Here is a 71,386-nt window from a genome sequence, read left to right on the forward strand (position 1 = left end):
TAAATATAAATAGCGAGAATTTTTCAAAAACGTATTCACCCTAAGTAGGTGCAGCAAGTGCCGTATCGCTGTAGAAAGTCTTTCACCGAAGGTAGGTGCAGCGAGTGCCGTATCTCTGGAGAAAGTCTTTCACCTAAGGTAGGTGCAGCGAGTGCCGTATCTCTGGACACGTGTTTCTGGCTTTCGGCCATCATCAGTAGAGAGCGTATGTAACTGAAGGGGTCGCTTGAAATGCCGCCAAACGTCTTCACAGGTTTTTGTACCACTCAGTAGGCGCACAGGTGCATCGCCAGTGCTCGTCAGCAAGATGCTCACGGGAGCCGTCATTTGGATATCCAAAAAGAAAAAGAGAGCACACTGCCTTGCATTCAAGCGGAAAATAGCCCCAAGGCATCATGGTAAATGCAGTCATTTAAATATAAATAGCGAGGATTTTTCAAAAAATTATTCACCCTAAGTAGGTGCAGCAAGTGCCGTATCGCTGTAGAAAGTCTTTCACCTAAGGTAGGTGCAGCGAGTGCCGTATCTCTGGACACGTGTTTCTGGCTTTCGGCCGTCATCAGCAGAGAGCGTATGTAACTGAAGGGGTCGCTTGAAATGCCGCCAAACGTCTTCACAGGTTTTTGTAACCACTCAGTAGGCGGACAGGTGCATCGCCAGTGCTCGTCAGCAAGAGGCTCACGGGAGCCGTCATTTAGACATCCAAAAAGAAAAAGGGAGCACACTGCCTTGCATTTAAGTGGAAAATAGCCCCAAGGCATCATGGTAAATGCAGTCATTTAAATATAAATAGCGCAAATTTTTCCAAAAATTATTCACCCTAAGTAAGTGCAGCAAGTGCTGTATCGCTGTAGAAAGTCTTTCACCTAAGGTAGGTGCAGCGAGTGGCGTATCTCTGGACACGTGTTTCAGGCTTTCGGCCGTCATCAGCAGAGAGAGTATGTAACTGAAGGGGTCGCTTGAAATGCCACCAAACGTCTTCACAGGTTTTTGTACCACTCAGTAGGCGCACAGGTGCATCGCCAGTGCTCGTCAGCAAGAGGCTCACGGGAGCCGTCATTTAGACATCCAAAAAGAAAAAGGGAGCACACTGCCTTGCATTCAAGCGGAAAATAGCCCCAAGGCATCATGGTAAATGCAGTCATTTAAATGTAAATAGCGAGGATTTTTCAAAAAATTACTCACCCTAAGTAGGTGCAGCAAGTGCCGTATCGCTGTAGAAAGTCTTTCACCTAAGGTAGGTGCAGCGAGTGCCGTATCTCTGGACACGTGTTTCTTGCTTTCGGCCGTCATCAGCAGAGAGAGTATGTAACTGAAGAGGTCGCTTGAAATGCCGCCAAACGTCTTCACAGGTTTTTGTACCACTCAGTAGACGCACAGGTGCATCGCCAGTGCTCGTCAGCAAGAGGCTCACGGGAGCCGTCATTTAGACATCCAAAAAGAAAAAGGGAGCACACTGCCTTGCATTCAAGCGGAAAATATCCCCAAGGCATCATGGTAAATGCAGTCATTTAAATATAAATAGCGAGAATTTTTCAAAAACGTATTCACCCTAAGTAGGTGCAGCAAGTGCCGTATCGCTGTAGAAAGTCTATCACCGAAGGTAGGTGCAGCGAGTGCCGTATCTCTGGACACGTGTTTCTGGCTTTCGGCCATCATCAGCAGAGAGCGTATGTATCTGAAGGGGTCGCTTGAAATGCCGCCAAACGTCTTCACAGGTTTTTGTACCACTCAGTAGGTGCACAGGTGCATCGCCAGTGCTCGTCAGCAAGAGGCTCACGGCAGCCGTCATTTAGACATCCAAAAATAAAAAGGGAGCACACTGTCTTGCATTCAAGCGGAAAATAGCCCCAAGGCATCATGGTAAATGCAGTCATTTAAATATAAAGAGCACAAACTTTTCAAAAAATTATTCACCCTAAGTAGGTGCAGCAAGTGTCGTATCGCTGTAGAAAGTCTTTCACCTAAGGTAGGTGCAGCGAGTGCCGTATCTCTGGACACATGTTTCTGGCTTTCGGCCGTCATCAGCAGAGAGCGTATGTAACTGAAGGGGTCGCTTGAAATGCCGCCAAACGTCTTCACAGGTTTTGTACCACTCAGTAGGTGCACAGGTGCATCGCCGGTGCTCGTCAGCAAGAGGCTCACGGGAGCCGTCATTTAGACATCCAAAAAGAAAAAGGGAGCACACTGCCTTGCATTCAAGCGGAAAATAGCCCCAAGGCATCATGGTAAATGCAGTCATTTAAATATAAATAGCGAGAATTTTTCAAAAAATTATTCACCCTAAGTAGGTGCAGCAAGTGCCGTATCTCTGTAGAAAGTCTTTCACCTAAGGTAGGTGCAGCGAGTGCTGTATCTCTGGACACGTGTTTCTGGTTTTCGGCCATCATCAGCAGAGAGCGTATGTAACTGAAGGGGTCGCTTGAAATGCCGCCAAATGTCTTCACAGGTTTTTGTACCACTCAGTAGGTGCACAGGTGCATCGCCAGTGCTCGTCAGCAAGAGGCTCACAGGAGCCGTAATTTAGACATCCAAAAAGAAAAAGGGAGCACACTGCCTTGCATTCAAGCGGAAAATAGCCCCAAGGCATCATGTTAAATGCAGTCATTTAAATATAAATAGCGAGAATTTTTCAAAAAATTATTCACCCTAAGTAGGTGCAGCAAGTGCTGTATCGCTGTAGAAAGTCTTTCACCTAAGGTAGGTGCAGCGAGTGCCGTATCTCTGGACACGTGTTTCTGGCTTTCGGCCGTCATCAGCAGAGAGCGTATGTAACTGAAGGGGTCACTTGAAATGCCGCCAAACGTCTTCACAGGTTTTTGGACCACTCAGTAGGCACACAGGTGCATCGCCAGTGCTCGTCAGCAAGAGGCTCACGGGAGCCGTCATTTAGACATCCAAAAAGAAAAAGGGAGCACACTGCCTTGCATTCAAGTGGAAAATATCCCCAAGGCATCATGGTAAATGCAGTCATTTAAATATAAAGGCCGCAAATTTTTCAAAAAATTATTCACCCTAAGTAGGTGCAGCAAGTGCCGTATCGCTGTAGAAAGTCTTTCACCTAAGGTAGGTGCAGCGAGTGCCGTATCTCTGGACACGTGTTTCTGCCTTTCGGCCGTCATCAGCAGAGAGCGTATGTAACTGAAGGGGTCGCTTGAAATGCCGCCAAACGTCTTCACAGGTTTTTGTACCACTCAGTAGATGCACAGGTGCATCGCCAGTGCTCGTCAGCAAGAGGCTCACGGGAGCCGTCATTTAGACATCCAAAAAGAAAAAGGGAGCACACTGCCTTGCATTCAAGCGGAAAATAGCCCCAAGGCATCATGGTAAATGCAGTCATTTAAATATAAATAGCGAGAATTTTTCAAAAAATTATTCACCCTAAGTAGGTGCAGCAAGTGCCGTATCTCTGTAGAAAGTCTTTCACCTAAGGTAGGTGCAGCGAGTGCTGTATCTCTGGACACGTGTTTCTGGTTTTCGGCCATCATCAGCAGAGAGCGTATGTAACTGAAGGGGTCGCTTGAAATGCCGCCAAATGTCTTCACAGGTTTTTGTACCACTCAGTAGGTGCACAGGTGCATCGCCAGTGCTCGTCAGCAAGAGGCTCACAGGAGCCGTAATTTAGACATCCAAAAAGAAAAAGGGAGCACACTGCCTTGCATTCAAGCGGAAAATAGCCCCAAGGCATCATGTTAAATGCAGTCATTTAAATATAAAGAGCACAAACTTTTCAAAAAATTATTCACCCTAAGTAGGTGCAGCAAGTGTCGTATCGCTGTAGAAAGTCTTTCACCTAAGGTAGGTGCAGCGAGTGCCGTATCTCTGGACACATGTTTCTGGCTTTCGGCCGTCATCAGCAGAGAGCGTATGTAACTGAAGGGGTCGCTTGAAATGCCGCCAAACGTCTTCACAGGTTTTGTACCACTCAGTAGGTGCACAGGTGCATCGCCGGTGCTCGTCAGCAAGAGGCTCACGGGAGCCGTCATTTAGACATCCAAAAAGAAAAAGGGAGCACACTGCCTTGCATTCAAGCGGAAAATAGCCCCAAGGCATCATGGTAAATGCAGTCATTTAAATATAAATAGCGAGAATTTTTCAAAAAATTATTCACCCTAAGTAGGTGCAGCAAGTGCCGTATCTCTGTAGAAAGTCTTTCACCTAAGGTAGGTGCAGCGAGTGCTGTATCTCTGGACACGTGTTTCTGGTTTTCGGCCATCATCAGCAGAGAGCGTATGTAACTGAAGGGGTCGCTTGAAATGCCGCCAAATGTCTTCACAGGTTTTTGTACCACTCAGTAGGTGCACAGGTGCATCGCCAGTGCTCGTCAGCAAGAGGCTCACAGGAGCCGTAATTTAGACATCCAAAAAGAAAAAGGGAGCACACTGCCTTGCATTCAAGCGGAAAATAGCCCCAAGGCATCATGTTAAATGCAGTCATTTAAATATAAATAGCGAGAATTTTTCAAAAAATTATTCACCCTAAGTAGGTGCAGCAAGTGCTGTATCGCTGTAGAAAGTCTTTCACCTAAGGTAGGTGCAGCGAGTGCCGTATCTCTGGACACGTGTTTCTGGCTTTCGGCCGTCATCAGCAGAGAGCGTATGTAACTGAAGGGGTCACTTGAAATGCCGCCAAACGTCTTCACAGGTTTTTGGACCACTCAGTAGGCACACAGGTGCATCGCCAGTGCTCGTCAGCAAGAGGCTCACGGGAGCCGTCATTTAGACATCCAAAAAGAAAAAGGGAGCACACTGCCTTGCATTCAAGTGGAAAATATCCCCAAGGCATCATGGTAAATGCAGTCATTTAAATATAAAGGCCGCAAATTTTTCAAAAAATTATTCACCCTAAGTAGGTGCAGCAAGTGCCGTATCACTGTAGAAAGTCTTTCACCTAAGGTAGGTGCAGCGAGTGCCGTATCTCTGGACACGTGTTTCTGCCTTTCGGCCGTCATCAGCAGAGAGCGTATGTAACTGAAGGGGTCGCTTGAAATGCCGCCAAACGTCTTCACAGGTTTTTGTACCACTCAGTAGATGCACAGGTGCATCGCCAGTGCTCGTCAGCAAGAGGCTCACGGGAGCCGTCATTTAGACATCCAAAAAGAAAAAGGGAGCACACTGCCTTGCATTCAAGCGGAAAATAGCCCCAAGGCATCATGGTAAATGCAGTCATTTAAATATAAATAGCGAGAATTTTTCAAAAAATTATTCACCCTAAGTAGGTGCAGCAAGTGCCGTATCTCTGTAGAAAGTCTTTCACCTAAGGTAGGTGCAGCGAGTGCTGTATCTCTGGACACGTGTTTCTGGTTTTCGGCCATCATCAGCAGAGAGCGTATGTAACTGAAGGGGTCGCTTGAAATGCCGCCAAATGTCTTCACAGGTTTTTGTACCACTCAGTAGGTGCACAGGTGCATCGCCAGTGCTCGTCAGCAAGAGGCTCACAGGAGCCGTAATTTAGACATCCAAAAAGAAAAAGGGAGCACACTGCCTTGCATTCAAGCGGAAAATAGCCCCAAGGCATCATGTTAAATGCAGTCATTTAAATATAAATAGCGAGAATTTTTCAAAAAATTATTCACCCTAAGTAGGTGCAGCAAGTGCTGTATCGCTGTAGAAAGTCTTTCACCTAAGGTAGGTGCAGCGAGTGCCGTATCTCTGGACACGTGTTTCTGGCTTTCGGCCGTCATCAGCAGAGAGCGTATGTAACTGAAGGGGTCACTTGAAATGCCGCCAAACGTCTTCACAGGTTTTTGGACCACTCAGTAGGCACACAGGTGCATCGCCAGTGCTCGTCAGCAAGAGGCTCACGGGAGCCGTCATTTAGACATCCAAAAAGAAAAAGGGAGCACACTGCCTTGCATTCAAGCGTAAAATAGCCCCAAGGCATCATGGTAAATGCAGTCATTTAAATATAAAGAGCGCACATTTTTCAAATAATTATTCACCCTAAGTAGGTGCAGCAAGTGCCGTATCGCTGTAGAAAGTCTTTCACCTAAGGTAGGTGCAGCGAGTGCCGTATCTCTGGACACGTGTTTCTGGCTTTCGGCCGTCATCAGCAGAGAGCGTATGTAACTGAAGGGGTCGCTTGAAATGCCGCCAAACGTCTTCACAGGTTTTTGTACCACTCAGTAGACGCACAGGTGCATCGCCAGTGATCGTCAGGAAGAGGCTCACGGGAGCCGTCATTTAGACATCCAAAAAGAAAAAGGGAGCACACTGCCTTGCATTCAAGCGGAAAATAGCCCCAAGGCATCATGGTAAATGCAGTCATTTAAATATAAATAGCGAGAATTTTTCAAAAAATTATTCACCCTAAGTAGGTGCAGTAAGTGCCGTATCGCTGTAGAAAGTCTTTCACCTAAGGTAGGTGCAGCGAGTGCCGTATCTCTGGACACGTGTTTCTGGCTTTCGGCTGTCATCAGCAGAGAGCGTATGTAACTGAAGGGGTCGCTTGAAATGCCGCCAAACGTGTTCACAGGTTTTTGTACCACTCAGTAGGTGCACAGGTGCATCGCCAGTGCTCGTCAGCAAGAGGCTCACGGCAGCCGTCATTTAGACATCCAAAAAGAAAAAGGGAGCACACTGTCTTGCATTCAAGTGAAAAATAGCCCCAAGGCATCATGGTAAATGCAGTTTAAATATAAATAGCGAGAATTTTTCAAAAAATTATTCACCCTAAGTAGGTGCAGCAAGTGCCGTATCGCTGTAGAAAGTCTTTCTCCTAAGGTAGGTGCAGCGAGTGCCGTATCTCTGGACACGTGTTTCTGGCTTTCGGCTGTCATCAGCAGAGAGCGTATGTAACTGAAGGGGTCACTTGAAATGCCGCCAAACGTCTTCACAGGTTTTTGGACCACTCAGTAGGCGCACAGGTGCATCGCCAGTGCTCGTCAGCAAGAGGCTCACCGGAGCCGTCATTTAGACATCCAAAAAGAAAAAGGGAACACACTGCCTTGCATTCAAGCGGAAAATAGCCCCAAGGCATCATGGTAAATGCAGTCATTTAAATATAAAGAGCGCAAATTTTTCAAAAAAATATTCACCCTAAGTAGGTGCAGAAAGTGCCGTATCGCTGTAGAAAGTCTTTCACCTAAGGTAGGTGCAGCAGGTGCCGTATCTCTGGACACGTGTTTCTGGCTTTCGGCCGTCATCAGCAGACAGCGTATGTAACTGAAGGGGTCGCTTGAAATGCCGCCAAACGTCTTCACAGGTTTTTGTACCACTCAGTAGACGCACAGGTGCATCGCCAGTGCTCGTCAGCAAGAGGCTCATGGGAGCCGTCATTTAGACATCCAAAAAGAAAAAGGGAGCACACTGCCTTGCATTCAAACGTAAAATAGCCCCAAGGCATCATTGTAAATGCAGTCATTTAAATATAAATAGCGAGAATTTTTCACAAAATTATTCACCCTAAGTAGGTGCAGCAAGTGCCGTATCGCTGTAGAAAGTCTTTCACCTAAGGAAGGTGCAGCGAGTGCCGTATCTCTGGACACGTGTTTCTGGCTTTCGGCCGTCATCAGCGGAGAGCGTATGTAACTGAAGGGGTCGCTTGAAATGCCGCCAAACGTCTTCACAGGTTTTTGTACCACTCAGTAGGTGCACAGGTGCATCGCCAGTGCTCGTCAGCAAGAGGCTCACGGCAGCCGTCATTTAGACATCCAAAAAGAAAAAGGGAGCACACTGCCTTGCATTCAAGCGGAAAATAGCCCCAAGGCATCATGGTAAATGCAGTCATTTAAATATAAATAGCGAGAATTTTAAAAAAAATTATTCACCCTAAGTAGGTGCAGCAAGTGCCGTATCGCTGTAGAAAGTCTTTCACCTAAGGTAGGTGCAGCGAGTGCCGTGTCTCTGGACACGTGTTTCAGGTTTTCGGCCGTCATCAGCAGAGAGCGTATGTAACTGAAGGGGTCGCTTGAAATGCCGCCAAACGTCTTCATAGGTTTTTGTACCACTCAGTAGGCGCACAGGTGCATCGCCAGTGCTCGTCAGCAAGAGGCTCACGGGAGCCGTCATTTAGACATCCAAAAAGAAAAAGGGAGCACACTGCCTTGCATTCAAGGGGAAAATAGCCCCAAGGCATCATTGTAAATTCAGTCATTTAAATATAAATAGCGCAAATTTTTCAAAACATTATTCACCCTAATTAAGTGCAGCGAGTGCCGTATTCCTGGACACGTGTTTCTGGCTTTCGGCCGTCATCAGCAGAGAGCGTATGTAACTGAAGGGGTCACTTGAAATGCCGCCAAACGTCTTCACAGGTTTTTGTACCACTCAGTAGGCGCACAGGTGCATCGCCAGTGCTCGTCAGCAAGAGGCTCATGGGAGCCGTCATTTAGACATCCAAAAAGAAAAAGGGAGCACATTGCCTTGCATTCAAGCGGAAAATAGCCCCAAGGCATCATGGTAAATGCAGTCATTTAAATATAAATAGCGAGAATTTTTCAAAAAATTATTCACCCTAAGTAGGTGCAGCAAGTGCCGTATCGCTGTAGAAATTCTTTCACCTAAGGTAGGTGCAGCGAGTGCCGTATCTCTGGACATGTGTTTCTGGCTTTCGGCCATCATCAGTAGAGAGCGTATGTAACTGAAGGGGTCGCTTGAAATGCCGCCAAACGTCTTCACAGGTTTTTGTACCACTCAGTAGGCGCACAGGTGCATCGCCAGTGCTCGTCAGCAAGATGCTCACGGGAGCCGTCATTTGGATATCCAAAAAGAAAAAGAGAGCACACTGCCTTGCATTCAAGCGGAAAATAGCCCCAAGGCATCATGGTAAATGCAGTCATTTAAATATAAATAGCGAGGATTTTTCAAAAAATGATTCACCCTAAGTAGGTGCAGCAAGTGCCGTATCGCTGTAGAAAGTCTTTCACCTAAGGTAGGTGCAGCGAGTGCCGTATCTCTGGACACGTGTTTCTGGCTTTCGGCCGTCATCAGCAGAGAGCGTATGTAACTGAAGGGGTCGCTTGAAATGCCGCCAAACGTCTTCACAGGTTTTTGTAACCACTCAGTAGGCGGACAGGTGCATCGCCAGTGCTCGTCAGCAAGAGGCTCACGGGAGCCGTCATTTAGACATCCAAAAAGAAAAAGGGAGCACACTGCCTTGCATTTAAGCGGAAAATAGCCCCAAGGCATCATGGTAAATGCAGTCATTTAAATATAAATAGCGCAAATTTTTCCAAAAATTATTCACCCTAAGTAAGTGCAGCAAGTGCTGTATCGCTGTAGAAAGTCTTTCACCTAAGGTAGGTGCAGCGAGTGCCGTATCTATGGACACGTGTTTCAGGCTTTCGGCCGTCATCAGCAGAGAGAGTATGTAACTGAAGGGGTCGCTTGAAATGCCACCAAACGTCTTCACAGGTTTTTGTACCACTCAGTAGGCGCACAGGTGCATCGCCAGTGCTCGTCAGCAAGAGGCTCACGGGAGCCGTCATTTAGACATCCAAAAAGAAAAAGGGAGCACACTGCCTTGCATTCAAGCGGAAAATAGCCCCAAGGCATCATGGTAAATGCAGTCATTTAAATGTAAATAGCGAGGATTTTTCAAAAAATTACTCACCCTAAGTAGGTGCAGCAAGTGCCGTATCGCTGTAGAAAGTCTTTCACCTAAGGTAGGTGCAGCGAGTGCCGTATCTCTGGACACGTGTTTCTTGCTTTCGGCCGTCATCAGCAGAGAGAGTATGTAACTGAAGAGGTCGCTTGAAATGCCGCCAAACGTCTTCACAGGTTTTTGTACCACTCAGTAGACGCACAGGTGCATCGCCAGTGCTCGTCAGCAAGAGGCTCACGGGAGCCGTCATTTAGACATCCAAAAAGAAAAAGGGAGCACACTGCCTTGCATTCAAGCGGAAAATAGCCCCAAGGCATCATGGTAAATGCAGTCATTTAAATATAAATAGCGAGAATTTTTCAAAAACGTATTCACCCTAAGTAGGTGCAGCAAGTGCCGTATCGCTGTAGAAAGTCTTTCACCGAAGGTAGGTGCAGCGAGTGCCGTATCTCTGGAGAAAGTCTTTCACCTAAGGTAGGTGCAGCGAGTGCCGTATCTCTGGACACGTGTTTCTGGCTTTCGGCCATCATCAGTAGAGAGCGTATGTAACTGAAGGGGTCGCTTGAAATGCCGCCAAACGTCTTCACAGGTTTTTGTACCACTCAGTAGGCGCACAGGTGCATCGCCAGTGCTCGTCAGCAAGATGCTCACGGGAGCCGTCATTTGGATATCCAAAAAGAAAAAGAGAGCACACTGCCTTGCATTCAAGCGGAAAATAGCCCCAAGGCATCATGGTAAATGCAGTCATTTAAATATAAATAGCGAGGATTTTTCAAAAAATTATTCACCCTAAGTAGGTGCAGCAAGTGCCGTATCGCTGTAGAAAGTCTTTCACCTAAGGTAGGTGCAGCGAGTGCCGTATCTCTGGACACGTGTTTCTGGCTTTCGGCCGTCATCAGCAGAGAGCGTATGTAACTGAAGGGGTCGCTTGAAATGCCGCCAAACGTCTTCACAGGTTTTTGTAACCACTCAGTAGGCGGACAGGTGCATCGCCAGTGCTCGTCAGCAAGAGGCTCACGGGAGCCGTCATTTAGACATCCAAAAAGAAAAAGGGAGCACACTGCCTTGCATTTAAGCGGAAAATAGCCCCAAGGCATCATGGTAAATGCAGTCATTTAAATATAAATAGCGCAAATTTTTCCAAAAATTATTCACCCTAAGTAAGTGCAGCAAGTGCTGTATCGCTGTAGAAAGTCTTTCACCTAAGGTAGGTGCAGCGAGTGGCGTATCTCTGGACACGTGTTTCAGGCTTTCGGCCGTCATCAGCAGAGAGAGTATGTAACTGAAGGGGTCGCTTGAAATGCCACCAAACGTCTTCACAGGTTTTTGTACCACTCAGTAGGCGCACAGGTGCATCGCCAGTGCTCGTCAGCAAGAGGCTCACGGGAGCCGTCATTTAGACATCCAAAAAGAAAAAGGGAGCACACTGCCTTGCATTGAAGCGGAAAATAGCCCCAAGGCATCATGGTAAATGCAGTCATTTAAATGTAAATAGCGAGGATTTTTCAAAAAATTACTCACCCTAAGTAGGTGCAGCAAGTGCCGTATCGCTGTAGAAAGTCTTTCACCTAAGGTAGGTGCAGCGAGTGCCGTATCTCTGGACACGTGTTTCTTGCTTTCGGCCGTCATCAGCAGAGAGAGTATGTAACTGAAGAGGTCGCTTGAAATGCCGCCAAACGTCTTCACAGGTTTTTGTACCACTCAGTAGACGCACAGGTGCATCGCCAGTGCTCGTCAGCAAGAGGCTCACGGGAGCCGTCATTTAGACATCCAAAAAGAAAAAGGGAGCACACTGCCTTGCATTCAAGCGGAAAATATCCCCAAGGCATCATGGTAAATGCAGTCATTTAAATATAAATAGCGAGAATTTTTCAAAAACGTATTCACCCTAAGTAGGTGCAGCAAGTGCCGTATCGCTGTAGAAAGTCTATCACCGAAGGTAGGTGCAGCGAGTGCCGTATCTCTGGACACGTGTTTCTGGCTTTCGGCCATCATCAGCAGAGAGCGTATGTATCTGAAGGGGTCGCTTGAAATGCCGCCAAACGTCTTCACAGGTTTTTGTACCACTCAGTAGGTGCACAGGTGCATCGCCAGTGCTCGTCAGCAAGAGGCTCACGGCAGCCGTCATTTAGACATCCAAAAATAAAAAGGGAGCACACTGTCTTGAATTCAAGCGGAAAATAGCCCCAAGGCATCATGGTAAATGCAGTCATTTAAATATAAAGAGCACAAACTTTTCAAAAAATTATTCACCCTAAGTAGGTGCAGCAAGTGTCGTATCGCTGTAGAAAGTCTTTCACCTAAGGTAGGTGCAGCGAGTGCCGTATCTCTGGACACATGTTTCTGGCTTTCGGCCGTCATCAGCAGAGAGCGTATGTAACTGAAGGGGTCGCTTGAAATGCCGCCAAACGTCTTCACAGGTTTTTGTACCACTCAGTAGACGCACAGGTGCATCGCCAGTGCTCGTCAGCAAGAGGCTCACGGGAGCCGTCATTTAGACATCCAAAAAGAAAAAGGGAGCACACTGCCTTGCATTCAAGCGGAAAATAGCCCCAAGGCATCATGGTAAATGCAGTCATTTAAATATAAATAGCGAGAATTTTTCAAAAAATTATTCACCCTAAGTAGGTGCAGCAAGTGCCGTATCTCTGTAAAAAGTCTTTCACCTAAGGTAGGTGCAGCGAGTGCCGTATCTCTGGACACGTGTTTCTGGCTTTTGGCCATCATCAGCAGAGAGCATATGTAACTGAAGGGGTCGCTTGAAATGCCGCCAAACGTCTTCATAAGTTTTTGTACCACTCAGTAGGTGCACAGGTGCATCACCAGTGCTCGTCAGCAAGAGGCTCACGGCAGCCGTCATTTAGACATCCAAAAAGAAAAAGGGAGGACACTGTCTTGCATTCAAGTGGAAAAAAGCCCCAAGGCATCATGGTAAATGCAGTAATTTAAATATATATAGCGAGAATTTTTCCAAAAATTATTCACCCTAAGTAGGAGCAGCAAGTGCTGTATCGCTGTAGAATGTCTTTCACCTAAGGTAGGTGCAGCGAGTGCCGTATCTCTGGACACGTGTTTCTGGCTTTTGGCCGTCATCAGCAGAGAGCGTATGTAACTGAAGGGGTCGCTTGAAATGCCGCCAAACGTCTTCACAGGTTTTTGTACCACTGAGTAGGCACACAGGTGCATCACCAGTGCTCGTCAGCAAGAGGCTCACAAGAGCCGTAATTTAGACATCCAAAAAGAAAAAGGGAGCACACTGCCTTGCATTCAAGCGGAAAATAGCCCCAAGGCATCATGTTAAATGCAGTCATTTAAATATAAATAGCGAGAATTTTTCAAAAAATTATTCACCCTAAGTAGGTGCAGCAAGTGCTGTATCGCTGTAGAAAGTCTTTCACCTAAGGTAGGTTCAGCGAGTGCCGTATCTCTGGACACGTGTTTCTGGCTTTCGGCCGTCATCAGCAGAGAGCGTATGTAACTGAAGGGGTCACTTGAAATGCCGCCAAACGTCTTCACAGGTTTTTGGACCACTCAGTAGGCGCACAGGTGCATCGCCAGTGCTCGTCAGCAAGAGGCTCACGGGAGCCGTCATTTAGACATCCAAAAAGAAAAAGGGAGCACACTGCCTTGCATTCAAGCGTAAAATAGCCCCAAGGCATCATGGTAAATGCAGTCATTTAAATATAAAGAGCGCAAATTTTTCAAATAATTATTCACCCTAAGTAGGTGCAGCAAGTGCCGTATCGCTGTAGAAAGTCTATCACCGAAGGTAGGTGCAGCGAGTGCCGTATCTCTGGACACGTGTTTCTGGCTTTCGGCCATCATCAGCAGAGAGCGTATGTATCTGAAGGGGTCGCTTGAAATGCCGCCAAACGTCTTCACAGGTTTTTGTACCACTCAGTAGGTGCACAGGTGCATCGCCAGTGCTCGTCAGCAAGAGGCTCACGGCAGCCGTCATTTAGACATCCAAAAATAAAAAGGGAGCACACTGTCTTGCATTCAAGCGGAAAATAGCCCCAAGGCATCATGGTAAATGCAGTCATTTAAATATAAAGAGCACAAACTTTTCAAAAAATTATTCACCCTAAGTAGGTGCAGCAAGTGTCGTATCGCTGTAGAAAGTCTTTCACCTAAGGTAGGTGCAGCGAGTGCCGTATCTCTGGACACATGTTTCTGGCTTTCGGCCGTCATCAGCAGAGAGCGTATGTAACTGAAGGGGTCGCTTGAAATGCCGCCAAACGTCTTCACAGGTTTTGTACCACTCAGTAGGTGCACAGGTGCATCGCCGGTGCTCGTCAGCAAGAGGCTCACGGGAGCCGTCATTTAGACATCCAAAAAGAAAAAGGGAGCACACTGCCTTGCATTCAAGTGGAAAATATCCCCAAGGCATCATGGTAAATGCAGTCATTTAAATATAAAGGCCGCAAATTTTTCAAAAAATTATTCACCCTAAGTAGGTGCAGCAAGTGCCGTATCGCTGTAGAAAGTCTTTCACCTAAGGTAGGTGCAGCGAGTGCCGTATCTCTGGACACGTGTTTCTGCCTTTCGGCCGTCATCAGCAGAGAGCGTATGTAACTGAAGGGGTCGCTTGAAATGCCGCCAAACGTCTTCACAGGTTTTTGTACCACTCAGTAGATGCACAGGTGCATCGCCAGTGCTCGTCAGCAAGAGGCTCACGGGAGCCGTCATTTAGACATCCAAAAAGAAAAAGGGAGCACACTGCCTTGCATTCAAGCGGAAAATAGCCCCAAGGCATCATGGTAAATGCAGTCATTTAAATATAAATAGCGAGAATTTTTCAAAAAATTATTCACCCTAAGTAGGTGCAGCAAGTGCCGTATCTCTGTAGAAAGTCTTTCACCTAAGGTAGGTGCAGCGAGTGCTGTATCTCTGGACACGTGTTTCTGGTTTTCGGCCATCATCAGCAGAGAGCGTATGTAACTGAAGGGGTCGCTTGAAATGCCGCCAAATGTCTTCACAGGTTTTTGTACCACTCAGTAGGTGCACAGGTGCATCGCCAGTGCTCGTCAGCAAGAGGCTCACGGCAGCCGTCATTTAGACATCCAAAAAGAAAAAGGGAGGACACTGTCTTGCATTCAAGCGGAAAATAGCCCCAAGGCATCATGGTAAATGCAGTCATTTAAATATATATAGCGAGAATTTTTCCCAAAATTATTCACCCTAAGTAGGAGCAGCAAGTGCTGTATCGCTGTAGAAAGTCTTTCACCTAAGGTAGGTGCAGCGAGTGCCGTATCTCTGGACACGTGTATCTGGCTTTTGGCCGTCATCAGCAGAGAGCGTATGTAACTGAAGGGGTCGCTTGAAATGCCGCCAAACGTCTTCACAGGTTTTTGTACCACTGAGTAGGCACACAGGTGCATCACCAGTGCTCGTCAGCAAGAGGCTCACAGGAGCCGTAATTTAGACATCCAAAAAGAAAAAGGGAGCACACTGCCTTGCATTCAAGCGGAAAATAGCCCCAAGGCATCATGTTAAATGCAGTCATTTAAATATAAATAGCGAGAATTTTTCAAAAAATTATTCACCCTAAGTAGGTGCAGCAAGTGCTGTATCGCTGTAGAAAGTCTTTCACCTAAGGTAGGTGCAGCGAGTGCCGTATCTCTGGACACGTGTTTCTGGCTTTCGGCCGTCATCAGCAGAGAGCGTATGTAACTGAAGGGGTCACTTGAAATGCCGCCAAACGTCTTCACAGGTTTTTGGACCACTCAGTAGGCACACAGGTGCATCGCCAGTGCTCGTCAGCAAGAGGCTCACGGGAGCCGTCATTTAGACATCCAAAAAGAAAAAGGGAGCACACTGCCTTGCATTCAAGCGTAAAATAGCCCCAAGGCATCATGGTAAATGCAGTCATTTAAATATAAAGAGCGCAAATTTTTCAAATAATTATTCACCCTAAGTAGGTGCAGCAAGTGCCGTATCGCTGTAGAAAGTCTTTCACCTAAGGTAGGTGCAGCGAGTGCCGTATCTCTGGACACGTGTTTCTGGCTTTCGGCCGTCATCAGCAGAGAGCGTATGTAACTGAAGGGGTCGCTTGAAATGCCGCCAAACGTCTTCACAGGTTTTTGTACCACTCAGTAGACGCACAGGTGCATCGCCAGTGATCGTCAGGAAGAGGCTCACGGGAGCCGTCATTTAGACATCCAAAAAGAAAAAGGGAGCACACTGCCTTGCATTCAAGCGGAAAATAGCCCCAAGGCATCATGGTAAATGCAGTCATTTAAATATAAATAGCGAGAATTTTTCAAAAAATTATTCACCCTAAGTAGGTGCAGTAAGTGCCGTATCGCTGTAGAAAGTCTTTCACCTAAGGTAGGTGCAGCGAGTGCCGTATCTCTGGACACGTGTTTCTGGCTTTCGGCTGTCATCAGCAGAGAGCGTATGTAACTGAAGGGGTCGCTTGAAATGCCGCCAAACGTGTTCACAGGTTTTTGTACCACTCAGTAGGTGCACAGGTGCATCGCCAGTGCTCGTCAGCAAGAGGCTCACGGCAGCCGTCATTTAGACATCCAAAAAGAAAAAGGGAGCACACTGTCTTGCATTCAAGTGAAAAATAGCCCCAAGGCATCATGGTAAATGCAGTTTAAATATAAATAGCGAGAATTTTTCAAAAAATTATTCACCCTAAGTAGGTGCAGCAAGTGCCGTTTCGCTGTAGAAAGTCTTTCTCCTAAGGTAGGTGCAGCGAGTGCCGTATCTCTGGACACGTGTTTCTGGCTTTCGGCCGTCATCAGCAGAGAGCGTATGTAACTGAAGGGGTCACTTGAAATGCCGCCAAACGTCTTCACAGGTTTTTGGACCACTCAGTAGGCGCACAGGTGCATCGCCAGTGCTCGTCAGCAAGAGGCTCACCGGAGCCGTCATTTAGACATCCAAAAAGAAAAAGGGAACACACTGCCTTGCATTCAAGCGGAAAATAGCCCCAAGGCATCATGGTAAATGCAGTCATTTAAATATAAAGAGCGCAAATTTTTCAAAAAAATATTCACCCTAAGTAGGTGCAGAAAGTGCCGTATCGCTGTAGAAAGTCTTTCACCTAAGGTAGGTGCAGCAGGTGCCGTATCTCTGGACACGTGTTTCTGGCTTTCGGCCGTCATCAGCAGAGAGCGTATGTAACTGAAGGGGTCGCTTGAAATGCCGCCAAACGTCTTCACAGGTTTTTGTACCACTCAGTAGACGCACAGGTGCATCGCCAGTGCTCGTCAGCAAGAGGCTCATGGGAGCCGTCATTTAGACATCCAAAAAGAAAAAGGGAGCACACTGCCTTGCATTCAAACGTAAAATAGCCCCAAGGCATCATTGTAAATGCAGTCATTTAAATATAAATAGCGAGAATTTTTCAAAAAATTATTCACCCTAAGTAGGTGCAGCAAGTGCCGTATCGCTGTAGAAAGTCTTTCACCTAAGGAAGGTGCAGCGAGTGCCGTATCTCTGGACACGTGTTTCTGGCTTTCGGCCGTCATCAGCGGAGAGCGTATGTAACTGAAGGGGTCGCTTGAAATGCCGCCAAACGTCTTCACAGGTTTTTGTACCACTCAGTAGGTGCACAGGTGCATCGCCAGTGCTCGTCAGCAAGAGGCTCACGGCAGCCGTCATTTAGACATCCAAAAAGAAAAAGGGAGCACACTGCCTTGCATTCAAGCGGAAAATAGCCCCAAGGCATCATGGTAAATGCAGTCATTTAAATATAAATAGCGAGAATTTAAAAAAAAATTATTCACCCTAAGTAGGTGCAGCAAGTGCCGTATCGCTGTAGAAAGTCTTTCACCTAAGGTAGGTGCAGCGAGTGCCGTGTCTCTGGACACGTGTTTCAGGTTTTCGGCCGTCATCAGCAGAGAGCGTATATAACTGAAGGGGTCGCTTGAAATGCCGCCAAACGTCTTCATAGGTTTTTGTACCACTCAGTAGGCGCACAGGTGCATCGCCAGTGCTCGTCAGCAAGAGGCTCACGGGAGCCGTCATTTAGACATCCAAAAAGAAAAAGGGAGCACACTGCCTTGCATTCAAGGGGAAAATAGCCCCAAGGCATCATTGTAAATTCAGTCATTTAAATATAAATAGCGCAAATTTTTCAAAACATTATTCACCCTAATTAAGTGCAGCGAGTGCCGTATTCCTGGACACGTGTTTCTGGCTTTCGGCCGTCATCAGCAGAGAGCGTATGTAACTGAAGGGGTCACTTGAAATGCCGCCAAACGTCTTCACAGGTTTTTGTACCACTCAGTAGGCGCACAGGTGCATCGCCAGTGCTCGTCAGCAAGAGGCTCATGGGAGCCGTAATTTAGACATCCAAAAAGAAAAAGGGAGCACATTGCCTTGCATTCAAGCGGAAAATAGCCCCAAGGCATCATGGTAAATGCAGTCATTTAAATATAAATAGCGAGAATTTTTCAAAAAATTATTCACCCTAAGTAGGTGCAGCAAGTGCCGTATCGCTGTAGAAATTCTTTCACCTAAGGTAGGTGCAGCGAGTGCCGTATCTCTGGACATGTGTTTCTGGCTTTCGGCCATCATCAGTAGAGAGCGTATGTAACTGAAGGGGTCGCTTGAAATGCCGCCAAACGTCTTCACAGGTTTTTGTACCACTCAGTAGGCGCACAGGTGCATCGCCAGTGCTCGTCAGCAAGATGCTCACGGGAGCCGTCATTTGGATATCCAAAAAGAAAAAGAGAGCACACTGCCTTGCATTCAAGTGGAAAATAGCCCCAAGGCATCATGGTAAATGCAGTCATTTAAATATAAATAGCGAGGATTTTTCAAAAAATGATTCACCCTAAGTAGGTGCAGCAAGTGCCGTATCGCTGTAGAAAGTCTTTCACCTAAGGTAGGTGCAGCGAGTGCCGTATCTCTGGACACGTGTTTCTGGCTTTCGGCCGTCATCAGCAGAGAGCGTATGTAACTGAAGGGGTCGCTTTAAATGCCGCCAAACGTCTTCACAGGTTTTTGTAACCACTCAGTAGGCGGACAGGTGCATCGCCAGTGCTCGTCAGCAAGAGGCTCACGGGAGCCGTCATTTAGACATCCAAAAAGAAAAAGGGAGCACACTGCCTTGCATTTAAGCGGAAAATAGCCCCAAGGCATCATGGTAAATGCAGTCATTTAAATATAAATAGCGCAAATTTTTCCAAAAATTATTCACCCTAAGTAAGTGCAGCAAGTGCTGTATCGCTGTAGAAAGTCTTTCACCTAAGGTAGGTGCAGCGAGTGCCGTATCTATGGACACGTGTTTCAGGCTTTCGGCCGTCATCAGCAGAGAGAGTATGTAACTGAAGGGGTCGCTTGAAATGCCACCAAACGTCTTCACAGGTTTTTGTACCACTCAGTAGGCGCACAGGTGCATCGCCAGTGCTCGTCAGCAAGAGGCTCACGGGAGCCGTCATTTAGACATCCAAAAAGAAAAAGGGAGCACACTGCCTTGCATTCAAGCGGAAAATAGCCCCAAGGCATCATGGTAAATGCAGTCATTTAAATGTAAATAGCGAGGATTTTTCAAAAAATTACTCACCCTAAGTAGGTGCAGCAAGTGCCGTATCGCTGTAGAAAGTCTTTCACCTAAGGTAGGTGCAGCGAGTGCCGTATCTCTGGACACGTGTTTCTTGCTTTCGGCCGTCATCAGCAGAGAGAGTATGTAACTGAAGAGGTCGCTTGAAATGCCGCCAAACGTCTTCACAGGTTTTTGTACCACTCAGTAGACGCACAGGTGCATCGCCAGTGCTCGTCAGCAAGAGGCTCACGGGAGCCGTCATTTAGACATCCAAAAAGAAAAAGGGAGCACACTGCCTTGCATTCAAGCGGAAAATAGCCCCAAGGCATCATGGTAAATGCAGTCATTTAAATATAAATAGCGAGAATTTTTCAAAAACGTATTCACCCTAAGTAGGTGCAGCAAGTGCCGTATCGCTGTAGAAAGTCTTTCACCGAAGGTAGGTGCAGCGAGTGCCGTATCTCTGGAGAAAGTCTTTCACCTAAGGTAGGTGCAGCGAGTGCCGTATCTCTGGACACGTGTTTCTGGCTTTCGGCCATCATCAGTAGAGAGCGTATGTAACTGAAGGGGTCGCTTGAAATGCCGCCAAACGTCTTCACAGGTTTTTGTACCACTCAGTAGGCGCACAGGTGCATCGCCAGTGCTCGTCAGCAAGATGCTCACGGGAGCCGTCATTTGGATATCCAAAAAGAAAAAGAGAGCACACTGCCTTGCATTCAAGCGGAAAATAGCCCCAAGGCATCATGGTAAATGCAGTCATTTAAATATAAATAGCGAGGATTTTTCAAAAAATTATTCACCCTAAGTAGGTGCAGCAAGTGCCGTATCGCTGTAGAAAGTCTTTCACCTAAGGTAGGTGCAGCGAGTGCCGTATCTCTGGACACGTGTTTCTGGCTTTCGGCCGTCATCAGCAGAGAGCGTATGTAACTGAAGGGGTCGCTTGAAATGCCGCCAAACGTCTTCACAGGTTTTTGTAACCACTCAGTAGGCGGACAGGTGCATCGCCAGTGCTCGTCAGCAAGAGGCTCACGGGAGCCGTCATTTAGACATCCAAAAAGAAAAAGGGAGCACACTGCCTTGCATTTAAGCGGAAAATAGCCCCAAGGCATCATGGTAAATGCAGTCATTTAAATATAAATAGCGCAAATTTTTCCAAAAATTATTCACCCTAAGTAAGTGCAGCAAGTGCTGTATCGCTGTAGAAAGTCTTTCACCTAAGGTAGGTGCAGCGAGTGGCATATCTCTGGACACGTGTTTCAGGCTTTCGGCCGTCATCAGCAGAGAGAGTATGTAACTGAAGGGGTCGCTTGAAATGCCACCAAACGTCTTCACAGGTTTTTGTACCACTCAGTAGGCGCACAGGTGCATCGCCAGTGCTCGTCAGCAAGAGGCTCACGGGAGCCGTCATTTAGACATCCAAAAAGAAAAAGGGAGCACACTGCCTTGCATTGAAGCGGAAAATAGCCCCAAGGCATCATGGTAAATGCAGTCATTTAAATGTAAATAGCGAGGATTTTTCAAAAAATTACTCACCCTAAGTAGGTGCAGCAAGTGCCGTATCGCTGTAGAAAGTCTTTCACCTAAGGTAGGTGCAGCGAGTGCCGTATCTCTGGACACGTGTTTCTTGCTTTCGGCCGTCATCAGCAGAGAGAGTATGTAACTGAAGAGGTCGCTTGAAATGCCGCCAAACGTCTTCACAGGTTTTTGTACCACTCAGTAGACGCACAGGTGCATCGCCAGTGCTCGTCAGCAAGAGGCTCACGGGAGCCGTCATTTAGACATCCAAAAAGAAAAAGGGAGCACACTGCCTTGCATTCAAGCGGAAAATATCCCCAAGGCATCATGGTAAATGCAGTCATTTAAATATAAATAGCGAGAATTTTTCAAAAACGTATTCACCCTAAGTAGGTGCAGCAAGTGCCGTATCGCTGTAGAAAGTCTATCACCGAAGGTAGGTGCAGCGAGTGCCGTATCTCTGGACACGTGTTTCTGGCTTTCGGCCATCATCAGCAGAGAGCGTATGTATCTGAAGGGGTCGCTTGAAATGCCGCCAAACGTCTTCACAGGTTTTTGTACCACTCAGTAGGTGCACAGGTGCATCGCCAGTGCTCGTCAGCAAGAGGCTCACGGCAGCCGTCATTTAGACATCCAAAAATAAAAAGGGAGCACACTGTCTTGCATTCAAGCGGAAAATAGCCCCAAGGCATCATGGTAAATGCAGTCATTTAAATATAAAGAGCACAAACTTTTCAAAAAATTATTCACCCTAAGTAGGTGCAGCAAGTGTCGTATCGCTGTAGAAAGTCTTTCACCTAAGGTAGGTGCAGCGAGTGCCGTATCTCTGGACACATGTTTCTGGCTTTCGGCCGTCATCAGCAGAGAGCGTATGTAACTGAAGGGGTCGCTTGAAATGCCGCCAAACGTCTTCACAGGTTTTTGTACCACTCAGTAGACGCACAGGTGCATCGCCAGTGCTCGTCAGCAAGAGGCTCACGGGAGCCGTCATTTAGACATCCAAAAAGAAAAATGGAGCACACTGCCTTGCATTCAAGCGGAAAATAGCCCCAAGGCATCATGGTAAATGCAGTCATTTAAATATAAATAGCGAGAATTTTTCAAAAAATTATTCACCCTAAGTAGGTGCAGCAAGTGCCGTATCTCTGTAAAAAGTCTTTCACCTAAGGTAGGTGCAGCGAGTGCCGTATCTCTGGACACGTGTTTCTGGCTTTTGGCCATCATCAGCAGAGAGCATATATAACTGAAGGGGTCGCTTGAAATGCCGCCAAACGTCTTCATAAGTTTTTGTACCACTCAGTAGGTGCACAGGTGCATCGCCAGTGCTCGTCAGCAAGAGGCTCACGGCAGCCGTCATTTAGACATCCAAAAAGAAAAAGGGAGGACACTGTCTTGCATTCAAGTGGAAAAAAGCCCCAAGGCATCATGGTAAATGCAGTAATTTAAATATATATAGCGAGAATTTTTCCAAAAATTATTCACCCTAAGTAGGAGCAGCAAGTGCTGTATCGCTGTAGAATGTCTTTCACCTAAGGTAGGTGCAGCGAGTGCCGTATCTCTGGACACGTGTTTCTGGCTTTTGGCCGTCATCAGCAGAGAGCGTATGTAACTGAAGGGGTCGCTTGAAATGCCGCCAAACGTCTTCACAGGTTTTTGTACCACTGAGTAGGCACACAGGTGCATCACCAGTGCTCGTCAGCAAGAGGCTCACAAGAGCCGTAATTTAGACATCCAAAAAGAAAAAGGGAGCACACTGCCTTGCATTCAAGCGGAAAATAGCCCCAAGGCATCATGTTAAATGCAGTCATTTAAATATAAATAGCGAGAATTTTTCAAAAAATTATTCACCCTAAGTAGGTGCAGCAAGTGCTGTATCGCTGTAGAAAGTCTTTCACCTAAGGTAGGTGCAGCGAGTGCCGTATCTCTGGACACGTGTTTCTGGCTTTCGGCCGTCATCAGCAGAGAGCGTATGTAACTGAAGGGGTCACTTGAAATGCCGCCAAACGTCTTCACAGGTTTTTGGACCACTCAGTAGGCGCACAGGTGCATCGCCAGTGCTCGTCAGCAAGAGGCTCACGGGAGCCGTCATTTAGACATCCAAAAAGAAAAAGGGAGCACACTGCCTTGCATTCAAGCGTAAAATAGCCCCAAGGCATCATGGTAAATGCAGTCATTTAAATATAAAGAGCGCAAATTTTTCAAATAATTATTCACCCTAAGTAGGTGCAGCAAGTGCCGTATCGCTGTAGAAAGTCTTTCACCTAAGGTAGGTGCAGCGAGTGCCGTATCTCTGGACACGTGTTTCTGGCTTTCGGCCGTCATCAGCAGAGAGCGTATGTAACTGAAGGGGTCGCTTGAAATGCCGCCAAACGTCTTCACAGGTTTTTGTACCACTCAGTAGACGCACAGGTGAATCGCCAGTGATCGTCAGGAAGAGGCTCACGGGAGCCGTCATTTAGACATCCAAAAAGAAAAAGGGAGCACACTGCCTTGCATTCAAGCGGAAAATAGCCCCAAGGCATCATGGTAAATGCAGTCATTTAAATATAAATAGCGAGAATTTTTCAAAAAATTATTCACCCTAAGTAGGTGCAGCAAGTGCCGTATCGCTGTAGAAAGTCTTTCACCTAAGATAGGTGCAGCGAGTGCCGTATCTCTGGACACGTGTTTCTGGCTTTCGGCCGTCATCAGCAGAGAGCGTATGTAACTGAAGGGGTCGCTTGAAATGCCGCCAAACGTGTTCACAGGTTTTTGTACCACTCAGTAGGTGCACAGGTGCATCGCCAGTGCTCGTCAGCAAGAGGCTCACGGCAGCCGTCATTTAGACATCCAAAAAAAAAAGGGAGCACACTGTCTTGCATTCAAGTGAAAAATAGCCCCAAGGCATCATGGTAAATGCAGTTTAAATATAAATAGCGAGAATTTTTCAAAAAATTATTCACCCTAAGTAGGTGCAGCAAGTGCTGTATCGCTGTAGAAAGTCTTTCACCTAAGGTAGGTGCAGCGAGTGCCGTATCTCTGGACACGTGTTTCTGGCTTTTGGCCGTCATCAGCAGAGAGCGTATGTAACTGAAGGGGTCGCTTGAAATGCCGCCAAACGTCTTCACAGGTTTTTGTACCACTGAGTAGGCACACAGGTGCATCACCAGTGCTCGTCAGCAAGAGGCTCACAGGAGCCGTAATTTAGACATCCAAAAAGAAAAAGGGAGCACACTGCCTTGCATTCAAGCGGAAAATAGCCCCAAGGCATCATGTTAAATGCAGTCATTTAAATATAAATAGCGAGAATTTTTCAAAAAATTATTCACCCTAAGTAGGTGCAGCAAGTGCTGTATCGCTGTAGAAAGTCTTTCACCTAAGGTAGGTGCAGCGAGTGCTGTATCTCTGGACACGTGTTTCTGGCTTTCGGCCGTCATCAGCAGAGAGCGTATGTAACTGAAGAGGTCACTTGAAATGCCGCCAAACGTCTTCACAGGTTTTTGGACCACTCAGTAGGCGCACAGGTGCATCGCCAGTGCTCGTCAGCAAGAGGCTCACGGGAGCCGTCATTTAGACATCCAAAAAGAAAAAGGGAGCACACTGCCTTGCATTCAAGCGGAAAATAGTCCCAAGGCATCATGGTAAATGCAGTCATTTAAATATAAAGAGCGCAAATTTTTCAAAAAATTATTTACCCTAAGTAGGTGCAGCAAGTGCCGTATCGCTGTAGAAAGTCTTTCACCTAAGGTAAGTGCAGCGAGTGCCGTATCTCTGGACACGTGTTTCTGGCTTTCGGCCGTCATCAGCAGAGAGCGTATGTAACTGAAGGGGTCGCTTGAAATGCCGCCAAACGTCTTCACAGGTTTTTGTACCACTCAGTAGACGCACAGGTGCATCGCCAGTGCTCGTCAGCAAGAGGCTCACGGGAGCCGTCATTTAGACATCCAAAAAGAAAAAGGGAGCACACTGCCTTGCATTCAATCGTAAAATAGCCCCAAGGCATCATTGTAAATGCAGTCATTTAAATATAAATAGCGAGAATTTTTCAAAAAATTATTCACCCTAAGTAGGTGCAGCAAGTGCCGTATCGCTGTAGAAAGTCTTTCACCTAAGGTAGGTGCAGCGAGTGCCGTATCTCTGGACACGTGTTTCTGGCTTTCGGCCGTCATCAGCAGAGAGCGTATGTAACTGAAGGGGTCGCTTGAAATGCCGCCAAACGTCTTCACAGGTTTTTGTACCACTCAGTAGGTGCACAGGTGCATCGCCAGTGCTCGTCAGCAAGAGGCTCACGGCAGCCGTCATTTAGACATCCAAAAAGAAAAAGGGAGCACACTGCCTTGCATTCAAGCGGAAAATAGCCCCAAGGCATCATGGTAAATGCAGTCATTTAAATATAAATAGCGAGAATTTTTCAAAAAATTATTCACCCTAAGTAGGTGCAGCAAGTGCCGTATCACTGTAGAAAGTCTTTCACCTAAGGTAGGTGCAGCGAGTGCCGTGTCTCTGGACACGTGTTTCAGGTTTTCGGCCGTCATCAGCAGAGAGCGTATGTAACTGAAGGGGTCGCTTGAAATGCCGCCAAACGTCTTCATAGGTTTTTGTACCACTCAGTAGGCGCACAGGTGCATCGCCAGTGCTCGTCAGCAAGAGGCTCACGGGAGCCGTCATTTAGACATCCAAAAAGAAAAAGGGAGCACACTGCCTTGCATTCAAGGGGAAAATAGCCCCAAGGCATCATGGTAAATGCAGTCATTTAAATATAAATAGCGCAAATTTTTCAAAACATTATTCACCCTTATTAAGTGCAGCAAGTGCCGTATCGCTGTAGAAAGTCTTTCACCTAAGGTAGGTGCAGCGAGTGCCGTATTCCTGGACACGTGTTTCTGGCTTTCGGCCGTCATCAGCAGAGAGCGTATGTAACTGAAGGGGTCACTTGAAATGCCGCCAAACGTCTTCACAGGTTTTTGTACCACTCAGTAGGCGCACAGGTGCATCGCCAGTGCTCGTCAGCAAGAGGCTCACGGGAGCCGTCATTTAGACATCCAAAAAGAAAAAGGGAGCACATTGCCTTGCATTCAAGCGGAAAATAGCCCCAAGGCATCATGGTAAATGCAGTCATTTAAATATAAATAGCGAGAATTTTTCAAAAAATTATTCACACTAAGTAGGTGCAGCAAGTGCCGTATCGCTGTAGAAAGTCTTTCACCTAAGGTAGGTGCAGCGAGTGCCGTATCTCTGGACACGTGTTTCTGGCTTTTGGCCATCATCAGTAGAGAGCGTATGTAACTGAAGGGGTCGCTTGAAATACCGCCAAACGTCTTCACAGTTTTTTGTACCACTCAGTAGGCGCACAGGTGCATCGCCAGTGCTCGTCAGCAAGATGCTCACGGGAGCCGTCATTTAGATATCCAAAAAGAAAAAGAGAGCACACTGCCTTGCATTCAAGCGGAAAATAGCCCCAAGGCATCATGGTAAATGCAGTCATTTAAATATAAATAGCGAGGATTTTTCAAAAAATTATTCACCCTAATTAGGTGCAGCAAGTGCCGTATCGCTGTAGAAAGTCTTTCACCTAAGGTAGGTGCAGCGAGTGCCGTATCTCTGGACACGTGTTTCTGGCTTTCGGCCGTCATCAGCAGAGAGCGTATGTAACTGAAGGGGTCGCTTGAAATGCCGCCAAACGTCTTCACAGGTTTTTGTACCACTCAGTAGGCGGACAGGTGCATCGCCAGTGCTCGTCAGCAAGAGGCTCACGGGAGCCGTCATTTAGACATCCAAAAAGAAAAAGGGAGCACACTGCCTTGCATTTAAGCGGAAAATAGCCCCAAGGCATCATGGTAAATGCAGTCATTTAAATATAAATAGCGCAATTTTTTCCAAAAATTATTCACCCTAAGTAAGTGCAGCAAGTGCTGTATCGCTGTAGAAAGTCTTTCACCTAAGGTAGGTGCAGCGAGTGCCGTATCTCTGGACACGTGTTTCAGGCTTTCGGCCGTCATCAGCAGAGAGAGTATGTAACTGAAGGGGTCGCTTGAAATGCCACCAAACGTCTTCACAGGTTTTTGTACCACTCAGTAGGCGCACAAGTGCATCGTCAGTGCTCGTCAGCAAGAGGCTCACGGGAGCCGTCATTTAGACATCCAAAAAGAAAAAGGGAGCACACTGCCTTGCATTCAAGCGGAAAATAGCCCCAAGGCATCATGGTAAATGCAGTCATTTAAATGTAAATAGCGAGGATTTTTCAAAAAATTACTCACCCTAAGTAGGTGCAGCAAGTGCCGTATCGCTGTAGAAAGTCTTTCACCTAAGGTAGGTGCAGCAAGTGCCGTATCTCTGGACACGTGTTTCTGGCTTTCGGCCGTCATCAGCAGAGAGCGTATGTAACTGAAGGGATCGCTTGAAATGCCGCTAAACGTCTTCACAGGTTTTTGTATCACTCAGTAGGCGCACAGGTGCATCGCCAGTGCTCGTCAGCAAGAAACTCACGGGAGCCGTCATTTAGACATTCAAAAAGAAAAAGGGAGCACACTGCCTTGCATTCAAGCGGAAAATAGCCCAAAGGCATCATGGTAAATGCAGTCATTTAAATATAAGTAGCGCAAATTTTTCAAAAAATTATTCACCCTAAGTAGGTGCAGCAAGTGCCATATCGCTGTAGAAAGTCTTTCACCTAAGGTAGGTGCAGCGAGTGTCGTATCTCTGGACACGTGTTTCTTGCTTTCGGCCGTCATCAGCAGAGAGAGTATGTAACTGAAGAGGTCGCTTGAAATGCCGCCAAACGTCTTCACAGGTTTTTGTACCACTCAGTAGACGCACAGGTGCATCGCCAGTGCTCGTCAGCAAGAGGCTCACGGGAGCCGTCATTTAGACATCCAAAAAGAAAAAGGGAGCACACTGCCTTGCATTCAAGCGGAAAATAGCCCCAAGGCATCATGGTAAATGCAGTCATTTAAATGTAAATAGCGAGGATTTTTCAAAAAATTACTCACCCTAAGTAGGTGCAGCAAGTGCCGTATCGCTGTAGAAAGTCTTTCACCTAAGGTAGGTGCAGCGAGTGCCGTATCTCTGGACACGTGTTTCTTGCTTTCGGCCGTCATCAGCAGAGAGAGTATGTAACTGAAGAGGTCGCTTGAAATGCCGCCAAACGTCTTCACAGGTTTTTGTACCACTCAGTAGACGCACAGGTGCATCGCCAGTGCTCGTCAGCAAGAGGCTCACGGGAGCCGTCATTTAGACATCCAAAAAGAAAAAGGGAGCACACTGCCTTGCATTCAAGCGGAAAATATCCCCAAGGCATCATGGTAAATGCAGTCATTTAAATATAAATAGCGAGAATTTTTCAAAAACGTATTCACCCTAAGTAGGTGCAGCAAGTGCCGTATCGCTGTAGAAAGTCTATCACCGAAGGTAGGTGCAGCGAGTGCCGTATCTCTGGACACGTGTTTCTGGCTTTCGGCCATCATCAGCAGAGAGCGTATGTATCTGAAGGGGTCGCTTGAAATGCCGCCAAACGTCTTCACAGGTTTTTGTACCACTCAGTAGGTGCACAGGTGCATCGCCAGTGCTCGTCAGCAAGAGGCTCACGGCAGCCGTCATTTAGACATCCAAAAATAAAAAGGGAGCACACTGTCTTGCATTCAAGCGGAAAATAGCCCCAAGGCATCATGGTAAATGCAGTCATTTAAATATAAAGAGCACAAACTTTTCAAAAAATTATTCACCCTAAGTAGGTGCAGCAAGTGTCGTATCGCTGTAGAAAGTCTTTCACCTAAGGTAGGTGCAGCGAGTGCCGTATCTCTGGACACATGTTTCTGGCTTTCGGCCGTCATCAGCAGAGAGCGTATGTAACTGAAGGGGTCGCTTGAAATGCCGCCAAACGTCTTCACAGGTTTTTGTACCACTCAGTAGACGCACAGGTGCATCGCCAGTGCTCGTCAGCAAGAGGCTCACGGGAGCCGTCATTTAGACATCCAAAAAGAAAAAGGGAGCACACTGCCTTGCATTCAAGCGGAAAATAGCCCCAAGGCATCATGGTAAATGCAGTCATTTAAATATAAATAGCGAGAATTTTTCAAAAAATTATTCACCCTAAGTAGGTGCAGCAAGTGCCGTATCTCTGTAAAAAGTCTTTCACCTAAGGTAGGTGCAGCGAGTGCCGTATCTCTGGACACGTGTTTCTGGCTTTTGGCCATCATCAGCAGAGAGCATATGTAACTGAAGGGGTCGCTTGAAATGCCGCCAAACGTCTTCATAAGTTTTTGTACCACTCAGTAGGTGCACAGGTGCATCGCCAGTGCTCGTCAGCAAGAGGCTCACGGCAGCCGTCATTTAGACATCCAAAAAGAAAAAGGGAGGACACTGTCTTGCATTCAAGTGGAAAAAAGCCCCAAGGCATCATGGTAAATGCAGTAATTTAAATATATATAGCGAGAATTTTTCCAAAAATTATTCACCCTAAGTAGGAGCAGCAAGTGCTGTATCGCTGTAGAAAGTCTTTCACCTAAGGTAGGTGCAGCGAGTGCCGTATCTCTGGACACGTGTTTCTGGCTTTTGGCCGTCATCAGCAGAGAGCGTATGTAACTGAAGGGGTCGCTTGAAATGCCGCCAAACGTCTTCACAGGTTTTTGTACCACTGAGTAGGCACACAGGTGCATCACCAGTGCTCGTCAGCAAGAGGCTCACAAGAGCCGTAATTTAGACATCCAAAAAGAAAAAGGGAGCACACTGCCTTGCATTCAAGCGGAAAATAGCCCCAAGGCATCATGTTAAATGCAGTCATTTAAATATAAATAGCGAGAATTTTTCAAAAAATTATTCACCCTAAGTAGGTGCAGCAAGTGCTGTATCGCTGTAGAAAGTCTTTCACCTAAGGTAGGTGCAGCGAGTGCCGTATCTCTGGACACGTGTTTCTGGCTTTCGGCCGTCATCAGCAGAGAGCGTATGTAACTGAAGGGGTCACTTGAAATGCCGCCAAACGTCTTCACAGGTTTTTGGACCACTCAGTAGGCGCACAGGTGCATCGCCAGTGCTCGTCAGCAAGAGGCTCACGGGAGCCGTCATTTAGACATCCAAAAAGAAAAAGGGAGCACACTGCCTTGCATTCAAGCGGAAAATATCCCCAAGGCATCATGGTAAATGCAGTCATTTAAATATAAATAGCGAGAATTTTTCAAAAACGTATTCACCCTAAGTAGGTGCAGCAAGTGCCGTATCGCTGTAGAAAGTCTATCACCGAAGGTAGGTGCAGCGAGTGCCGTATCTCTGGACACGTGTTTCTGGCTTTCGGCCATCATCAGCAGAGAGCGTATGTATCTGAAGGGGTCGCTTGAAATGCCGCCAAACGTCTTCACAGGTTTTTGTACCACTCAGTAGGTGCACAGGTGCATCGCCAGTGCTCGTCAGCAAGAGGCTCACGGCAGCCGTCATTTAGACATCCAAAAATAAAAAGGGAGCACACTGTCTTGCATTCAAGCGGAAAATAGCCCCAAGGCATCATGGTAAATGCAGTCATTTAAATATAAAGAGCACAAACTTTTCAAACAATTATTCACCCTAAGTAGGTGCAGCAAGTGTCGTATCGCTGTAGAAAGTCTTTCACCTAAGGTAGGTGCAGCGAGTGCCGTATCTCTGGACACATGTTTCTGGCTTTCGGCCGTCATCAGCAGAGAGCGTATGTAACTGAAGGGGTCGCTTGAAATGCCGCCAAACGTCTTCACAGGTTTTTGTACCACTCAGTAGACGCACAGGTGCATCGCCAGTGCTCGTCAGCAAGAGGCTCACGGGAGCCGTCATTTAGACATCCAAAAAGAAAAAGGGAGCACACTGCCTTGCATTCAAGCGGAAAATAGCCCCAAGCCATCATGGTAAATGCAGTCATTTAAATATAAATAGCGAGAATTTTTCAAAAAATTATTCACCCTAAGTAGGTGCAGCAAGTGCCGTATCTCTGTAAAAAGTCTTTCACCTAAGGTAGGTGCAGCGAGTGCCGTATCTCTGGACACGTGTTTCTGGCTTTTGGCCATCATCAGCAGAGAGCATATGTAACTGAAGGGGTCGCTTGAAATGCCGCCAAACGTCTTCATAAGTTTTTGTACCACTCAGTAGGTGCACAGGTGCATCGCCAGTGCTCGTCAGCAAGAGGCTCACGGCAGCCGTCATTTAGACATCCAAAAAGAAAAAGGGAGGACACTGTCTTGCATTCAAGTGGAAAAAAGCCCCAAGGCATCATGGTAAATGCAGTAATTTAAATATATATAGCGAGAATTTTTCCAAAAATTATTCACCCTAAGTAGGAGCAGCAAGTGCTGTATCGCTGTAGAAAGTCTTTCACCTAAGGTAGGTGCAGCGAGTGCCGTATCTCTGGACACGTGTTTCTGGCTTTTGGCCGTCATCAGCAGAGAGCGTATGTAACTGAAGGGGTCGCTTGAAATGCCGCCAAACGTCTTCACAGGTTTTTGTACCACTGAGTAGGCACACAGGTGCATCACCAGTGCTCGTCAGCAAGAGGCTCACAAGAGCCGTAATTTAGACATCCAAAAAGAAAAAGGGAGCACACTGCCTTGCATTCAAGCGGAAAATAGCCCCAAGGCATCATGTTAAATGCAGTCATTTAAATATAAATAGCGAGAATTTTTCAAAAAATTATTCACCCTAAGTAGGTGCAGCAAGTGCTGTATCGCTGTAGAAAGTCTTTCACCTAAGGTAGGTGCAGCGAGTGCCGTATCTCTGGACACGTGTTTCTGGCTTTCGGCCGTCATCAGCAGAGAGCGTATGTAACTGAAGGGGTCACTTGAAATGCCGCCAAACGTCTTCACAGGTTTTTGGACCACTCAGTAGGCGCACAGGTGCATCGCCAGTGCTCGTCAGCAAGAGGCTCACGGGAGCCGTCATTTAGACATCCAAAAAGAAAAAGGGAGCACACTGCCTTGCATTCAAGGGGAAAATAGCCCCAAGGCATCATTGTAAATTCAGTCATTTAAATATAAATAGCGCAAATTTTTCAAAACATTATTCACCCTAATTAAGTGCAGCGAGTGCCGTATTCCTGGACACATGTTTCTGGCTTTCGGCCGTCATCAGCAGAGAGCGTATGTAACTGAAGGGGTCACTTGAAATGCCGCCAAACGTCTTCACAGGTTTTTGTACCACTCAGTAGGCGCACAGGTGCATCGCCAGTGCTCGTCAGCAAGAGGCTCATGGGAGCCGTCATTTAGACATCCAAAAAGAAAAAGGGAGCACATTGCCTTGCATTCAAGCGGAAAATAGCCCCAAGGCATCATGGTAAATGCAGTCATTTAAATATAAATAGCGAGAATTTTTCAAAAAATTATTCACCCTAAGTAGGTGCAGCAAGTGCCGTATCGCTGTAGAAATTCTTTCACCTAAGGTAGGTGCAGCGAGTGCCGTATCTCTGGACATGTGTTTCTGGCTTTCGGCCATCATCAGTAGAGAGCGTATGTAACTGAAGGGGTCGCTTGAAATGCCGCCAAACGTCTTCACAGGTTTTTGTACCACTCAGTAGGCGCACAGGTGCATCGCCAGTGCTCGTCAGCAAGATGCTCACGGGAGCCGTCATTTGGATATCCAAAAAGAAAAAGAGAGCACACTGCCTTGCATTCAAGCGGAAAATAGCCCCAAGGCATCATGGTAAATGCAGTCATTTAAATATAAATAGCGAGGATTTTTAAAAAAATGATTCACCCTAAGTAGGTGCAGCAAGTGCCGTATCGCTGTAGAAAGTCTTTCACCTAAGGTAGGTGCAGCGAGTGCCGTATCTCTGGACACGTGTTTCTGGCTTTCGGCCGTCATCAGCAGAGAGCGTATGTAACTGAAGGGGTCGCTTGAAATGCCGCCAAACGTCTTCACAGGTTTTTGTAACCACTCAGTAGGCGGACAGGTGCATCGCCAGTGCTCGTCAGCAAGAGGCTCACGGGAGCCGTCATTTAGACATCCAAAAAGAAAAAGGGAGCACACTGCCTTGCATTTAAGCGGAAAATAGCCCCAAGGCATCATGGTAAATGCAGTCATTTAAATATAAATAGCGCAAATTTTTCCAAAAATTATTCACCCTAAGTAAGTGCAGCAAGTGCTGTATCACTGTAGAAAGTCTTTCACCTAAGGTAGGTGCAGCGAGTGCCGTATCTATGGACACGTGTTTCAGGCTTTCGGCCGTCATCAGCAGAGAGAGTATGTAACTGAAGGGGTCGCTTGAAATGCCACCAAACGTCTTCACAGGTTTTTGTACCACTCAGTAGGCGCACAGGTGCATCGCCAGTGCTCGTCAGCAAGAGGCTCACGGGAGCCGTCATTTAGACATCCAAAAAGAAAAAGGGAGCACACTGCCTTGCATTCAAGCGGAAAATAGCCCCAAGGCATCATGGTAAATGCAGTCATTTAAATGTAAATAGCGAGGATTTTTCAAAAAATTACTCACCCTAAGTAGGTGCAGCAAGTGCCGTATCGCTGTAGAAAGTCTTTCACCTAAGGTAGGTGCAGCGAGTGCCGTATCTCTGGACACGTGTTTCTTGCTTTCGGCCGTCATCAGCAGAGAGAGTATGTAACTGAAGAGGTCGCTTGAAATGCCGCCAAACGTCTTCACAGGTTTTTGTACCACTCAGTAGACGCACAGGTGCATCGCCAGTGCTCGTCAGCAAGAGGCTCACGGGAGCCGTCATTTAGACATCCAAAAAGAAAAAGGGAGCACACTGCCTTGCATTCAAGCGGAAAATATCCCCAAGGCATCATGGTAAATGCAGTCATTTAAATATAAATAGCGAGAATTTTTCAAAAACGTATTCACCCTAAGTAGGTGCAGCAAGTGCCGTATCGCTGTAGAAAGTCTATCACCGAAGGTAGGTGCAGCGAGTGCCGTATCTCTGGACACGTGTTTCTGGCTTTCGGCCATCATCAGCAGAGAGCGTATGTATCTGAAGGGGTCGCTTGAAATGCCGCCAAACGTCTTCACAGGTTTTTGTACCACTCAGTAGGTGCACAGGTGCATCGCCAGTGCTCGTCAGCAAGAGGCTCACGGCAGCCGTCATTTAGACATCCAAAAATAAAAAGGGAGCACACTGTCTTGCATTCAAGCGGAAAATAGCCCCAAGGCATCATGGTAAATGCAGTCATTTAAATATAAAGAGCACAAACTTTTCAAAAAATTATTCACCCTAAGTAGGTGCAGCAAGTGTCATATCGCTGTAGAAAGTCTTTCACCTAAGGTAGGTGCAGCGAGTGCCGTATCTCTGGACACATGTTTCTGGCTTTCGGCCGTCATCAGCAGAGAGCGTATGTAACTGAAGGGGTCGCTTGAAATGCCGCCAAACGTCTTCACAGGTTTTTGTACCACTCAGTAGACGCACAGGTGCATCGCCAGTGCTCGTCAGCAAGAGGCTCACGGGAGCCGTCATTTAGACATCCAAAAAGAAAAAGGGAGCACACTGCCTTGCATTCAAGCGGAAAATAGCCCCAAGGCATCATGGTAAATGCAGTCATTTAAATATAAATAGCGAGAATTTTTCAAAAAATTATTCACCCTAAGTAGGTGCAGCAAGTGCCGTATCTCTGTAAAAAGTCTTTCACCTAAGGTAGGTGCAGCGAGTGCCGTATCTCTGGACACGTGTTTCTGGCTTTTGGCCATCATCAGCAGAGAGCATATGTAACTGAAGGGGTCGCTTGAAATGCCGCCAAACGTCTTCATAAGTTTTTGTACCACTCAGTAGGTGCACAGGTGCATCGCCAGTGCTCTTCAGCAAGAGGCTCACGGCAGCCGTCATTTAGACATCCAAAAAGAAAAAGGGAGGACACTGTCTTGCATTCAAGTGGAAAAAAGCCCCAAGGCATCATGGTAAATGCAGTAATTTAAATATATATAGCGAGAATTTTTCCAAAAATTATTCACCCTAAGTAGGAGCAGCAAGTGCTGTATCGCTGTAGAAAGTCTTTCACCTAAGGTAGGTGCAGCGAGTGCCGTATCTCTGGACACGTGTTTCTGGCTTTTGGCCGTCATCAGCAGAGAGCGTATGTAACTGAAGGGGTCGCTTGAAATGCCGCCAAACGTCTTCACAGGTTTTTGTACCACTGAGTAGGCACACAGGTGCATCACCAGTGCTCGTCAGCAAGAGGCTCACAAGAGCCGTAATTTAGACATCCAAAAAGAAAAAGGGAGCACACTGCCTTGCATTCAAGCGGAAAATAGCCCCAAGGCATCATGTTAAATGCAGTCATTTAAATATAAATAGCGAGAATTTTTCAAAAAATTATTCACCCTAAGTAGGTGCAGCAAGTGCTGTATCGCTGTAGAAAGTCTTTCACCTAAGGTAGGTGCAGCGAGTGCCGTATCTCTGGACACGTGTTTCTGGCTTTCGGCCGTCATCAGCAGAGAGCGTATGTAACTGAAGGGGTCACTTGAAATGCCGCCAAACGTCTTCACAGGTTTTTGGACCACTCAGTAGGCGCACAGGTGCATCGCCAGTGCTCGTCAGCAAGAGGCTCACGGGAGCCGTCATTTAGACATCCAAAAAGAAAAAGGGAGCACACTGCCTTGCATTCAAGCGTAAAATAGCCCCAAGGCATCATGGTAAATGCAGTCATTTAAATATAAAGAGCGCAAATTTTTCAAATAATTATTCACCCTAAGTAGGTGCAGCAAGTGCCGTATCGCTGTAGAAAGTCTTTCACCTAAGGTAGGTGCAGCGAGTGCCGTATCTCTGGACACGTGTTTCTGGCTTTCGGCCGTCATCAGCAGAGAGCGTATGTAACTGAAGGGGTCGCTTGAAATGCCGCCAAACGTCTTCACAGGTTTTTGTACCACTCAGTAGACGCACAGGTGAATCGCCAGTGATCGTCAGGAAGAGGCTCACGGGAGCCGTCATTTAGACATCCAAAAAGAAAAAGGGAGCACACTGCCTTGCATTCAAGCGGAAAATAGCCCCAAGGCATCATGGTAAATGCAGTCATTTAAATATAAATAGCGAGAATTTTTCAAAAAATTATTCACCCTAAGTAGGTGCAGCAAGTGCCGTATCGCTGTAGAAAGTCTTTCACCTAAGATAGGTGCAGCGAGTGCCGTATCTCTGGACACGTGTTTCTGGCTTTCGGCCGTCATCAGCAGAGAGCGTATGTAACTGAAGGGGTCGCTTGAAATGCCGCCAAACGTGTTCACAGGTTTTTGTACCACTCAGTAGGTGCACAGGTGCATCGCCAGTGCTCGTCAGCAAGAGGCTCACGGCAGCCGTCATTTAGACATCCAAAAAAAAAAGGGAGCACACTGTCTTGCATTCAAGTGAAAAATAGCCCCAAGGCATCATGGTAAATGCAGTTTAAATATAAATAGCGAGAATTTTTCAAAAAATTATTCACCCTAAGTAGGTGCAGCAAGTGCTGTATCGCTGTAGAAAGTCTTTCACCTAAGGTAGGTGCAGCGAGTGCCGTATCTCTGGACACGTGTTTCTGGCTTTTGGCCGTCATCAGCAGAGAGCGTATGTAACTGAAGGGGTCGCTTGAAATGCCGCCAAACGTCTTTCCAGGTTTTTGTACCACTGAGTAGGCACACAGGTGCATCACCAGTGCTCGTCAGCAAGAGGCTCACAGGAGCCGTAATTTAGACATCCAAAAAGAAAAAGGGAGCACACTGCCTTGCATTCAAGCGGAAAATAGCCCCAAGGCATCATGTTAAATGCAGTCATTTAAATATAAATAGCGAGAATTTTTCAAAAAATTATTCACCCTAAGTAGGTGCAGCAAGTGCTGTATCGCTGTAGAAAGTCTTTCACCTAAGGTAGGTGCAGCGAGTGCTGTATCTCTGGACACGTGTTTCTGGCTTTCGGCCGTCATCAGCAGAGAGCGTATGTAACTGAAGAGGTCACTTGAAATGCCGCCAAACGTCTTCACAGGTTTTTGGACCACTCAGTAGGCGCACAGGTGCATCGCCAGTGCTCGTCAGCAAGAGGCTCACGGGAGCCGTCATTTAGACATCCAAAAAGAAAAAGGGAGCACACTGCCTTGCATTCAAGTGGAAAATAGTCCCAAGGCATCATGGTAAATGCAGTCATTTAAATATAAAGAGCGCAAATTTTTCAAAAAATTATTTACCCTAAGTAGGTGCAGCAAGTGCCGTATCGCTGTAGAAAGTCTTTCACCTAAGGTAGGTGCAGCGAGTGCCGTATCTCTGGACACGTGTTTCTGGCTTTCGGCCGTCATCAGCAGAGAGCGTATGTAACTGAAGGGGTCGCTTGAAATGCCGCCAAACGTCTTCACAGGTTTTTGTACCACTCAGTAGACGCACAGGTGCATCGCCAGTGCTCGTCAGCAAGAGGCTCACGGGAGCCGTCATTTAGACATCCAAAAAGAAAAAGGGAGCACACTGCCTTGCATTCAAACGTAAAATAGCCCCAAGGCATCATTGTAAATGCAGTCATTTAAATATAAATAGCGAGAATTTTTCAAAAAATTATTCACCCTAAGTAGGTGCAGCAAGTGCCGTATCGCTGTAGAAAGTCTTTCACCTAAGGTAGGTGCAGCGAGTGCCGTATCTCTGGACACGTGTTTCTGGCTTTCGGCCGTCATCAGCAGAGAGCGTATGTAACTGAAGGGGTCGCTTGAAATGCCGCCAAACGTCTTCACAGGTTTTTGTACCACTCAGTAGGTGCACAGGTGCATCGCCAGTGCTCGTCAGCAAGAGGCTCACGGCAGCCGTCATTTAGACATCCAAAAAGAAAAAGGGAGCACACTGCCTTGCATTCAAGCGGAAAATAGCCCCAAGGCATCATGGTAAATGCAGTCATTTAAATATAAATAGCGAGAATTTTTCAAAAAATTATTCACCCTAAGTAGGTGCAGCAAGTGCCGTATCACTGTAGAAAGTCTTTCACCTAAGGTAGGTGCAGCGAGTGCCGTGTCTCTGGACACGTGTTTCAGGTTTTCGGCCGTCATCAGCAGAGAGCGTATGTAACTGAAGGGGTCGCTTGAAATGCCGCCAAACGTCTTCATAGGTTTTTGTACCACTCAGTAGGCGCACAGGTGCATCGCCAGTGCTCGTCAGCAAGAGGCTCACGGGAGCCGTCATTTAGACATCCAAAAAGAAAAAGGGAGCACACTGCCTTGCATTCAAGCGGAAAATATCCCCAAGGCATCATGGTAAATGCAGTCATTTAAATATAAATAGCGAGAATTTTTCAAAAACGTATTCACCCTAAGTAGGTGCAGCAAGTGCCGTATCGCTGTAGAAAGTCTATCACCGAAGGTAGGTGCAGCGAGTGCCGTATCTCTGGACACGTGTTTCTGGCTTTCGGCCATCATCAGCAGAGAGCGTATGTATCTGAAGGGGTCGCTTGAAATGCCGCCAAACGTCTTCACAGGTTTTTGTACCACTCAGTAGGTGCACAGGTGCATCGCCAGTGCTCGTCAGCAAGAGGCTCACGGCAGCCGTCATTTAGACATCCAAAAATAAAAAGGGAGCACACTGTCTTGCATTCAAGCGGAAAATAGCCCCAAGGCATCATGGTAAATGCAGTCATTTAAATATAAAGAGCACAAACTTTTCAAAAAATTATTCACCCTAAGTAGGTGCAGCAAGTGTCGTATCGCTGTAGAAAGTCTTTCACCTAAGGTAGGTGCAGCGAGTGCCGTATCTCTGGACACATGTTTCTGGCTTTCGGCCGTCATCAGCAGAGAGCGTATGTAACTGAAGGGGTCGCTTGAAATGCCGCCAAACGTCTTCACAGGTTTTTGTACCACTCAGTAGACGCACAGGTGCATCGCCAGTGCTCGTCAGCAAGAGGCTCACGGGAGCCGTCATTTAGACATCCAAAAAGAAAAAGGGAGCACACTGCCTTGCATTCAAGCGGAAAATAGCCCCAAGGCATCATGGTAAATGCAGTCATTTAAATATAAATAGCGAGAATTTTTCAAAAAATTATTCACCCTAAGTAGGTGCAGCAAGTGCCGTATCTCTGTAAAAAGTCTTTCACCTAAGGTAGGTGCAGCGAGTGCCGTATCTCTGGACACGTGTTTCTGGCTTTTGGCCATCATCAGCAGAGAGCATATGTAACTGAAGGGGTCGCTTGAAATGCCGCCAAACGTCTTCATAAGTTTTTGTACCACTCAGTAGGTGCACAGGTGCATCGCCAGTGCTCGTCAGCAAGAGGCTCACGGCAGCCGTCATTTAGACATCCAAAAAGAAAAAGGGAGGACACTGTCTTGCATTCAAGTGGAAAAAAGCCCCAAGGCATCATGGTAAATGCAGTAATTTAAATATATATAGCGAGAATTTTTCCAAAAATTATTCACCCTAAGTAGGAGCAGCAAGTGCTGTATCGCTGTAGAAAGTCTTTCACCTAAGGTAGGTGCAGCGAGTGCCGTATCTCTGGACACGTGTTTCTGGCTTTTGGCCGTCATCAGCAGAGAGCGTATGTAACTGAAGGGGTCGCTTGAAATGCCGCCAAACGTCTTCACAGGTTTTTGTACCACTGAGTAGGCACACAGGTGCATCACCAGTGCTCGTCAGCAAGAGGCTCACAAGAGCCGTAATTTAGACATCCAAAAAGAAAAAGGGAGCACACTGCCTTGCATTCAAGCGGAAAATAGCCCCAAGGCATCATGTTAAATGCAGTCATTTAAATATAAATAGCGAGAATTTTTCAAAAAATTATTCACCCTAAGTAGGTGCAGCAAGTGCTGTATCGCTGTAGAAAGTCTTTCACCTAAGGTAGGTGCAGCGAGTGCCGTATCTCTGGACACGTGTTTCTGGCTTTCGGCCGTCATCAGCAGAGAGCGTATGTAACTGAAGGGGTCACTTGAAATGCCGCCAAACGTCTTCACAGGTTTTTGGACCACTCAGTAGGCGCACAGGTGCATCGCCAGTGCTCGTCAGCAAGAGGCTCACGGGAGCCGTCATTTAGACATCCAAAAAGAAAAAGGGAGCACACTGCCTTGCATTCAAGCGTAAAATAGCCCCAAGGCATCATGGTAAATGCAGTCATTTAAATATAAAGAGCGCAAATTTTTCAAATAATTATTCACCCTAAGTAGGTGCAGCAAGTGCCGTATCGCTGTAGAAAGTCTTTCACCTAAGGTAGGTGCAGCGAGTGCCGTATCTCTGGACACGTGTTTCTGGCTTTCGGCCGTCATCAGCAGAGAGCGTATGTAACTGAAGGGGTCGCTTGAAATGCCGCCAAACGTCTTCACAGGTTTTTGTACCACTCAGTAGACGCACAGGTGAATCGCCAGTGATCGTCAGGAAGAGGCTCACGGGAGCCGTCATTTAGACATCCAAAAAGAAAAAGGGAGCACACTGCCTTGCATTCAAGCGGAAAATAGCCCCAAGGCATCATGGTAAATGCAGTCATTTAAATATAAATAGCGAGAATTTTTCAAAAAATTATTCACCCTAAGTAGGTGCAGCAAGTGCCGTATCGCTGTAGAAAGTCTTTCACCTAAGATAGGTGCAGCGAGTGCCGTATCTCTGGACACGTGTTTCTGGCTTTCGGCCGTCATCAGCAGAGAGCGTATGTAACTGAAGGGGTCGCTTGAAATGCCGCCAAACGTGTTCACAGGTTTTTGTACCACTCAGTAGGTGCACAGGTGCATCGCCAGTGCTCGTCAGCAAGAGGCTCACGGCAGCCGTCATTTAGACATCCAAAAAAAAAAGGGAGCACACTGTCTTGCATTCAAGTGAAAAATAGCCCCAAGGCATCATGGTAAATGCAGTTTAAATATAAATAGCGAGAATTTTTCAAAAAATTATTCACCCTAAGTAGGTGCAGCAAGTGCTGTATCGCTGTAGAAAGTCTTTCACCTAAGGTAGGTGCAGCGAGTGCCGTATCTCTGGACACGTGTTTCTGGCTTTTGGCCGTCATCAGCAGATAGCGTATGTAACTGAAGGGGTCACTTGAAATGCCGCCAAACGTCTTCACAGGTTTTTGTACCACTGAGTAGGCACACAGGTGCATCACCAGTGCTCGTCAGCAAGAGGCTCACAGGAGCCGTAATTTAGACATCCAAAAAGAAAAAGGGAGCACACTGCCTTGCATTCCAGCGGAAAATAGCCCCAAGGCATCATGTTAAATGCAGTCATTTAAATATAAATAGCGAGAATTTTTCAAAAAATTATTCACCCTAAGTAGGTGCAGCAAGTGCTGTATCGCTGTAGAAAGTCTTTCACCTAAGGTAGGTGCAGCGAGTGCTGTATCTCTGGACACGTGTTTCTGGCTTTCGGCCGTCATCAGCAGAGAGCGTATGTAACTGAAGAGGTCACTTGAAATGCCGCCAAACGTCTTCACAGGTTTTTGGACCACTCAGTAGGCGCACAGGTGCATCGCCAGTGCTCGTCAGCAAGAGACTCACGGGAGCCGTCATTTAGACATCCAAAAAGAAAAAGGGAGCACACTGCCTTGCATTCAAGCGGAAAATAGTCCCAAGGCATCATGGTAAATGCAGTCATTTAAATATAAAGAGCGCAAATTTTTAAAAAAATTATTTACCCTAAGTAGGTGCAGCAAGTGCCGTATCGCTGTAGAAAGTCTTTCACCTAAGGTAGGTGCAGCGAGTGCCGTATCTCTGGACACGTGTTTCTGGCTTTCGGCCGTCATCAGCAGAGAGCGTATGTAACTGAAGGGGTCGCTTGAAATGCCGCCAAACGTCTTCACAGGTTTTTGTACCACTCAGTAGACGCACAGGTGCATCGCCAGTGCTCGTCAGCAAGAGGCTCACGGGAGCCGTCATTTAGACATCCAAAAAGAAAAAGGGAGCACACTGCCTTGCATTCAAACGTAAAATAGCCCCAAGGCATCATTGTAAATGCAGTCATTTAAATATAAATAGCGAGAATTTTTCAAAAAATTATTCACCCTAAGTAGGTGCAGCAAGTGCCGTATCGCTGTAGAAAGTCTTTCACCTAAGGTAGGTGCAGCGAGTGCCGTATCTCTGGACACGTGTTTCTGGCTTTCGGCCGTCATCAGCAGAGAGCGTATGTAACTGAAGGGGTCGCTTGAAATGCCGCCAAACGTCTTCACAGGTTTTTGTACCACTCAGTAGGTGCACAGGTGCATCGCCAGTGCTCGTCAGCAAGAGGCTCACGGCAGCCGTCATTTAGACATCCAAAAAGAAAAAGGGAGCACACTGCCTTGCATTCAAGCGGAAAATAGCCCCAAGGCATCATGGTAAATGCAGTCATTTAAATATAAATAGCGAGAATTTTTCAAAAAATTATTCACCCTAAGTAGGTGCAGCAAGTGCCGTATCACTGTAGAAAGTCTTTCACCTAAGGTAGGTGCAGCGAGTGCCGTGTCTCTGGACACGTGTTTCAGGTTTTCGGCCGTCATCAGCAGAGAGCGTATGTAACTGAAGGGGTCGCTTGAAATGCCGCCAAACGTCTTCATAGGTTTTTGTACCACTCAGTAGGCGCACAGGTGCATCGCCAGTGCTCGTCAGCAAGAGGCTCACGGGAGCCGTCATTTAGACATCCAAAAAGAAAAAGGGAGCACACTGCCTTGCATTCAAGGGGAAAATAGCCCCAAGGCATCATGGTAAATGCAGTCATTTAAATATAAATAGCGCAAATTTTTCAAAACATTATTCACCCTTATTAAGTGCAGCAAGTGCCGTATCGCTGTAGAAAGTCTTTCACCTAAGGTAGGTGCAGCGAGTGCCGTATTCCTGGACACGTGTTTCTGGCTTTCGGCCGTCATCAGCAGAGAGCGTATGTAACTGAAGGGGTCACTTGAAATGCCGCCAAACGTCTTCACAGGTTTTTGTACCACTCAGTAGGCGCACAGGTGCATCGCCAGTGCTCGTCAGCAAGAGGCTCACGGGAGCCGTCATTTAGACATCCAAAAAGAAAAAGGGAGCACATTGCCTTGCATTCAAGCGGAAAATAGCCCCAAGGCATCATGGTAAATGCAGTCATTTAAATATAAATAGCGAGAATTTTTCAAAAAATTATTCACACTAAGTAGGTGCAGCAAGTGCCGTATCGCTGTAGAAAGTCTTTCACCTAAGGTAGGTGCAGCGAGTGCCGTATCTCTGGACACGTGTTTCTGGCTTTCGGCCATCATCAGTAGAGAGCGTATGTAACTGAAGGGGTCGCTTGAAATACCGCCAAACGTCTTCACAGTCTTTTGTACCACTCAGTAGGCGCACAGGTGCATCGCCAGTGCTCGTCAGCAAGATGCTCACGGGAGCCGTCATTTAGATATCCAAAAAGAAAAAGAGAGCACACTGCCTTGCATTCAAGCGGAAAATAGCCCCAAGGCATCATGGTAAATGCAGTCATTTAAATATAAATAGCGAGGATTTTTCAAAAAATTATTCACCCTAATTAGGTGCAGCAAGTGCCGTATCGCTGTAGAAAGTCTTTCACCTAAGGTAGGTGCAGCGAGTGCCGTATCTCTGGACACGTGTTTCTGGCTTTCGGCCATCATCAGTAGAGAGCGTATGTAACTGAAGGGGTCGCTTGAAATGCCGCCAAACGTCTTCACAGGTTTTTGTACCACTCAGTAGGCGGACAGGTGCATCGCCAGTGCTCGTCAGCAAGAGGCTCACGGGAGCCGTCATTTAGACATCCAAAAAGAAAAAGGGAGCACACTGCCTTGCATTTAAGCGGAAAATAGCCCCAAGGCATCATGGTAAATGCAGTCATTTAAATATAAATAGCGCAATTTTTTCCAAAAATTATTCACCCTAAGTAAGTGCAGCAAGTGCTGTATCGCTGTAGAAAGTCTTTCACCTAAGGTAGGTGCAGCGAGTGCCGTATCTCTGGACACGTGTTTCTGGCTTTCGGCCGTCATCAGCAGAGAGCGTATGTAACTGAAGGGATCGCTTGAAATGCCGCTAAACGTCTTCACAGGTTTTTGTATCACTCAGTAGGCGCACAGGTGCATCGCCAGTGCTCGTCAGCAAGAAACTCACGGGAGCCGTCATTTAGACATTCAAAAAGAAAAAGGGAGCACACTGCCTTGCATTCAAGCGGAAAATAGCCCAAAGGCATCATGGTAAATGCAGTCATTTAAATATAAGTAGCGCAAATTTTTCAAAAAATTATTCACCCTAAGTAGGTGCAGCAAGTGCCATATCGCTGTAGAAAGTCTTTCACCTAAGGTAGGTGCAGCGAGTGTCGTATCTCTGGACACGTGTTTCTTGCTTTCGGCCGTCATCAGCAGAGAGAGTATGTAACTGAAGAGGTCGCTTGAAATGCCGCCAAACGTCTTCACAGGTTTTTGTACCACTCAGTAGACGCACAGGTGCATCGCCAGTGCTCGTCAGCAAGAGGCTCACGGGAGCCGTCATTTAGACATCCAAAAAGAAAAAGGGAGCACACTGCCTTGCATTCAAGCGGAAAATAGCCCAAGGCATCATGGTAAATGCAGTCATTTAAATATAAATAGCGAGAATTTTTCAAAAACGTATTCACCCTAATTAGGTGCAGCAAGTGCCGTATCGCTGTAGAAAGTCTTTCACCGAAGGTAGGTGCAGCGAGTGCCGTATCTCTGGACACGTGTTTCTGGCTTTCGGCCATCATCAGCAGAGAGCGTATGTAACTGAAGGGGTCGCTTGAAATGCCGCCAAACGTCTTCACAGGTTTTTGTACCACTCAGTAGGTGCACAGGTGCATCGCCAGTGCTCGTCAGCAAGAGGCTCAAGGCAGCCGTCATTTAGACAACCAAAAATAAAAAGGGAGCACACTGTCTTGCATTCAAGCGGAAAATAGCCCCAAGGCATCATGGTAAATGCAGTCATTTAAATATAAATAGCGAGAATTTTTCAAAAAATGATTTACCCTAAGTAGGTGCAGCAAGTGCTGTATCGCTGTAGAAAGTCTTTCACCTAAGGTAGGTGCAGCGAGTGCCGTATCTCTGGACACGTGTTTCTGCCTTTCGGCCGTCATCAGCAGAGAGCGTATGTAACTGAAGGGGTCGCATGAAATGCCGCCAAACGTCTTCACAGGTTTTTGTACCACTCAGTAGGCACACAGGTGCATCACCAGTGCTCGTCAGCAAGAGGCTCACGGGAGCCGTAATTTAGACATCCAAAAAGAAAAAGGGAGCACACTGCCTTGCATTCAAGCGGAAAATAGCCCCAAGGCATCATGTTAAATGCAGTCATTTAAATATAAATAGCGAGAATTTTTCAAAAAATTATTCACCCTAAGTAGGTGCAGCAAGTGCTGTATCGCTGTAGAAAGTCTTTCACGTAAGGTAGGTGCAGCGAGTGCCGTATCTCTGGACACGTGTTTCTGGGTTTCGGCCGTCATCAGCAGAGAGCGTATGTAACTGAAGGGGTCGCTTGAAATGCCGCCAAACGTCTTCACAGGTTTGTTGGACCACTCAGTAGGCGCACAGGTGCATCGCCAGTGCTCGTCAGCAAGAGGCTCACGGGAGCCGTTATTTAGACATCCAAAAAGAAAAAGGGAGCACACTGCCTTGCATTCAAGCGGAAAATAGCCCCAAGGCATCATGGTAAATGCAGTCATTTAAATATAAAGAGCACAAACTTTTCAAAAAATTATTCACCCTAAGTAGGTGCAGCAAGTGTCGTATCGCTGTAGAAAGTCTTTCACCTAAGGTAGGTGCAGCGAGTGCCGTATCTCTGGACACGTGTTTCTGGCTTTCGGCCGTCATCAGCACAGAGCGTATGTAACTGAAGGGGTCGCTTGAAATGCCGCCAAACGTCTTCACAGGTTTTTGTACCACTCAGTAGACGCACAGGTGCATCGCCAGTGCTCGTCAGCAAGAGGCTCACGCGAGCCGTCATTTAGACATCCAAAAAGAAAAAGGGAGCACACTGCCTTGCATTCAAGCGGAAAATAGCCCCAAGGCATCATGGTAAATGCAGTCATTTAAATATAAATAGCGAGAATTTTTCAAAAAATTATTCACCCTAAGTAGGTGCAGCAAGTGCCGTATCTCTGTAAAAAGTCTTTCACCTAAGGTAGGTGCAGCGAGTGCCGTATCTCTGGACACGTGTTTCTGGCATTTGGCCATCATCAGCAGAGAGCGTATGTAACTGAAGGGGTCGCTTGAAATGCCGCCAAACGTCTTCACAAGTTTTTGTACCACTCAGTAGGTGCACAGGTGCATCGCCAGTGCTCGTCAGCAAGAGGCTCACGGCAGCCGTCATTTAGACATCCAAAAAGAAAAAGGGAGGACACTGTCTTGCATTCAAGTGGAAAAAAGCCCCAAGGCATCATGGTAAATGCAGTAATTTAAATATATATAGCGAGAATTTTTCCAAAAATTATTCACCCTAAGTAGGAGCAGCAAGTGCTGTATCGCTGTAGAAAGTCTTTCACCTAAGGTAGGTGCAGCGAGTGCCGTATCTCTGGACACGTGTTTCTGGCTTTTGGCCGTCATCAGCAGAGAGCGTATATAACTGAAGGGGTCGCTTGAAATGCCGCCAAACGTCTTCACAGGTTTTTGTACCACTGAGTAGGCACACAGGTGCATCACCAGTGCTCGTCAGCAAGAGGCTCACGGGAGCCGTAATTTAGACATCCAAAAAGAAAAAGGGAGCACACTGCCTTGCATTCAAGCGGAAAATAGCCCCAAGGCATCATGTTAAATGCAGTCATTTAAATATAAATAGCGAGAATTTTTCAAAAAATTATTCACCCTAAGTAGGTGCAGCAAATGCCGTATCGCTGTAGAAAGTCTTTCACCTAAGGTAGGTGCAGCGAGTGCCGTATCTCTGGACACGTGTTTCTGGCTTTCGGCCGTCATCAGCAGAGAGCGTATGTAACTGAAGGGGTCGCTTGAAATGCCGCCAAACGTCTTCACAGGTTTTTGTACCACTCAGTAGACGCACAGGTGCATCGCCAGTGCTCGTCAGCAAGAGGCTCACGGGAGCCGTCATTTAGACATCCAAAAAGAAAAAGGGAGCACACTGCCTTGCATTCAAGCGTAAAATAGCCCCAAGGCATCATGGTAAATGCAGTCATTTAAATATAAATAGCGAGAATTTTTCAAAAAATTATTCACCCTAAGTAGGTGCAGCAAGTGCCGTATCGCTGTAGAAAGTCTTTCACCTAAGGTAGGTGCAGCGAGTGCCGTATCTCTGGACACGTGTTTCTGGCTTTCGGCCGTCATCAGCAGAGAGCGTATGTAACTGAAGGGGTCGCTTGAAATGCCGCCAAACGTCTTCACAGGTTTTTGTACCACTCAGTAGGTGCACAGGTGCATCGCCAGTGCTCGTCAGCAAGAGGCTCACGGCAGCTGTCATTTAGACATCCAAAAAGAAAAAGGGAGCACACTGCCTTGCATTCAAGCGGAAAATAGCCCCAAGGCATTATGGTAAATGCAGTCATTTAAATATAAATAGCGAGAATTTTTCATAAAATTATTCACCCTAAGTAGGTGCAGCAAGTGCCGTATCGCTGTAGAAAGTCTTTCACCTAAGGTAGGTGCAGCGAGTGCCGTGTCTCTGGACACGTGTTTCAGGTTTTCGGCCGTCATCAGCAGAGAACGTATGTAACTGAAGGGGTCGCTTGAAATGCCGCCAAACGTCTTCACAGGTTTTTGTACCACTCAGTAGGCGCACAGGTGCATCGCCAGTGCTCGTCAGCAAGAGGCTCATGGGAGCCGTCATTTAGACATCCAAAAAGAAAAAGGGAGCACACTGCCTTGCATTCAAGGGGAAAATAGCCCCAAGGCATCATGGTAAATGCAGTCATTTAAATATAAATAGCGCAAATTTTTCAAAACATTATTCACCCTAATTAAGTGGAGCAAGTGCCGTATCGCTGTAGAAAGTCTTTCACCTAAGGTAGGTGCAGCGAGTGCCGTATTCCTGGACACGTGTTTCTGGCTTTCGGCCGTCATCAGCAGAGAGCGTATGTAACTGAAGGGGTCACTTGAAATGCCGCCAAACATCTTCACAGGTTTTTGTACCACTCAGTAGGCGCACAGGTGCATCGCCAGTGCTCGTCAGCAAGAGGCTCACGGGATCCGTCATTTAGACATCCAAAAAGAAAAAGGGAGCACATTGCCTTGCATTCAAGCGGAAAATAGCCCCAAGGCATCATGGTAAATGCAGTCATTTAAATATAAATAGCGAGAATTTTTCAAAAAATTATTCACCCTAAGTAGGTGCAGCAAGTGCCGTGTCGCTGTAGAAAGTCATTCACCTAAGGTAGGTGCAGCGAGTGCCGTATCTCTGGACACGTGTTTCTGGCTTTCGGCCATCATCAGTAGAGAGCGTATGTAACTGAAGGGGTCGCTTGAAATGCAGCCAAACGTCTTCACAGGTTTTTGTACCACTCAGTAGGCGCACAGGTGCATCGCCAGTGCTCGTCAGCAAGATGCTCACGGGAGCCGTCACTTAGATATCCAAAAAGAAAAAGAGAGCACACTGCCTTGCATTCAAGCGGAAAATAGCCCCAAGGCATCATGGTAAATGCAGTCATTTATATATAAATAGCGAGGATTTTTCAAAAAATTATTCACCCTAAGTAGGTGCAGCAAGTGCTGTGTCGCTGTAGAAAGTCTTTCACCTAAGGTAGGTGCAGCGAGTGCCGTATCTCTGGACACGTGTTTCTGGCTTTCGGCCGTCATCAGCAGAGAGCGTATGTAACTGAAGGGGTCGCTTGAAATGCCGCCAAACGTCTTCACAGGTTTTTGTACCACTCAGTAGGCGCACAGGTGCATCGCCAGTGCTCGTCAGCAAGAGGCTCACGGGAGCCGTCATTTAGACATCCAAAAAGAAAAAGGGAGCACACTGCCTTGCATTCAAGCGGAAAATAGCCCCAAGGCATCATGGTAAATGCAGTCATTTAAATATAAATAGCGCAAATTTTTCCAAAAATTATTCACCCTAAGTAAGTGCAGCAAGTGCTGTATCGCTGTAGAAAGTCTTTCACCTAAGGTAGGTGCAGCGAGTGCCGTATCTCTGGACACGTGTTTCTGGCTTTCGGCCGTCATCAGCAGAGAGCGTATGTAACTGAAGGGGTCGCTTGAAATGCCGCCAAACGTCTTCACAGGTTTTTGTACCACTCAGTAGACGCACAGGTGCATCGCCAGTGCTCGTCAGCAAGAGGCTCACGGGAGCCGTCATTTAGACATCCAAAAAGAAAAAGGGAGCACACTGCCTTGCATTCAAGCGGAAAATAGCCCCAAGGCATCATGGTAAATGCAGTCATTTAAATATAAATAGCGAGAATTTTTCAAAAAATTATTCACCCTAAGTAGGTGCAGCAAGTGCCGTATCGCTGTAGAAAGTCTTTCACCTAAGGTAGGTGCAGCGAGTGCCGTATCTCTGGACACGTGTTTCTGGCTTTCAGCCGTCATCAGCGGAGAGCGTATGTAACTGAAGGGGTCGCTTGAAATGCCGCCAAACGTCTTCACAGGTTTTTGTACCACTCAGTAGGTGCACAGGTGCATCGCCAGTGCTCGTCAGCAAGAGGCTCACGGCAGCCGTCATTTAGACATCCAAAAAGAAAAAGGGAGCACAGTGCCTTGCATTCAAGCGGAAAATAGCCCCAAGGCATCATGGTAAATGCAGACATTTAAATATAAATAGCGAGAATTTTTCAAAAAATTATTCACCCTAAGTAGGTGCAGCAAGTGCCGTATCGCTGTAGAAAGTCTTTCACCTAAGGTAGGTGCAGCGAGTGCCGTGTCTCTGGACACGTGTTTCAGGTTTTCGGCCGTCATCAGCAGAGAGCGTATGTAACTGAAGGGGTCGCTTGAAATGCCGCCAAACGTCTTCACAGGTTTTTGTACCACTCAGTAGGCGCACAGGTGCATCGCCAGTGCTCGTCAGCAAGAGGCTCATGGGAGCCGTCATTTAGACATCCAAAAAGAAAAAGGGAGCACACTGCCTTGCATTCAAGGGGAAAATAGCCCCAAGGCATCATGGTAAATGCAGTCATTTAAATATAAATAGCGCAAATTTTTCAAAACATTATTCACCCTAATTAAGTGGAGCAAGTGCCGTATCGCTGTAGAAAGTCTTTCACCTAAGGTAGGTGCAGCGAGTGCCGTATTCCTGGACACGTGTTTCTGGCTTTCGGCCGTCATCAGCAGAGAGCGTATGTAACTGAAGGGGTCACTTGAAATGCCGCCAAACGTCTTCACAGGTTTTTGTACCACTCAGTAGGCGCACAGGTGCATCGCCAGTGCTCGTCAGCATGAGGCTCACGGGATCCGTCATTTAGACATCCAAAAAGAAAAAGGGAGCACATTGCCTTGCATTCAAGCGGAAAATAGCCCCAAGGCATCATGGTAAATGCAGTCATTTAAATATAAATAGCGAGAATTTTTCAAAAAATTATTCACCCTAAGTAGGTGCAGCAAGTGCCGTGTCGCTGTAGAAAGTCTTTCACCTAAGGTAGTTGCAGCGAGTGCCGTATCTCTGGACACGTGTTTCTGGCTTTCGGCCATCATCAGTAGACAGCGTATGTAACTGAAGGGGTCGCTTGAAATGCAGCCAAACGTCTTCACAGGTTTTTGTACCACTCAGTAGGCGCACAGGTGCATCGCCAGTGCTCGTCAGCAAGATGCTCACGGGAGCCGTCATTTAGATATCCAAAAAGAAAAAGAGAGCACACTGCCTTGCATTCAAGCGGAAAATAGCCCCAAGGCATCATGGTAAATGCAGTCATTTAAATATAAATAGCGAGGATTTTTCAAAAAATTATTCACCCTAAGTAGGTGCAGCAAGTGCCGTGTCGCTGTAGAAAGTCTTTCACCTAAGGTAGGTGCAGCGAGTGCCGTATCTCTGGACACGTGTTTCTGGCTTTCGGCCGTCATCAGCAGAGAGCGTATGTAACTGAAGGGGTCGCTTGAAATGCCGCCAAACGTCTTCACAGGTTTTTGTACCACTCAGTAGGTGCACAGGTGCATCGCCAGTGCTCGTCAGCAAGAGGCTCACGGCAGCCGTCATTTAGACATCCAAAAAGAAAAAGGGAGCACACTGCCTTGCATTCAAGCGGAAAATAGCCCCAAGGCATCATGGTAAATGCAGTCATTTAAATATAAATAGCGAGAATTTTTCAAAAAATTATTCACCCTAAGTAGGTGCAGCAAGTGCCGTATCGCTGTAGAAAGTCTTTCACCTAAGGTAGGTGCAGCGAGTGCCGTGTCTCTGGACACGTGTTTCAGGTTTTCGGCCGTCATCAGCAGAGAGCGTATGTAACTGAAGGGGTCGCTTGAAATGCCGCCAAACGTCTTCATAGGTTTTTGTACCACTCAGTAGGCGCACAGGTGCATCGCCAGTGCTCGTCAGCAAGAGGCTCACGGGAGCCGTCATTTAGACATCCAAAAAGAAAAAGGGAGCACACTGCCTTGCATTCAAGGGGAAAATAGCCCCAAGGCATCATGGTAAATGCAGTCATTTAAATATAAATAGCGCAAATTTTTCAAAACATTATTCACCCTAATTAAGTGCAGCAAGTGCCGTATCGCTGTAGAAAGTCTTTCACCTAAGGTAGGTGCAGCGAGTGCCGTATTCCTGGACACGTGTTTCTGGCTTTCGGCCGTCATCAGCAGAGAGCGTATGTAACTGAAGGGGTCACTTGAAATGCCGCCAAACGTCTTCACAGGTTTTTGTACCACTCAGTAGGCGCACAGGTGCATCGCCAGTGCTCGTCAGCAAGAGGCTCACGGGAGCCGTCATTTAGACATCCAAAAAGAAAAAGGGAGCACATTGCCTTGCATTCAAGCGGAAAATAGCCCCAAGGCATCATGGTAAATGCAGTCATTTAAATATAAATAGCGAGAATTTTTCAAAAAATTATTCACCCTAAGTAGGTGCAGCAAGTGCCGTATCGCTGTAGAAAGTCTTTCACCTAAGGTAGGTGCAGCGAGTGCCGTATCTCTGGACACGTGTTTCTGGCTTTCGGCCATCATCAGTAGAGAGCGTATGTAACTGAAGGGGTCGCTTGAAATACCGCCAAACGTCTTCACAGGTTTTTGTACCACTCAGTAGGCGCACAGGTGCATCGCCAGTGCTCGTCAGCAAGATGCTCACGGGAGCCGTCATTTAGATATCCAAAAAGAAAAAGAGAGCACACTGCCTTGCATTCAAGCGGAAAATAGCCCCAAGGCATCATGGTAAATGCAGTCATTTAAATATAAATAGCGAGGATTTTTCAAAAAATTATTCACCCTAAGTAGGTGCAGCAAGTGCCGTATCGCTGTAGAAAGTCTTTCACCTAAGGTAGGTGCAGCGAGTGCCGTATCTCTGGACACGTGTTTCTGGCTTTCGGCTGTCATCAGCAGAGAGCGTATGTAACTGAAGGGGTCGCTTGAAATGCCGCCAAACGTCTTCACAGGTTTTTGTACCACTCAGTAGGCGGACAGGTGCATCGCCAGTGCTCGTCAGCAAGAGGCTCACGGGAGCCGTCATTTAGACATCCAAAAAGAAAAAGGGAGCACACTGCCTTGCATTTAAGCGGAAAATAGCCCCAAGGCATCATGGTAAATGCAGTCATTTAAATATAAATAGCGCAAAGTTTTCCAAAAATGATTCACCCTAAGTAAGTGCAGCAAGTGCTGTATCGCTGTAGAAAGTCTTTCACCTAAGGTAGGTGCAGCGAGTGCCGTATCTCTGGACACGTGTTTCAGGCTTTCGGCCGTCATCAGCAGAGAGAGTATGTAACTGAAGGGGTCGCTTGAAATGCCACCAAACGTCTTCACAGGTTTTTGTACCACTCAGTAGGCGCACAAGTGCATCGTCAGTGCTCGTCAGCAAGAGGCTCACAGGAGCCGTCATTTAGACATCCAAAAAGAAAAAGGGAGCACACTGCCTTGCATTCAAGCGGAAAATAGCCCCAAGGCATCATGGTAAATGCAGTCATTTAAATGTAAATAGCGAGGATTTTTCAAAAAATTACTCACCCTAAGTAGGTGCAGCAAGTGCCGTATCGCTGTAGAAAGTCTTTCACCTAAGGTAGGTGCAGCAAGTGCCGTATCTCTGGACACGTGTTTCTGGCTTTCGGCCGTCATCAGCAGAGAGCGTATGTAACTGAAGGGATCGCTTGAAATGCCGCTAAACGTCTTCACAGGTTTTTGTATCACTCAGTAGGCGCACAGGTGCATCGCCAGTGCTCGTCAGCAAGAAACTCACGGGAGCCGTCATTTAGACATTCAAAAAGAAAAAGGGAGCACACTGCCTTGCATTCAAGCGGAAAATAGCCCAAAGGCATCATGGTAAATGCAGTCATTTAAATATAAGTAGCGCAAATTTTTCAAAAAATTATTCACCCTAAGTAGGTGCAGCAAGTGCCATATCGCTGTAGAAAGTCTTTCACCTAAGGTAGGTGCAGCGAGTGTCGTATCTCTGGACACGTGTTTCTTGCTTTCGGCCGTCATCAGCAGAGAGCGTATGTAACTGAAGGGGTCGCTTGAAATGCCGCCAAACGTCTTCACAGGTTTTTGTACCACTCAGTAGGTGCACAGGTGCATCGCCAGTGCTCGTCAGCAAGAGGCTCACGGCAGCCGTCATTTAGACATCCAAAAAGAAAAAGGGAGCACACTGCCTTGCATTCAAGCGGAAAATAGCCCCAAGGCATCATGGTAAATGCAGTCATTTAAATATAAATAGCGAGAATTTTTCAAAAAATTATTCACCCTAAGTAGGTGCAGCAAGTGCCGTATCGCTGTAGAAAGTCTTTCACCTAAGGTAGGTGCAGCGAGTGCCGTGTCTCTGGACACGTGTTTCAGGTTTTCGGCCGTCATCAGCAGAGAGCGTATGTAACTGAAGGGGTCGCTTGAAATGCCGCCAAACGTCTTCATAGGTTTTTGTACCACTCAGTAGGCGCACAGGTGCATCGCCAGTGCTCGTCAGCAAGAGGCTCACGGGAGCCGTCATTTAGACATCCAAAAAGAAAAAGGGAGCACACTGCCTTGCATTCAAGGGGAAAATAGCCCCAAGGCATCATGGTAAATGCAGTCATTTAAATATAAATAGCGCAAATTTTTCAAAACATTATTCACCCTAATTAAGTGCAGCAAGTGCCGTATCGCTGTAGAAAGTCTTTCACCTAAGGTAGGTGCAGCGAGTGCCGTATTCCTGGACACGTGTTTCTGGCTTTCGGCCGTCATCAGCAGAGAGCGTATGTAACTGAAGGGGTCACTTGAAATGCCGCCAAACGTCTTCACAGGTTTTTGTACCACTCAGTAGGCGCACAGGTGCATCGCCAGTGCTCGTCAGCAAGAGGCTCACGGGAGCCGTCATTTAGACATCCAAAAAGAAAAAGGGAGCACATTGCCTTGCATTCAAGCGGAAAATAGCCCCTAGGCATCATGGTAAATGCAGTCATTTAAATATAAATAGCGAGAATTTTTCAAAAAATTATTCACCCTAAGTAGGTGCAGCAAGTGCCGTATTGCTGTAGAAAGTCTTTCACCTAAGGTAGGTGCAGCGAGTGCCGTATCTCTGGACACGTGTTTCTGGCTTTCGGCCATCATCAGTAGAGAGCGTATGTAACTGAAGGGGTCGCTTGAAATACCGCCAAACGTCTTCACAGGTTTTTGTACCACTCAGTAGGCGCACAGGTGCATCGCCAGTGCTCGTCAGCAAGATGCTCACGGGAGCCGTCATTTAGATATCCAAAAAGAAAAAGAGAGCACACTGCCTTGCATTCAAGCGGAAAATAGCCCCAAGGCATCATGGTAAATGCAGTCATTTAAATATAAATAGCGAGGATTTTTCAAAAAATTATTCACCCTAAGTAGGTGCAGCAAGTGCCGTATCGCTGTAAAAAGTCTTTCACCTAAGGTAGGTGCAGCGAGTGACGTATCTCTGGACACGTGTTTCTGGCTTTCGGCCGTCATCAGCAGAGAGCGTATGTAACTGAAGGGGTCGCTTGAAATGCCGCCAAACGTCTTCACAGGTTTTTGTACCACTCAGTAGGCGGACAGGTGCATCGCCAGTGCTCGTCAGCAAGAGGCTCACGGGAGCCGTCATTTAGACATCCAAAAAGAAAAAGGGAGCACACTGCCTTGCATTTAAGCGGAAAATAGCCCCAAGGCATCATGGTAAATGCAGTCATTTAAATATAAATAGCGCAAATTTTTCCAAAAATTATTCACCCTAAGTAAGTGCAGCAAGTGCTGTATCGCTGTAGAAAGTCTTTCACCTAAGGTAGGTGCAGCGAGTGCCGTATCTCTGGACACGTGTTTCAGGCTTTCGGCCGTCATCAGCAGAGAGAGTATGTAACTGAAGGGGTCGCTTGAAATGCCACCAAACGTCTTCACAGGTTTTTGTACCACTCAGTAGGCGCACAAGTGCATCGTCAGTGCTCGTCAGCAAGAGGCTCACAGGAGCCGTCATTTAGACATCCAAAAAGAAAAAGGGAGCACACTGCCTTGCATTCAAGCGGAAAATTGCCCCAAGGCATCATGGTAAATGCAGTCATTTAAATGTAAATAGCGAGGATTTTTCAAAAAATTATTCACCCTAAGTAGGTGCAGCAAGTGCCATATCGCTGTAGAAAGTCTTTCACCTAAGGTAGGTGCAGCGAGTGTCGTATCTCTGGACACGTGTTTCTTGCTTTCGGCCGTCATCAGCAGAGAGAGTATGTAACTGAAGAGGTCGCTTGAAATGCCGCCAAACGTCTTCACAGGTTTTTGTACCACTCATTAGACGCACAGGTGCATCGCCAGTGCTCATCAGCAAGAGGCTCACGGGAGCCGTCATTTAGACATCCAAAAAGAAAAAGGGAGCACACTGCCTTGCATTCAAGCGGAAAATAGCCCCAAGGCATCATGGTAAATGCAGTCATTTAAATATAAATAGCGAGAATTTTTCAAAAACGTATTCACCCTAACTAGGTGCAGCAAGTGCCGTATCGCTGTAGAAAGTCTTTCACCGAAGGTAGGTGCAGCGAGTGCCGTATCTCTGGACACGTGTTTCTGGCTTTCGGCCATCATCAGCAGAGAGCGTATGTAACTGAAGGGGTCGCTTGAAATGCCGCCAAACGTCTTCACAGGTTTTTGTACCACTCAGTAGGTGCACAGGTGCATCGCCAGTGCTCGTCAGCAAGAGGCTCACGGCAGCCGTCATTTAGACATCCAAAAATAAAAAGGGAGCACACTGTCTTGCATTCAAGCGGAAAATAGCCCCAAGGCATCATGGTAAATGCAGTCATTTAAATATAAATAGCGAGAATTTTTCAAAAAATTATTTACCCTAAGTAGGTGCAGCAAGTGCTGTATCGCTGTAGAAAGTCTTTCACCTAAGGTAGGTGCAGCGAGTGCCGTATCTCTGGACACGTGTTTCTGCCTTTCGGCCGTCATCAGCAGAGAGCGTATGTAACTGAAGGGGTCGCTTGAAATGCCGCCAAACGTCTTCACAGGTTTTTGTACCACTCAGTAGGCACACAGGTGCATCACCAGTGCTCGTCAGCAAGAGGCTCACGGGAGCCGTAATTTAGACATCCAAAAAGAAAAAGGGAGCACACTGCCTTGCATTCAAGCGGAAAATAGCCCCAAGGCATCATGTTAAATGCAGTCATTTAAATATAAATAGCGAGAATTTTTCAAAAAATTATTCACCCTAAGTAGGTGCAGCAAGTGCTGTATCGCTGTAGAAAGTCTTTCACCTAAGGTAGGTGCAGCGAGTGCCGTATCTCTGGACATGTGTTTCTGGGTTTCGGCCGTCATCAGCAGAGAGCGTATGTAACTGAAGGGGTCGCTTGAAATGCCGCCAAACGTCTTCACAGGTTTGTTGGACCACTCAGTAGGCGCACAGGTGCATCGCCAGTGCTCGTCAGTAAGAGGCTCACGGGAGCCGTTATTTAGACATCCAAAAAGAAAAAGGGAGCACACTGCCTTGCATTCAAGCGGAAAATAGCCCCAAGGCATCATGGTAAATGCAGTCATTTAAATATAAAGAGCACAAACTTTTCAAAAAATTATTCACCCTAAGTAGGTGCAGTAAGTGTCGTATCGCTGTAGAAAGTCTTTCACCTAAGGTAGGTGCAGCGAGTGCCGTATCTCTGGACACATGTTTCTGCCTTTCGGCCGTCATCAGCAGAGAGCGTATGTAACTGAAGGGGTCGCTTGAAATGCCGCCAAACGTCTTCACAGGTTTTTGTACCACTCAGTAGGCACACAGGTGCATCACCAGTGCTCGTCAGCAAGAGGCTCACGGGAGCCGTAATTTAGACATCCAAAAAGAAAAAGGGAGCACACTGCCTTGCATTCAAGCGGAAAATAGCCCCAAGGCATCATGTTAAATGCAGTCATTTAAATATAAATAGCGAGAATTTTTCAAAAAATTATTCACCCTAAGTAGGTGCAGCAAGTGCTGTATCGCTATAGAAAGTCTTTCACCTAAGGTAGGTGCAGCGAGTGCCGTATCTCTGGACACGTGTTTCTGGGTTTCGGCCGTCATCAGCAGAGAGCGTATGTAACTGAAGGGGTCGCTTGAAATGCCGCCAAACGTCTTCACAGGTTTGTTGGACCACTCAGTAGGCGCACAGGTGCATCGCCAGTGCTCGTCAGTAAGAGGCTCACGGGAGCCGTTATTTAGACATCCAAAAAGAAAAAGGGAGCACACTGCCTTGCATTCAAGCGGAAAATAGCCCCAAGGCATCATGGTAAATGCAGTCATTTAAATATAAAGAGCACAAACTTTTCAAAAAATTATTCACCCTAAGTAGGTGCAGTAAGTGTCGTATCGCTGTAGAAAGTCTTTCACCTAAGGTAGGTGCAGCGAGTGCCGTATCTCTGGACACGTGTTTCTGGCTTTCGGCCGTCATCAGCAGAGAGCGTATGTAACTGAAGGGGTCGCTTGAAATGCCGCCAAACGTCTTCACAGGTTTTTGTACCACTCAGTAGACGCACAGGTGCATCGCCAGTGCTCGTCAGCAAGAGGCTCACGGGAGCCGTCATTTAGACATCCAAAAAGAAAAAGGGAGCACACTGCCTTGCATTCAAGCGGAAAATAGCCCCAAGGCATCATGGTAAATGCAGTCATTTAAATATAAATAGCGAGAATTTTTCAAAAAATTATTCACCCTAAGTAGGTGCAGCAAGTGCCGTATCTCTATAAAAAGTCTTTCACCTAAGGTAGGTGCAGCGAGTGCCGTATCTCTGGACACGTGTTTCTGGCATTTGGCCATCATCAGCAGAGAGCGTATGTAACTGAAGGGGTCGCTTGAAATGCCGCCAAACGTCTTCACAAGTTTTTGTACCACTCAGTAGGTGCACAGGTGCATCGCCAGTGCTCGTCAGCAAGAGGCTCACGGCAGCCGTCATTTAGACATCCAAAAAGAAAAAAGGGAGGACACTGTCTTGCATTCAAGTGGAAAAAAGCCCCAAGGCATCATGGTAAATGCAGTAATTTAAATATATATAGCGAGAATTTTTCCAAAAATTATTCACCCTAAGTAGGAGCAGCAAGTGCTGTATCGCTGTAGAAAGTCTTTCACCTAAGGTAGGTGCAGCGAGTGCCGTATCTCTGGACACGTGTTTCTGGCTTTTGGCCGTCATCAGCAGAGAGCGTATATAACTGAAGGGGTCGCTTGAAATGCCGCCAAACGTCTTCACAGGTTTTTGTACCACTGAGTAGGCACACAGGTGCATCACCAGTGCTCGTCAGCAAGAGGCTCACGGGAGCCGTAATTTAGACATCCAAAAAGAAAAAGGGAGCACACTGCCTTGCATTCAAGCGGAAAATAGCCCCAAGGCATCATGTTAAATGCAGTCATTTAAATATAAATAGCGAGAATTTTTCAAAAAATTATTCACCCTAAGTAGGTGCAGCAAGTGCCGTATCGATGTAGAAAGTCTTTCACCTAAGGTAGGTGCAGCGAGTGCCGTATCTCTGGACACGTGTTTCTGGCTTTCGGCCGTCATCAGCAGAGAGCGTATGTAACTGAAGGGGTCGCTTGAAATGCCGCCAAACGTCTTCACAGGTTTTTGTACCACTCAGTAGACGCACAGGTGCATCGCCAGTGCTCGTCAGCAAGAGGCTCACGGGAGCCGTCATTTAGACATCCAAAAAGAAAAAGGGAGCACACTGCCTTGCATTCAAGCGTAAAATAGCCCCAAGGCATCATGGTAAATGCAGTCATTTAAATATAAATAGCGAGTATTTTTAAAAAAATTATTCACCCTAAGTAGGTGCAGCAAGTGCCGTATCGCTGTAGAAAGTCTTTCACCTAAGGTAGGTGCAGCGAGTGCCGTATCTCTGGACACGTGTTTCTGGCTTTCGGCCGTCATCAGCAGAGAGCGTATGTAACTGAAGGGGTCGCTTGAAATGCCGCCAAACGTCTTCACAGGTTTTTGTACCACTCAGTAGGTGCACAGGTGCATCGCCAGTGCTCGTCAGCAAGAGGCTCATGGCAGCTGTCATTTAGACATCCAAAAAGAAAAAGGGAGCACACTGCCTTGCATTCAAGCGGAAAATAGCCCCAAGGCATTATGGTAAATGCAGTCATTTAAATATAAATAGCGAGAATTTTTCATAAAATTATTCACCCTAAGTAGGTGCAGCAAGTGCCTTATCGCTGTAGAAAGTCTTTCACCTAAGGTAGGTGCAGCGAGTGCCGTGTCTCTGGACACGTGTTTCAGGTTTTCGGCCGTCATCAGCAGAGAGCGTATGTAACTGAAGGGGTCGCTTGAAATGCCGCCAAACGTCTTCACAGGTTTTTGTACCACTCAGTAGGCGCACAGGTGCATCGCCAGTGCTCGTCAGCAAGAGGCTCATGGGAGCCGTCATTTAGACATCCAAAAAGAAAAAGGGAGCACACTGCCTTGCATTCAAGGGGAAAATAGCCCCAAGGCATCATGGTAAATGCAGTCATTTAAATATAAATAGCGCACATTTTTCAAAACATTATTCACCCTAATTAAGTGGAGCAAGTGCCGTATCGCTGTAGAAAGTCTTTCACCTAAGGTAGGTGCAGCGAGTGCCGTATTCCTGGACACGTGTTTCTGGCTTTCGGCCGTCATCAGCAGAGAGCGTATGTAACTGAAGGGGTCACTTGAAATGCCGCCAAACGTCTTCACAGGTTTTTGTACCACTCAGTAGGCGCACAGGTGCATCGCCAGTGCTCGTCAGCAAGAGGCTCACGGGATCCGTCATTTAGACATCCAAAAAGAAAAAGGGAGCACATTGCCTTGCATTCAAGCGGAAAATAGCCCCAAGGCATCATGGTAAATGCAGTCATTTAAATATAAATAGCGAGAATTTTTCAAAAAATTATTCACCCTAAGTAGGTGCAGCAAGTGCTGTGTCGCTGTAGAAAGTCATTCACCTAAGGTAGGTGCAGCGAGTGCAGTATCTCTGGACACGTGTTTCTGGCTTTCGGCCATCATCAGTAGAGAGCGTATGTAACTGAAGGGGTCGCTTGAAATGCAGCCAAACGTCTTCACAGGTTTTTGTACCACTCAGTAGGCGCACAGGTGCATCGCCAGTGCTCGTCAGCAAGATGCTCACGGGAGCCGTCATTTAGATATCCAAAAAGAAAAAGAGAGCACACTGCCTTGCATTCAAGCGGAAAATAGCCCCAAGGCATCATGGTAAATGCAGTCATTTAAATATAAATAGCGAGGATTTTTCAAAAAATTATTCACCCTAAGTAGGTGCAGCAAGTGCTGTGTCGCTGTAGAAAGTCTTTCACCTAAGGTAGGTGCAGCGAGTGCCGTATCTCTGGACACGTGTTTCTGGCTTTCGGCCGTCATCAGCAGAGAGCGTATGTAACTGAAGGGGTCGCTTGAAATGCCGCCAAACGTCTTCACAGGTTTTTGTACCACTCAGTAGGCGCACAGGTGCATCGCCAGTGCTCGTCAGCAAGAGGCTCACGGGAGCCGTCATTTAGACATCCAAAAAGAAAAAGGGAGCACACTGCCTTGCATTCAAGCGGAAAATAGCCCCAAGGCATCATGGTAAATGCAGTCATTTAAATATAAATAGCGCAAATTTTTCCAAAAATTATTCACCCTAAGTAAGTGCAGCAAGTGCTGTATCGCTGTAGAAAGTCTTTCACCTAAGGTAGGTGCAGCGAGTGCCGTATCTCTGGACACGTGTTTCTGTCTTTCGGCCGTCATCAGCAGAGAGCGTATGTAACTGAAGGGGTCGCTTGAAATGCCGCCAAACGTCTTCACAGGTTTTTGTACCACTCAGTAGACGCACAGGTGCATCGCCAGTGCTCGTCAGCAAGAGGCTCACGGGAGCCGTCATTCAGACATCCAAAAAGAAAAAGGGAGCACACTGCCTTGCATTCAAGCGGAAAATAGCCCCAAGGCATCATGGTAAATGCAGTCATTTAAATATAAATAGTGAGAATTTTTCAAAAAATTATTCACCCTAAGTAGGTGCAGCAAGTGCCGTATCGCTGTAGAAAGTCTTTCACCTAAGGTAGGTGCAGCGAGTGCCGTATCTCTGGACACGTGTTTCTGGCTTTCGGCCGTCATCAGCAGAGAGCGTATGTAACTGAAGGGGTCGCTTGAAATGCCGCCAAACGTCTTCACAGGTTTTTGTACCACTCAGTAGGTGCACAGGTGCATCGCCAGTGCTCGTCAGCAAGAGGCTCACGGCAGCCGTCATTTAGACATCCAAAAAGAAAAAGGGAGCACAGTGCCTTGCATTCAAGCGGAAAATAGCCCCAAGGCATCATGGTAAATGCAGACATTTAAATATAAATAGCGAGAATTTTTCAAAAAATTATTCACCCTAAGTAGGTGCAGCAAGTGCCGTATCACTGTAGAAAGTCTTTCACCTAAGGTAGGTGCAGCGAGTGCCGTGTCTCTGGACACGTGTTTCAGGTTTTCGGCCGTCATCAGCAGAGAGCGTATGTAACTGAAGGGGTCGCTTGAAATGCCGCCAAACGTCTTCACAGGTTTTTGTACCACTCAGTAGGCGCACAGGTGCATCGCCAGTGCTCGTCAGCAAGAGACTCATGGGAGCCGTCATTTAGACATCCAAAAAGAAAAAGGGAGCACACTGCCTTGCATTCAAGGGGAAAATAGCCCCAAGGCATCATGGTAAATGCAGTCATTTAAATATAAATAGCGCACATTTTTCAAAACATTATTCACCCTAATTAAGTGGAGCAAGTGCCGTATCGCTGTAGAAAGTCTTTCACCTAAGGTAGGTGCAGCGAGTGCCGTATTCCTGGACACGTGTTTCTGCCTTTCGGCCGTCATCAGTAGAGAGCGTATGTAACTGAAGGGGTCACTTGAAATGCCGCCAAACGTCTTCACAGGTTTTTGTACCACTCAGTAGGCGCACAGGTGCATCGCCAGTGCTCGTCAGCATGAGGCTCACGGGATCCGTCATTTAGACATCCAAAAAGAAAAAGGGAGCACATTGCCTTGCATTCAAGCGGAAAATAGCCCCAAGGCATCATGGTAAATGCAGTCATTTAAATATAAATAGCGAGAATTTTTCAAAAAATTATTCACCCTAAGTAGGTGCAGCAAGTGCCGTGTCGCTGTAGAAAGTCTTTCACCTAAGGTAGGTGCAGCAAGTGCCGTATCTCTGGACACGTGTTTCTGGCTTTCGGCCATCATCAGTAGAGAGCGTATGTAACTGAAGGGGTCGCTTGAAATGCAGCCAAACGTCTTCACAGGTTTTTGTACCACTCAGTAGGCGCACAGGTGCATCGCCAGTGCTCGTCAGCAAGATGCTCACGGGAGCCGTCATTTAGATATCCAAAAAGAAAAAGAGAGCACACTGCCTTGCATTCAAGCGGAAAATAGCCCCAAGGCATCATGGTAAATGCAGTCATTTAAATATAAATAGCGAGGATTTTTCAAAAAATTATTCACCCTAAGTAGGTGCAGCAAGTGCCGTGTCGCTGTAGAAAGTCTTTCACCTAAGGTAGGTGCAGCGAGTGCCGTATCTCTGGACACGTGTTTCTGGCTTTCGGCCGTCATCAGCAGAGAGCGTATGTAACTGAAGGGGTCGCTTGAAATGCCGCCAAACGTATTCTCAGGTTTTTGTACCACTCAGTAGGCGCACAGGTGCATCGCCAGTGCTCGTCAGCAAGAGGCTCACGGGAGCCGTCATTTAGACATCCAAAAAGAAAAAGGGAGCACACTGCCTTGCATTCAAGCGGAAAATAGCCCCAAGGCATCATGGTAAATGCAGTCATTTAAATATAAATAGCGCAAATTTTTCCAAAAATTATTCACCCTAAGTAAGTGCAGCAAGTGCTGTATCGCTGTAGAAAGTCTTTCACCTAAGGTAGGTGCAGCGAGTGCCGTATCTCTGGACACGTGTTTCTGGCTTTCGGCCGTCATCAGCAGAGAGCGTATGTAACTGAAGGGGTCGCTTGAAATGCTGCCAAACGTCTTCACAGGTTTTGTACCACTCAGTAGGCGCACAGGTGCATCGCCAGTGCTCGTCAGCAAGAGGCTCACGGGAGCCGTCATTTAGACATCCAAAAAGAAAAAGGGAGCACACTGCCTTGCATTCAAGGGGAAAATAGCCCCAAGGCATCATGGTAAATGCAGTCATTTAAATATAAATAGCGAGAATGTTTCAAAAACGTATTCACCCTAAGTAGGTGCAGCAAGTGCCGTATCGCTGTAGAAAGTCTTTCACCGAAGGTAGGTGCAGCGAGTGCCGTATCTCTGGACACGTGTTTCTGGCTTTCGGCCATCATCAGCAGAGAGTGTATGTAACTGAAGGGGTCGCTTGAAATGCCGCCAAACGTCTTCTCAGGTTTTTGTACCACTCAGTAGGTGCACAGGTGCATCGCCAGTGCTTGTCAGCAAGAGGCTCACGGCAGCCGTAATTTAGACATCCGAAAAGAAAAAGGGAGCACACTGCCTTGCATTCAAGCGGAAAATAGCCCCAAGGCATCATGGTAAATGCAGTCATTTAAATATAAATAGCGAGAATTTTTCAAAAAATTATTCACCCTAAGTAGGTGCAGCAAGTGCCGTATCGCTGTAGAAAGTCTTTCACCTAAGGTAGGTGCAGCGAGTGCCGTATCTCTGGACACGTGTTTCTGGCTTTCGGCCGTCATCAGCAGACAGTGTATGTAACTGAAGGGGTCGCTTGAAATGCCGCCAAACGTCTTCACAGGTTTTTGTACCACTCAGTAGGCGCACAGGTGCATCGCCAGTGCTCGTCAGCAAGAGGCTCACGGGAGCCGTCATTTAGACATCCAAAAAGAAAAAGGGAGCACACTGCCTTGCATTCAAGGGGAAAATAGCCCCAAGGCATCATGGTAAATGCAGTCATTTAAATATAAATAGCGAGAATGTTTCAAAAACGTATTCACCCTAAGTAGGTGCAGCAAGTGCCGTATCGCTGTAGAAAGTCTTTCACCGAAGGTAGGTGCAGCGAGTGCCGTATCTCTGGACACGTGTTTCTGGCTTTCGGCCATCATCAGCAGAGAGTGTATGTAACTGAAGGGGTCGCTTGAAATGCCGCCAAACGTCTTCTCAGGTTTTTGTACCACTCAGTAGGTGCACAGGTGCATCGCCAGTGCTTGTCAGCAAGAGGCTCACGGCAGCCGTAATTTAGACATCCGAAAAGAAAAAGGGAGCACACTGTCTTGCATTCAAGCGGAAAATAGCCCCAAGGCATCATGTTAAATGCAGTCATTTAAATATAAATAGCTAGAATTTTTCAAAAAATTATTCACCCTAAGTAGGTGCAGCAAGTGCTGTATCGCTGTAGAAAGTCTTTCACCTAAGGTAGGTGCAGCGAGTGCCGTATCTCTGGACACGTGTTTCTGGCTTTCGGCCGTCATCAGCAGAGAGCGTATGTAACTGAAGGGGTCGCTTGAAATGCCGCCAAACGTCTTCACAGGTTTTTGGACCACTCAGTAGGCGCACAGGTGCATCGCCAGTGCTCGTCAGCAAGAGGCTCACGGGAGCCATCATTTAGACATCCAAAAAGAAAAAGGGAGCACACTGCCTTGCATTCAAGCGGAAAATAGCCCCAAGGCATCATGGTAAATGCAGTCATTTAAATATAAAGAGCACAAATTTTTCAAAAAATTATTCACCCTAAGTAGGTGCAGCAAGTACCGTATCGCTGTAGAAAGTCTTTCACCTAAGGTAGGTGCAGCGAGTGCCGTATCTCTGGACACGTGTTTCTGGCTTTCGGCCGTCATCAGCAGAGAGCGTATGTAACTGAAGGGGTCGCTTGAAATGCCGCCAAACGTCTTCACAGGTTTTTTAACCACTCAGTAGACGCACAGGTGCATCGCCAGTGCTCGTCAGGAAGAGGCTCACGGGAGGCGTCATTTAGACATCCAAAAAGAAAAAGGGAGCACACTGCCTTGCATTCAAGCGGAAAATAGCCCCAAGGCATCATGGTAAATGCAGTCATTTAAATATAAATAGCGAGAATTTTTCAAAAAATTATTCACCCTAAGTAGGTGCAGCAAGTGCCGTATCGCTGTAGAAAGTCTTTCACCTAAGGTAGGTGCAGCGAGTGCCGTATCTCTGGACACGTGTTTCTGGCTTTCGGCCGTCATCAGCAGAGAGCGTATGTAACTGAAGGGGTCGCTTGAAATGGCGCCAAACGTGTTCACAGGTTTTTGTACCACTCAGTAGGTGCACAGGTGCATCGCCAGTGCTCGTCAGCAAGAGGCTCACGGCAGCCGTCATTTAGACATCCAAAAAGAAAAAGGGAGCACACTGTCTTGCATTCAAGCGGAAAATAGCCCCAAGGCATCATGGTAAATGCAGTTTAAATATAAATAGCGAGAATTTTTCAAAAAATTATTCACCCTAAGTAGGTGCAGCAAGTGCCATATCGCTGTAGAAAGTCTTTCACCTAAGGTAGGTGCAGCGAGTGCCGTATCTCTGGACACGTGTTTCTGGCTTTCGGCCGTTATCAGCAGAGAGCGTATGTAACTGAAAGGGTCGCTTGAAATGCCGCCAAACGTCTTCACAGGTTTTTGTACCACTCAGTAGGCACACAGGTGCATCACCAGTGCTCGTCAGCAAGAGGCTCACGGGAGCCGTCATTTAGACATCCAAAAAGAAAAAGGGAGCACATTGCCTTGCATTCAAGCGGAAAATAGCCCCAAGGCATCATGGTAAATGCAGTCATTTAAATATAAAGACCGCAAATTTTTCAAAAAATTATTCACCCTAAGTAGGTGCAGCAAGTGCTGTATCGCTGTAGAAAGTCTTTCACCTAAGGTAGGTGCAGCGAGTGCCGTATCTCTGGACACGTGTTTCTGCCTTTCGGCCGTCATCAGCAGAGAGCGTATGTAACTGAAGGGGTCGCTTGAAATGCCGCCAAACGTCTTCACAGGTTTTTGTTCCACTCAGTAGACGCACAGGTGCATCGCCAGTGCTCGTCAGCAAGAGGCTCACGGGAGCCGTCATTTAGACATCCAAAAAGAAAAAGGGAGCACACTGCCTTGCATTCAAGCGGAAAATAGCCCCAAGGCATCATGGTAAATGCAGACATTTAAATATAAATAGCGAGAATTTTTCAAAAAATTATTCACCCTAAGTAGGTGCAGCAAGTGCCGTATCGCTGTAGAAAGTCTTTCACCTAAGGTAGGTGCAGCGAGTGGCGTGTCTCTGGACACGTGTTTCAGGTTTTCGGCCGTCATCAGCAGACAGTGTATGTAACTGAAGGGGTCGCTTGAAATGCCGCCAAACGTCTTCACAGGTTTTTGTACCACTCAGTAGGCGCACAGGTGCATCGCCAGTGCTCGTCAGCAAGAGGCTCACGGGAGCCGTCATTTAGACATCCAAAAAGAAAAAGGGAGCACACTGCCTTGCATTCAAGGGGAAAATAGCCCCAAGGCATCATGGTAAATGCAGTCATTTAAATATAAATAGCGAGAATGTTTCAAAAACGTATTCACCCTAAGTAGGTGCAGCAAGTGCCGTATCGCTGTAGAAAGTCTTTCACCGAAGGTAGGTGCAGCGAGTGCCGTATCTCTGGACACGTGTTTCTGGCTTTCGGCCATCATCAGCAGAGAGTGTATGTAACTGAAGGGGTCGCTTGAAATGCCGCCAAACGTCTTCTCAGGTTTTTGTACCACTCAGTAGGTGCACAGGTGCATCGCCAGTGCTTGTCAGCAAGAGGCTCACGGCAGCCGTAATTTAGACATCCGAAAAGAAAAAGGGAGCACACTGTCTTGCATTCAAGCGGAAAATAGCCCCAAGGCATCATGTTAAATGCAGTCACTTAAATATAAATAGCTAGAATTTTTCAAAAAATTATTCACCCTAAGTAGGTGCAGCAAGTGCTGTATCGCTGTAGAAAGTCTTTCACCTAAGGTAGGTGCAGCGAGTGCCGTATCTCTGGACACGTGTTTCTGGCTTTCGGCCGTCATCAGCAGAGAGCGTATGTAACTGAAGGGGTCGCTTGAAATGCCGCCAAACGTCTTCACAGGTTTTTGGACCACTCAGTAGGCGCACAGGTGCATCGCCAGTGCTCGTCAGCAAGAGGCTCACGGGAGCCGTCATTTAGACATCCAAAAAGAAAAAGGGAGCACACTGCCTTGCATTCAAGCGGAAAATAGCCCCAAGGCATCATGGTAAATGCAGTCATTTAAATATAAAGAGCACAAATTTTTCAAAAAATTATTCACCCTAAGTAGGTGCAGCAAGTACCGTATCGCTGTAGAAAGTCTTTCACCTAAGGTAGGTGCAGCGAGTGCCGTATCTCTGGACACGTGTTTCTGGCTTTCGGCCGTCATCAGCAGAGAGCGTATGTAACTGAAGGGGTCGCTTGAAATGCCGCCAAACGTCTTCACAGGTTTTTTAACCACTCAGTAGACGCACAGGTGCATCGCCAGTGCTCGTCAGGAAGAGGCTCACGGGAGGCGTCATTTAGACATCCAAAAAGAAAAAGGGAGCACACTGCCTTGCATTCAAGCGGAAAATAGCCCCAAGGCATCATGGTAAATGCAGTCATTTAAATATAAATAGCGATAATTTTTCAAAAAATTATTCACCCTAAGTAGGTGCAGCAAGTGCCGTATCGCTGTAGAAAGTCTTTCACCTAAGGTAGGTGCAGCGAGTGCCGTATCTCTGGACACGTGTTTCTGGCTTTCGGCCATCATCAGCAGAGAGCGTATGTAACTGAAGGGGTCGCTTGAAATGGCGCCAAACGTGTTCACAGGTTTTTGTACCACTCAGTAGGTGCACAGGTGCATCGCCAGTGCTCGTCAGCAAGAGGCTCACGGGAGCCGTCATTTAGACATCCAAAAAGAAAAAGGGAGCACACTGCCTTGCATTCAAGCGGAAAATAGCCCCAAGGCATCATGGTAAATGCAGTCATTTAAATATAAATAGCGCAAATTTTTCCAAAAATTATTCACCCTAAGTAAGTGCAGCAAGTGCTGTATCGCTGTAGAAAGTCTTTCACCTAAGGTAGGTGCAGCGAGTGCCGTATCTCTGGACACGTGTTTCTGGCTTTCGGCCGTCATCAGCAGAGAGCGTATGTAACTGAAGGGGTCGCTTGAAATGCTGCCAAACGTCTTCACAGGTTTTTGTACCACTCAGTAGACGCACAGGTGCATCGCCAGTGCTCGTCAGCAAGAGGCTCACGGGAGCCGTCATTTAGACATCCAAAAAGAAAAAGGGAGCACACTGCCTTGCATTCAAGCGGAAAATAGCCCCAAGGCATCATGGTAAATGCAGTCATTTAAATATAAATAGCGAGAATTTTTCAAAAAATTATTCACCCTAAGTAGGTGCAGCAAGTGCCGTATCGCTGTAGAAAGTCTTTCACCTAAGGTAGGTGCAGCGAGTGCCGTATCTCTGGACACGTGTTTCTGGCTTTCGGCCGTCATCAGCAGAGAGCGTATGTAACTGAAGGGGTCGCTTGAAATGCCGCCAAATGTCTTCACAGGTTTTTGTACCACTCAGTAGGTGCACAGGTGCATCGCCAGTGCTCGTCAGCAAGAGGCTCACGGCAGCCGTCATTTAGACATCCAAAAAGAAAAAGGGAGCACAGTGCCTTGCATTCAAGCGGAAAATAGCCCCAAGGCATCATGGTAAATGCAGACATTTAAATATAAATAGCGAGAATTTTTCAAAAAATTATTCACCCTAAGTAGGTGCAGCAAGTGCCGTATCGCTGTAGAAAGTCTTTCACCTAAGGTAGGTGCAGCGAGTGCCGTGTCTCTGGACACGTGTTTCAGGTTTTCGGCCGTCATCAGCAGACAGTGTATGTAACTGAAGGGGTCGCTTGAAATGCCGCCAAACGTCTTCACAGGTTTTTGTACCACTCAGTAGGCGCACAGGTGCATCGCCAGTGCTCGTCAGCAAGAGGCTCACGGGAGCCGTCATTTAGACATCCAAAAAGAAAAAGGGAGCACACTGCCTTGCATTCAAGGGGAGAATAGCCCCAAGGCATCATGGTAAATGCAGTCATTTAAATATAAATAGCGAGAATGTTTCAAAAACGTATTCACCCTAAGTAGGTGCAGCAAGTGCCGTATCGCTGTAGAAAGTCTTTCACCGAAGGTAGGTGCAGCGAGTGCCGTATCTCTGGACACGTGTTTCTGGCTTTCGGCCATCATCAGCAGAGAGTGTATGTAACTGAAGGGGTCGCTTGAAATGCCGCCAAACGTCTTCTCAGGTTTTTGTACCACTCAGTAGGTGCACAGGTGCATCGCCAGTGCTTGTCAGCAAGAGGCTCACGGCAGCCGTAATTTAGACATCCGAAAAGAAAAAGGGAGCACACTGCCTTGCATTCAAGCGGAAAATAGCCCCAAGGCATCATGGTAAATGCAGTCATTTAAATATAAATAGCGAGAATTTTTCAAAAAATTATTCACCCTAAGTAGGTGCAGCAAGTGCCGTATCGCTGTAGAAAGTCTTTCACCTAAGGTAGGTGCAGCGAGTGCCGTATCTCTGGACACGTGTTTCTGGCTTTCGGCCGTCATCAGCAGAGAGCGTATGTAACTGAAGGGGTCGCTTGAAATGCCGCCAAACGTCTTCACAGGTTTTTGTACCACTCAGTAGGTGCACAGGTGCATCGCCAGTGCTCGTCAGCAAGAGGCTCACGGCAGCCGTCATTTAGACATCCAAAAAGAAAAAGGGAGCACAGTGCCTTGCATTCAAGCGGAAAATAGCCCCAAGGCATCATGGTAAATGCAGACATTTAAATATAAATAGCGAGAATTTTTCAAAAAATTATTCACCCTAAGTAGGTGCAGCAAGTGCCGTATCGCTGTAGAAAGTCTTTCACCTAAGGTAGGTGCAGCGAGTGCCGTGTCTCTGGACACGTGTTTCAGGTTTTCGGCCGTCATCAGCAGACAGTGTATGTAACTGAAGGGGTCGCTTGAAATGCCGCCAAACGTCTTCACAGGTTTTTGTACCACTCAGTAGGCGCACAGGTGCATCGCCAGTGCTCGTCAGCAAGAGGCTCACGGGAGCCGTCATTTAGACATCCAAAAAGAAAAAGGGAGCACACTGCCTTGCATTCAAGGGGAAAATAGCCCCAAGGCATCATGGTAAATGCAGTCATTTAAATATAAATAGCGAGAATGTTTCAAAAACGTATTCACCCTAAGTAGGTGCAGCAAGTGCCGTATCGCTGTAGAAAGTCTTTCACCGAAGGTAGGTGCAGCGAGTGCTGTATCTCTGGACACGTGTTTCTGGCTTTCGGCCATCATCAGCAGAGAGTGTATGTAACTGAAGGGGTCGCTTGAAATGCCGCCAAACGTCTTCTCAGGTTTTTGTACCACTCAGTAGGTGCACAGGTGCATCGCCAGTGCTTGTCAGCAAGAGGCTCACGGCAGCCGTAATTTAGACATCCGAAAAGAAAAAGGGAGCACACTGTCTTGCATTCAAGCGGAAAATAGCCCCAAGGCATCATGTTAAATGCAGTCATTTAAATATAAATAGCTAGAATTTTTCAAAAAATTATTCACCCTAAGTAGGTGCAGCAAGTGCTGTATCGCTGTAGAAAGTCTTTCACCTAAGGTAGGTGCAGCGAGTGCCGTATCTCTGGACACGTGTTTCTGGCTTTCGGCCGTCATCAGCAGAGAGCGTATGTAACTGAAGGGGTCGCTTGAAATGCCGCCAAACGTCTTCACAGGTTTTTGGACCACTCAGTAGACGCACAGGTGCATCGCCAGTGCTCGTCAGGAAGAGGCTCACGGGAGGCGTCATTTAGACATCCAAAAAGAAAAAGGGAGCACACTGCCTTGCATTCAAGCGGAAAATAGCCCCAAGGCATCATGGTAAATGCAGTCATTTAAATATAAAGAGCACAAATTTTTCAAAAAATTATTCACCCTAAGTAGGTGCAGCAAGTACCGTATCGCTGTAGAAAGTCTTTCACCTAAGGTAGGTGCAGCGAGTGCCGTATCTCTGGACACGTGTTTCTGGCTTTCGGCCGTCATCAGCAGAGAGCGTATGTAACTGAAGGGGTCGCTTGAAATGCCGCCAAACGTCTTCACAGGTTTTTTAACCACTCAGTAGACGCACAGGTGCATCGCCAGTGCTCGTCAGGAAGAGGCTCACGGGAGGCGTCATTTAGACATCCAAAAAGAAAAAGGGAGCACACTGCCTTGCATTCAAGCGGAAAATAGCCCCAAGGCATCATGGTAAATGCAGTCATTTAAATATAAATAGCGAGAATTTTTCAAAAAATTATTCACCCTAAGTAGGTGCAGCAAGTGCCGTATCGCTGTAGAAAGTCTTTCACCTAAGGTAGGTGCAGCGAGTGCCGTATCTCTGGACACGTGTTTCTGGCTTTCGCCCGTCATCAGCAGAGAGCGTATGTAACTGAAGGGGTCGCTTGAAATGGCGCCAAACGTGTTCACAGGTTTTTGTACCACTCAGTAGGTGCACAGGTGCATCGCCAGTGCTCGTCAGCAAGAGGCTCACGGCAGCCGTCATTTAGACATCCAAAAAGAAAAAGGGAGCACACTGTCTTGCATTCAAGCGGAAAATAGCCCCAAGGCATCATGGTAAATGCAGTTTAAATATAAATAGCGAGAATTTTTCAAAAAATTAT

Source organism: Pleurodeles waltl, chromosome 10 (genome assembly GCF_031143425.1).
Source record: "Pleurodeles waltl isolate 20211129_DDA chromosome 10, aPleWal1.hap1.20221129, whole genome shotgun sequence".
In the NCBI taxonomy this organism is placed as follows: domain Eukaryota; kingdom Metazoa; phylum Chordata; class Amphibia; order Caudata; family Salamandridae; genus Pleurodeles; species Pleurodeles waltl.